Raw genomic sequence first — 72,089 nt, 5'->3', positions numbered from 1 at the left:
TATACGTGTCACAAGTGTTTATGCATGTTGTACCTTTTGAATGACATCGTAAGATGCAGGAGCATGGCAAGTTCCTTGTTGGAAAGTGCCACATGTTCCCAACGGAGTTCCAAAGCTAGCAAATTTAATAGCTGAAATGGTTAGGCCTGGACCGCAGTGTAAATGGACCTTCGGTCTATGAAGCTCTTGTGTTTTACCCTCACTTTCAATATGCCAATCCTGCATGTTTGGGTGATATTCAAACATATCAGCACATACAGTTGTTGTTGTTCGCTTCACTAGTGAAATACGGGTGGGGTCTCCCCCAAGTTCTTCAAAAAGCACCAAAGAATTATCTGTTGGTTTTAACCACGATCGCGGCACATGGTACCTGAAAGATCACAAAGTTAGCCACTTATTTCATAAATTTTTGTTTGTGTTATGTTTTTAAGTGTAAATTTGAGATTTTTATACCATCTTTGTGTTGGTTGACCACATCCGAGTTGACATTTAGGAGGGCGATAAGAACCAGCGTAGTGGCACCCTTGGCAATCACCAGTAGCATAAGCGGTCCAGTATCTTCCAATGCTTTGACCGTTGATCCACACTTGACCTTTACCCATACTGGTCATGTCTAACGCCAACGGCTCATCACCCATAGGTGCATTAAAGGAAGCCTGGAAACAATTTCAAGAGGTTAGCAAGAGCTCAGTAGATAGTCATTGCTAACATGTCGCTTGTGACAGTTTATGGTGATGCATATACCTTGTGCCATGTTAGCGGCTGTTGTTTTTGAGCGATAAGTGAACCCTGCATCCAATTGACCGAAAACATACGGTTTGAGGAGATAACATCCATGGCCTCACCCTTCAAACCAACCTGTTATAGCAAAAACAATGAAAGCAGTTTATAAAAGTTCATGCCCAAAGTATGAGACAAAAATTTTGATACTATACTATTAGTCAAGGAAAATGGAAGTGAACCAGACCTGATAGGTCCATTTAGCCCACGACAAGTCTTGTTTCCCTTGGTCAAGACCGTACAAAGCCACTGGACCTGTGACACCGGTCTCCCAGGTTTCATAATGTCCCCCAATATTCTTCATAATAGATAAAAACATCTTGTTAGAGCTAATCATAGAAAAGAATTAACAAAGGGAAGGGAAAACATACTAACCGGCAATCCCATGGCAACACTAAGTAGTGATATTTTATTGTTTCCAGAACGGAGATTGACTTTTTCTTTATAAGTAATTTTTCTATTTTCACGTGTTCCGAAAGCCGAACCTATACATATACACATTCAACTTCTTACATGATTCGAATCAAATCATCAAATAACATATTTTATCAAGAATAATAATCACTACCATACCCGACAGTTCTCCATTGATAAACACATGAAGAGCATGACCAGTTGACTGCACCAAGAGTTTGGGATGCTCCCCGCCTCTTAAGAATGATTCAGAAGAACCAACTTCAACACTACAAATTGAGAAACACGTTATTTTGAGCCATGCTCTCACTGTGACTAAAAGATTTTCAGCATATTAGGAAATCCAAATGATGGAACTTACTTGGTTGTATACCATAGATAATCGCTATTATCTCTGGTGACATTGACTTGCTCCAATAGACCCGACACAGTGAAAGTTGAGCTGTCATCAACAGTGGTCATATCCTCATTGTACGTCTCCCATGTAAACAACTCAGAATTTGTAGGCAACATTTCCATTTTTGTAGATTGAACTCCAACCTGTGTCGGTTTTACAAAGATTAACACATAAAAGCAGAAAGAGAAAAAAATCGTTCATAATGATAATATTGAGTCATTTGTGCTTAATATTTACATGTTTTTATACCTTAGCAGTGTTGAAGACAACATTAGTGCAATCGGGAAGAATACTGATTGACCATGGAGGTAAATTATAATGCATGTTGTTGAACATCACTTTTGCTGCTTTGTCGGTGTTGTAATTAGCAAGAAAAGCTGAACAGTGTCCTGACTTTGAAGAGAATACATGTGCCTGAAAAAAAATTTATTCAGTAATGCTAATTTTTGCTTTTGATTTAGAATAACTTTGATATAACGATAAGAACCTGTTGAAGGTTTCCCAGAGAAGTCACAGTAGGATCTGCAGACACTAGAGCAGGCTCACATTGCTTGATAGCTTTGTGAAGCTCCTTCAAATGCCCGTATTTAGGTTGTCTGATCAAACCTATATATAGAAATGTACATCAATATTTGAATTAGGAAACAATAGTAATGCTTAAAAGTTTATTATATCTGAAATAATGTACAAGAAAGTTGAGAACTAACAAAACATACGTCACCGTTGATTTTGAAGAATAATAAGTTTGACCTCAAAGTTATACATTAGTTCTGAACTCACCATATTCATCAAGCGGAGCATCATAGTCATAACTAGTAGTGATGAAAGGGCCACCAGCAGAGCGACCAAAATTTGTTCCTCCATGATACTGTTTATCAAAATTTAAGATATTAATTCTTAGTTCATAAGATATTATTTTTATTAGCCTTTTTGGGATAACAAAAGCCACCAACCATATAGTAGTTGAAAAATGATCCGCCCTTCTGTATAAAGCGAGCAACACCGAATGCCAAATCTTGAACGGGTCTCTCATGAACAGGACCACCAAATTCATTGAACCATCCACTCCAAGCCTCAGTCCAGATGGTTGGTTTGTAAGCCTTGTTAGGGGAGAAAGCATCACAATAGAAACCATTGCATGTGTTTATCTGCACCAATGAACGAAAGTAATTGTAAGAAAGATGGTTACAAAAATCAATTCTTTCGAATTTTCACAGCTCAGCAGGCATATATATAATGCATAAAACTATAAAAGAGTTACAAATGACAAATCTAGTAAAATAACACATTTTGGCCTAGTCAGAGACTCAGAAACAAGGTCAGTCAGCCCAGCCCAGGCCCATTACATATACCTAATCACATGGCCCAGAGCCAACCCTTGTCAAGATTCTACAAGGACAGTCATTAAAACTTAACACATAACTACTTCCATTTCAGTATCTTCCCATTAATAGCAACTGACAAACAAAAAGATTCCCATTTGACCAGTCATTATTCCTCTCTATTTTTCTGTTCTTTTTTTGAAATCATAAAATTCTACTTGACCAGTTAAACTCATGACGCCATTAGGCCAAGAGCCACATGGTATTCATTATTCCATTCTAAACTCACCATTTAACTATGACCATGACACAATATAGATCAAAATTTTAATCTTGGTTTGCGGATGAAAACCGCAACAGCTTACTCTAACCACAATGTGTGACAATTAGTTAAATATCTAAAACACCCTTACATACGGCTAAAGTCTAAACCAACCTTTAATTCTCAAACAAAGTCAATCTTGATGACACCAAGTAATGTGAAAATGGTAACTTTTTCATGTGACTTGTCAAAATGAACTAGAGAAATGCTTACAATAGGATCAGGGGCGTCATCTTGCTTGCACATGACCCATGGGACACCTGTACCTAATCCAACGGCCAGATTTGCAGCCCAAGTCATGTAATTATGTCCAGCACTTCCAAGTGTCTTTCCAATAGACCCATACTCATTCTCTATCTGCAACCACCAAAAACGTCACATTTATTTATTGGACTCAAAAATCACATTCTTACAACTCACAACATTTGTCATTAACTCAAAAATCCAAAACCAAATGTACAACTTAAGCTGCACAAGTTACAAGTTAGGTAGCATATTTTTTGTCCAAGATTTTACCTGTGACAGGATTATTGGACCTCCTTCAGATTCAAACAGTTTTTCACTCTTCATCATATTCACAATTTTCTCAGTGAACCCCTTCATTGCCCTCTGTGACGATAAAAAAAATATAACTTAAAATACTAGAAATAGGACTGTAAATAAGCCAACCTTTTTAACTAACCGGCCAAGGGGATAACCCTTTTAGGCTGCATACATCCGAGTTAAAAGACTCGCCTTCGCAGTTAACCGGAAATGAGTCTGTTATGTAAAACAAGGTAAATAATGTTGACCTTAAATGGCTCATTATCAGTCCGAAAGCTAATCCCAGGAACATACTTCAACCAAACTGGGAATCCTCTGCAAGAATTAAAACAAAATTAGCTTTATAGTAATTTTTCTTTACATTAATTGTAAAACACCAAAAAGAAACATAGATCTGAAATATTAAAATATGAAACTATATTAAAAAAAAAAAAAGTACCCAAAATTCCATTCAGCACAAACATAAGGCCCAATTCTGAGATGAGCATAAAGTCCTGCTTTTTGCACCGTCTTTAAGAATCTCACTAAATCATATCTTCCTTCAAAGTTATACTGAATTTAACAAGTATAAAAATTTCAAGAAAATTAGTTTCAAGAAAATACACAGCAAATAATTATGTTGTGTACTACAGAAATAAACTTAAAATTTTTCAACAAAAAACATTGGTTTGAATACAACATCAATTTGTACCAAAAATAAGAGAAAAACTTGCAAACTGTAAATTTGTAAAATTAACACAAAGCTTTCACATAAAAACATACTAGTACTAGTTAATTATATATTAGACTCAAAAGAAGTAGCATTTTGTAGTGTAAAATCATATAAATAATTACCAAAAGCTATAGTATATACAAATTCAGCTTAATGAGCTAAAACTAATGAAAAAAATTCAAACATTAACCAATATATAGTAATTCTCGCACTTGAAATTACCCAAAAGACCCTAAAAGTTAATGCAAGTAGTTAACCATAGCTCTAAATAAATATTTATCAACCGTCATTTATAATATTTTACCGCATGTTAAAAATGTAAATAAGTCAGGAGAAAGTAAAGTACATTGCCAGGAGAAGGCTCATGACCATTCCAAAACACATAAGTTTCAATCACATCAAGCCCTCCTTCTTTAGCTTTCATTATAAGATCTTCCCACATCTGCAAAAATTTCATAAAAATTAAAAACTAACAAATCATAAAAATTAAAACCCACATTTCATTTTTTAAAAAAGCTTCAAACTTTATATATTTAAGTACCTCAGGAGTACTTCTAGGATAATGTATAGAACCAGAAATCAAGATTCTTCTTTGACCATTGATAACAATGGCTTTACTATCATAAGTCACACTACATTCAATCTTGTGACAACCCATTTGAAGTATGACCAAGATAAGCAAAACCCATTTGGAAACCGAGTTGGTTTCCATGAATTCGGGTCGGGTCGAAACAGAACTGAAAAGAGAGAAAATGGAGGGTGGAAATGAGTTGGGAGTGTGGACAAGTGAGAAGAAGCTGAAAAAAAAAAGAGGGTAAATATGGTGTCTTTCACACCGACATATGTGTGGGTATGAATGTGTGTGTCTTTAATAGATTTGTTATTATATATATACAGACAGGTGTGTATGTATATATGTTTGTTGCTTTTTGTTTATTGTGATTGATATCTTTTTATTTAATTATTTGATTTTGTATTGCAAAGTGGCGTAAGACAATTGTCATTGTGTCACTTTGATTTACTACTCACTTTTTGGAATAACAGTTTATATTTGCAAAATGATTATTATGATTTTTTTTTCCCACATTATTGTTCCTGATTTTTTGTTTGGGAAATAGTAACTTTATAATTGTCAATGGTGAGCTCAGTCGATGACTCTATTCTGAAAGTTAGTTTTAGATAACACAGGCATGATACTCATTATAAGACATATGTATCAATGTATCATTTTTTATTATTATTTTATTATTTTTTAACAGCGAGTTAGTAGTAATTGTTAGCAATTAGCATTCGAAACACCATAGTGATATTCAATTAGGCAATATGTGAAGGTCGGATCATGCATGCCTGAGATAAAACTCATGCGTCTCGAAAACCAATAATAAACCGTTGATAGGAGGTATCTACAAAGTGACGAAGTGGTTACCTGTTATGAAAATCTTTGAAAAGACTTAAAATATAAATCCAAATCTCATACGGTGAGTATTTTAGAATTATTAGTTTATTGAAAAACCGCCACAATAATAAGGGGGTGTTTGATGTTGTGTTTTCAAAAATATATTGCATATATCAAAAATGTTTTGTGTAGCAATTATTTCTTTTTTAATATACGTCTCTAGTTTATTTGGTTTAGTAAGCGATGGTTGAAGAATTTCTTTTGCGTAAGGATTATCTCTTTTTTAATATATCTCTTTACGTTATTCGGTTTGATAATAGATGGTTGGAAAATCTATAATGTGGCCATGATGATATTAATTTTGACTCATTATTGAAGTTGTTATTTTTAGCCTAAGTTCATTTTATGGAAATTAAATATTCAACCAAATTACTTGCAACGAGTATATATTATTATAACTTAGTTGGATGGACTTAGATGACAAGCATTGATACTTGAAGGAGGCAAGTAATTAGATAGAATGAGTCATAATGTTTTCATTGTTATATTTAGTCAACTTTAATGTTTTATATAAAATTCGTCATTTAAGTATGATCAGTTTGCATTTTCAAAAAATAAAAATAAAAATTGTATGATCAGTTTGATAGACATAAATACACTTTGCGAGTTGTGAACAAAATTGTACGAAAAATAAAGACAAGATGAATTCAACCTATAATGTGTTGTAATGCATTTAAGTTTTGAATAAAATATATGTAACATCTTTCGTTTTTTTATTTTCAAAAAATAGAATATGATAAACTATATAGGTGATGGAGAATGCACTTTGTTCTTTTAAATTAGATATAGCCATCTCCTAAACCGAATTCTTTAAACACATTTGTTATAAGATATAATAAAGTGGCAATTGGGAGGCTATGAAAACAAAAGCATTGATAACTAATGCAAAATTGAGGATTACTATGACGTAGTGTTGTAGGATGGTCTTATTCGAATATTCATTGTATAAAAGTGACGTTTTTATTTAAAAAATAAGAATAACCTTAATAATGAAAAACGCTTTTTAATTTGATGTTAAACCTAATGAGTTATATTTATGATTTATTTGCAAATTTGTTCACTTTTAACACATGTTTGTTCAGCTTAGTGCCTAATTAATTTGGCAATTTAAAATTAAAAGGCTTAGGCTCTCAATCAATCAATCATTCAGATTGACGGAGTGACGAAAAGGACATAACGACATTTGCAACATGACTCCCAACTTCAACCATGTTACTTTTGCTTGATTTTTAACATATATAGTCCTTTTACATTTATTCTATATCATTTCTAGAAATGTTAGCTACAAGATACAACCAACAAAAATCCGATTAACTAAATTGACTAATATTTTCAATAAACCGCAAACAGATCGATTAGGTTTTTTTTCATTTATGTTGTCTGTCTCATGTAAGTTTTCTAAGCAAGTGTACATAACCTAACTGTGTTATTTTCATGGTTGTTTCCGAACCTCATATCTCTTAATTATGATAACTACTTGTTAAAGGTAAGTTCTTTTTTAATTACCTCACAATGTTTTATAAGTGAAACTCGAAGGAATATTATGTCTTCTTCTAACCATCACCAAGCAATCTCAATGTTCGTAATTGAAAAAATTCTTAAAATAATTAAGTTTTTCAAGTAAATCGAGTTGATGTAAATCAATAAAACAAAATTTAGAGAAACTTTTGAAAAGATGATAAGGTAATGAAATTAGAACTCATAAATCTAAACCTAACCTGTAAGTTTCGTCAAAAATATATTTACAATCAAAAATTGAAAGGTTTTTCATCAAGCGGATTCATAAATAATTAAATATTAAACCATTATGGTAATAAAAACCATAATCCAAGTTATAACATATTCGGCCAATGATTCCCAGTACAAATGGTTGCGGTGAGACACCTGATAATTTTGATAATGGGGCAATATGGGTTCAAGTCCCACAAGTTATTCAAGTTTTTCATTTTAAGCTACGAGATTCTCTAACCTATAAGGGATTTATTTGTCTCGGAATAATCTAAGTAGTTGTTTAGCGACATCAATTATGAGTTGGTATAATGGTTTGGAGTTCCTTTGCTGACCTATAGGGTCTTAAGTTCGAATATCCATTCCACTAACTTTGAGATATAGCTAGGTAGTCCGTTTTATGAGGGTTTGACCTGGGTATTCTCAGGTTCAAGTCTGAGAGGGCGGGGTTTACCCCTATTAATTGTCGTGCCTTCGGGCGGATGAGTAGGAGGTTTTCCCCCATTGGGTATTGAAATAGGCATTTCTATTTCGAGGAAGCTCTCTAGTGCAGACCCGGTTAAGACAGCGTATGCTAGACCTTTCGCTGTCGAATCGCGGCACGAAGTTTCAAGCGAAATTCACCTTTAAAAAAAAGTAGTTTAGTGACCTGCGAGTGATTTAAATACATAATGTGATATACCGTATACGGAGTGACCTGCAAGCATAGTTGTCAAACTCGTAAGAGTCACGAGTCGGCTCGTACGAGTCGAGTCAAAATAAAGTGAAAACGAGGCTACTCGGTAGATGACTCGTTTTGCTTCAGACTCGTAGCACGACTCGTGTTTTGTTTGGGAATTCGGTACGAGTCATACTCCGAGTCACGAGTCACAAAAATAATTTTTTTATTCTTATTTTATTTTTATTTTTTTAAAACATAACTCTTGTATACGCTTTTAAATTTGATTTTATTTTAATAATGTTTACTATTTTTAGCATAATATATCAATACAGTACTATAATTCTATAATAAAAACTTATATATAATTATAATATTATATATTATCAAATATCCCGACTCTTACGATTCGAGTCACGTTTTGATTCACGAGTCAAAAAATCATATTTCTAGTCGAGTTAAAAATACCGAGTCGATAACTATGCTTGCAAGTGCTTTAAATACATAATAATATACGTAGAACACCAAAAAGTGCTTTAAAATGTACAAAAAGCTTTTGAATTTCAACAACACCAAGAACTCCTTAAATCCTAACATAGAAAATTAAATTTGCAAAAAGATGTAAATGAAAGCCTAGCAACATTGTAAAGAAAAGTTGTTTATGAAATCTATTGAAAATTACCTTTTTGGGAAACCGTTAAAAGTTGTTTTTCAAGCAAGCACGCTTGTAATGCGTGCTGTAAAAGTTGTAATTTAATGTGTTGTAACATTCCCTTTGTCTCGGGTAAATATTTTGTTATGCCATGTTTGTGTTCTTTTGTTGATTATTATATAAAAAATTGTGGTTTCTTTACAAGTTTACATGTATTGTTGGAAAGCATGTGAAACCATTTGATATCCAACGCGCTTTTTGGGCATATATCAGCTGTCACACGTGATTTTTACCACACACGTGAAATCGATATACATGTTACTTTGTTAAACTTAACAAAAGAAAAGGGTTGGACGTGCACGATTCAAAGTGGACTGATGTTGGTTTAACTTGAATTAAAGGACAACTTATTTAGTTCGAAAATTTACTACTAAAGTTACTTTGGTCACTAATTCACATGCTCAAGAATTACGTGGTTACTCGATCAATACTCATTCTTTTAGTGGTTTTGTACTTTTGTTTAATGAGTTTAAGCTACGAAATACAAATTAATCAGAAACAAATTTAAAGTTATCTAATTAAAGCTTCGACTAAAATTTTTCAATTACGATGAAAGAGTTGATTCTCATTTCTGTTAATTCAACATATACAACATAAAAACACTTGCAAATTAAAAAAGGCATGTTTCGATTATTAGAAAGGATCAAGCATGTTTTTGTATATAGTTTCACACTACACATAACAATACAACATGCTCCATTTGCCTCTTAAATTTTTCTTTGCTGGTTATTACGTGTAAGTGTTTATTGGAGTTTTTCTAATAAACTACTCTTTTTTTTTTTTAAATGTAACTTTTATTCACCCATCATCAACAAATCGTGATGAGGCCCCATACAAGTGAAATTTACAGCAACTTGAATGTATACCAATCGTCCCACGTAATTGAATGGAACTTGGTTCTATTCCTATACCACAAAAGGCCTAAGATCTTGATGTCTTGAAAAATCTTATCGACATTTACCTTCCCGTTAACGAACTTCTTTTCGTTTCGAGCCAGCCATAAGCACCAACAAGTGATGAAAATAATACCTTGTACCCCCGAAGCCAATCTTTTCTCCAACCTAGCACTCGAATGAACATCAAACAAGTCCTTGACCGAAAACAAGAAAATAGGTTGAAAGTTACACCAAGAAGAAACCTTCTGTCAAATCTCCATACTAACTTCACTAATAAAAAAAATATAAATTAAAGTGGGTTAATCAGGTGAGCTGTGAGCATATCCATTGAGTGACCATAGTATATTTCTTTATTATTATTTTTTTAAAGGAATTACGCAATGATTTAAGCTTCCGGATGTGTGTATGATGCCATAATTTCGTGTTTTTTGTTTCTGAATAGTTGCTAATTAGAAATCAAGATTTCAATGCTAAAGCTTATAAATATATTTTTTTCTTTCACGTGTTAATACTATTCTGCTATTTGCATTAAATATATATTTATGTTAAAGAAAAATCATTTATTTTTTTTATAAAGTTAGTTTTGATTCAGACGTGTTGGAGACAATTTTAACCAACAAATCGTTAGACCTACAACCCCCTCCTTATGAAAAATACCTTGAGATGAGAAACTCAAGACTCGAACCCGAGACCTTGGGAAAAAGTCAGATCCGGATCCCACATAATGGATTTAGAAGATACCCCTGGCCAAGCCACCTAAGTTGACGAGATGTTGGATTTTGAGGCGACCTGACCCTTTGACTACTTGACTATTTAATAACAACAAAAATTTATTTATAATTTAAAAACATTACAAACTTATTAAAGAAAAACATACAACATGATAGTGTTCATTGCTTTAGCCCATATGATCAGATGGTCTAAAGTCATGACGGTGGAAGCAATTTCTTGCACAACAATTGTAATCTTATCGATCTTCCCCTGCAAATAAGTAAAGTATTGGCCCTCAAGATCAGTACAATACCCGTTTTGTATGTAATCGATTTCTTCTCGACACCATTGTTTCTTCTCGTTAAGTTTTCGCATAACAACAAGGAGTTCCTCTTTGACCCTTTGGTGGTCGAGGATATCAGCCATGATACTCTCATGCACTTGATCAACCGTCATTTTATTTGATGAAGAAGACATTTTCAGATGGTTAAAAGTTTGTGTTTGAGATAATGTTCCAGATGAAGGACCCACTATTTAAAGAGAACTACAAGACGTTCATCTAACGTTCAAAATTCAAAATATCTACACATTTAGTCCCTCCAACGACAGAATTTATATATTTACACTTTTAGTCCCTCAAATGGCCAAAAAATCAAATACATTTACACTTTCAGTCCCTGAACGGCTAGTTGTATTGTCACTCTATAAATACAAACACAGACCTCAATTCAGTTGCATTTTCATCATATATTTTCATCATTCTATAAACACATTCTTTCTAACCAAATGGCATCCTCATAAAAAAAGAATGTCCACCGACCTCGTCTGACCGAAGATGAATTAAGACACGAATCATGGCTGATATCAAAGAGGACACCCTTCTTCAAACTGAACTCTCTGGGTCATGGGATACCTGAGGGAGAAAAGACGACGATGCGAGCAAAAGGTAGAGGCAATACAAGCGTCAGGCCGCAACGTTTCGAAGCACGAAGAGCACTATTCTTCATTTCTACAAGGGGAGATCAACAACTTCAAGAGTGTGGTCGGCGATGTTTTTAAGGTTGGTCATACGTTGGATGACCAGTGCACTTGGGCCGAATCGTACCATGATAATTGCGGGGAAGACAAAAGCACGTGGGAAGTTAAATGCCCACAACATGACAAGTGGTAGATAGACGATTACGCTTACCGTGGCTTGGGAAGTATGTCAAGCAAAAATGATGATGATGAATAATGGTACCCAGTGTATTATGTGTTTTTTTTAGTGTAAAATTTGTTTTTTTAATATGAGTAAAATGTGTGTTAATGCATTTTAGGCACATTGGTTAAACTTAACGTCTCCGTTTGTTTTGATAATAATAACAACGTACACACTTATTTGAAAAATGTCAAAAATACGTACTTATGTATTCATACGCTATTTCCGGACCAAATATTATTCAAATGTCAATTTTGGTGTAGCACTGTGAACACGGATGTTCTGGGCTATAGCACGGACGTTCTGGGCCAAAGCGTGGAAGTTGCAGGGCACATCTTCCGCCCTCTTTCTGTCCTCGAAGCTTGTTTTATTGCTGAGGGTTCGTTAGATATTTTTGTGACCTCAAACTTGTTCCTAAACCTTATACTAACATATTATGAAGATCTAATTTGTTAAATTTCAAAAACGACAACGTCGGTTTTTCATCAAAATCTTAGGCCAAAATTCTTCTAAGTATAAAAGTCAAGATTAGTCAAGTGTATGTCAAAAGTCAAAATTGGTCAATATATTTGGGTCAATGGCTGGAAAATCTGATTTACGTTTAAAAATGAAGTCTTATCCTCTCATTTCCATATACACTCTTGTGACTTCCTTTCACCCAAAAATCTTCCAATTCAAGAAAGCATCTCCCACTCTTTATCTCCTACATATTCAAGCAAGCTGAAGAAGGTGTCATTCCCTTGCATAGTGAAGACAATCTTGGAGATATTCCTAGCTTTTTGCAAAACTCAAAGCAAGCGCGGATGATCTGAAGGTGCGCGGTCATTGCACAGTCCACGCTTCCAAACGGCCATATTTTGAGGTTTTCCTATTTAAGCAATACTTGGTTTGTCTTGCAACCTCACCTCTTGCATCACAACTACTGAATACACATACTATCATATTATTATTCATTGTTCAAATCTATTCTTAGCAAGAGAGCAAATTTGTAGTGAGGAAACTATTTGGTGAAATAGTGAGAGCCTACAATTGGACATTGTGCAATCATACTAGTGAGTGTGATTATTGGGTGTAAACAAACTCTAGTGGTTAGAGTTGGGTGATTTCTGAAGTGTCAAGAATTGGGTTCAATCCTAGTGACTAGGAGTTGTTGATATCTTGAAGTGTCAAGGTGTATAATCGGACTCTCCACCGGATTTGGAGTTCATAGTGCTACAAATCTCGATTAGTGAATCGAGGAGTGGATTAAGGCGAATTCGTTAACATTCGCCCCAACCACTATACATCGTTGTGTTCTTGTGTAGTGAAGTGTTTCTTTCCTTTTACTTTTACATTTATATGTTTGTGTATGGTACTAGTTACAAACTACTTGTCTTGCACAAATTAAGTCTCAAAACATTGTTGTTAATCTTAACATTTCAAAAAGAAGTTAAATAATTAGTATAATCTATTCATCCCCTATAGATTACACTTACAATGTGTTTTAGTGTAAAAAGTTGTATATATGTAGAAGTTGAGGGGGGAAAGTTTAAAAAAAAAAAAACAAAAGTACACGCTCCCACATGCCAAGAATGACCACGTGGCCTTGCCCAACGTTCATTTTCATCAGCCAAAACTAGTCGATTGCTCTTGCCAATGCTTGCCGATTGAACTTGCCGATACAAGCCGATTCACGTGCTATAGTGTAGCCGAATTGCCGATGCTTGCCGATGCTTCTTGCCGATAAAACAAACCGCCTACGCCCTTGCCCATCTTCAAAATTAATCATCATCTTTTTTAACAGTATTTTTTTTTGGTTGACTTTCCTCTTCTTGACATGACCTTAGCTGGTCTTTTCAATTAAAGCTCACTTTTTGTCTTTCTGATAAAGTCCATCCATTATCTACTTTTCGTTACAAGGTTTGCAAGTGCACATTTTTGCTTGTGACTCATTAACTTTCTTTTAACAGGACAATTTTTGATAAATAAAACCGTTAATAAAATTCTTGAAGTGAATCAAACAGTTCTTATATTAACTAGATATAATAATGACAGGTAAATGATGTCCATCTGGTCAGAGTCGCTCTCGGTTTTACCCAAGTTTTTGAATCCGACCATCAAGGATGACAAGTCTTTGAGGAGAATTTTTCCCCCAAATATATACTTGTACCGGCTCATGTATGGCCAACATTTCACTGTTTAAGGTTCGTGCAATAATACATCATTATATGGTAAAAGGGTTTTGATGCCATATCATGAGTTCGTGACTGAATGTTCGAAAAAAAATAACATCTATGAAAAGTACTTAATAATTTTTCTATAATGTAATTATTCATTGATACCCCATACATATTATTAATATCTTGCTGACGATTATGCTTATGAGATTATAATTATTAAATATATATAGAAAAGTATATACGTGTAATCAATTAAACAAGATTGTGACGGGCAAGGATGGTCATATGATCGAGGTTGATCGAGGAGCGGCATCTCGGTGTGAGTGGTGCGGGATCGAGTTAGAGTGCATTATATGTGTGTGCACCCTACATGACGAGCCAATGACAATAAAACAAAATGATAAACAAACAAACAAAAAAAAACTATGAATAGATCGAGGGTATCGGATTAATCCAAATAATGATAAGCCAATGACGAAATGAGATAAGATATATATAACTGTGATTTGGTGTAATTGTTACGTATTAGTTACTGATGCTTTTTGATGGTATATTAATTACTTGACGTTTTTTCCCGGCAAAAAGTGAAGGATAAACGAATAAGTTGATCGAAATGATATGATAGTCTGAAAATTTGGGTTTTAATTTAATTTAATAAAATCGAGAACAAAGGACAATAGAGTTATGGTCAAAAGCTGATACCTTTGACCGTAGAGTCTTCTCACTTTAAGTTCCGCAATTTGCGTGTTTCCCGCCTTTATTTTAACGTGGAATATGTCTTTTTCTATATGGATTTACAAAGTTTAGATTTTATTACAATAATATTAGTCGATTAAGATAAGAAGCAGCCCACACTTTTGTTGCTATTATATATTTATATACATTAAAAATTTTGGCTGGTGCATTTTACAGTATCATTTTAAATGCCGAGTACTTTTGAGTAATAGATAGTTATATACGAGTATGATATAATTACACAATAAGTACATGAAAAATACTCCGTAGAAAATGTTTAACAAATCTTTAAGCATTTCGCTTAACAAACATTTTTTAGTTGATTTGTTTATTTAATTAATTACTATAAGTTTGTCGACATATATACCTTTATTTTTTCAGAACAAAAATACTAGCTTAATGGAGATGTTTCAATAATATAATGTTAAGAAGTATACCAAAGGAGGCAAATGTGTGTCGATCGAGAGCTTAAAACAGCAATATGTCGAACTCAAACTTTTCAGGTAAGACTTGGGAAGTTGAGATTGATCAAAGCTTTACTTAATTTGAACAAGTCGATGAAACCATGTGTACTCGATGGAGTAGCTCACTGATCTTACCCTTAAATTTAAACCATCTACCACTGTTAGAGTATAATTAAGCTATAATAAAACAAAAGGGATTTTGAATAACTTTTGGTTATCTTGGAGATTGATTTAGTTGATGCATAAAAAGTCAATCAGGGATTTCTAGCTAGCATGTTGGTGATCTTTTATTATTCTTTTGAAGATTGAGATCAATATTCAGATAAAGTCATAAAACAGTCGAAAGTGCCGGCAAAGTTTTAGTAGTTAACAGAAGGAAAAGAAGATGCTAATGTGGAGTCTAGGATATCAATGTGTTTGGATTCAGGTTGACGAGTCAATTAATTTCAACCCGAATCCAATTGACCAGTTAAAAAAAAGTTGAGTTGACAAGTCTAATGAGTTGCCATTTTGATCGACGAGTTGATTTCAGGTCTAATAGGTCATATAGGTTGGATTGATATGTCGATTTAAGGTAAAACGGGTCGTGAATTGACATATCAAATGGATTAGTGGGTCAACCTGTTATCTCAAAGGGTCAATCCGAACTCAACCTGACAAAAATCAGGTTTATTAGTGGGTTGATGGATTGGCATATCGGGATCTCACAATCTTAAACTGATTTATTTTTCTGGTTGGTTTCTAGTTGGGTCGAGTTTTGACCGCCTATGTGGAAGCCACATGGATTGCGAAATCAACATTTCTCTCACGTGTCAATAACATTTTAAATATATTGATCTATCTCACTCGTCAATATAGCATGTTCATGTTATATATTAAGGTACGTTAATTGTACTTTTTATTATATTTGGTAATTTTCTTCATCTTTCAAACCAGCTTTGAATTTTTTTTCTTCTACGAGTAATAGATTGATCACATGTATACTCGACCTTTTTTCCGAAAGCAATCACAACACCATCACACTCTAAAAGTGAAATCTTGTTAGCTATTTTGCTGTTTCCTATAGAGTCATGTCATGTAGGCTTCTAATTATCTCCAAAGTCAACATCATTGTCTATCCCTTTCTATAGCTTCATGTGTAGGACATCAACCAAACGTTAGGTTTTGGGTGGGGCAGATGATTATATCTATCAACTAACCGTTTAGATTATACAGTAGTTAATGAAATAAAAGTTAAGATATACCGTGTAAAGTTAATTATCAGAATTTAAGAAACAAAAACTTACAAGCAATATTGCATTACGATTACACTTTGATGCATGTATAGTGTTGCAAAATAATTTTGATAATCTTTATATCAGTTTCATGACCAAATTATACTCTACCACAATATTATGTTGTGTACAAGCATTATATTTATGATGTATGTACATGGTTAACGGAAAAGGCATACAAATCTATGATCACGAGAAGTAAGAATAGCGATCGTTTGGTTGAGGTAATCTAGAACCAGGTTTGATCGTAAATTTGGATATTAAATCCGTTAACCAATCAAGTAGGTCCCAATCTATTAAAGATCATCAGGTTCCGAGTTTTTTTTTTTTTTTTTTTTTCAAGGGTCAAGGATTCTCACCAAAAACCAAACCAAATACTCAATCGGTCTCAATTTAAATATTTAAATTTGACTTATTGAGTTTTTTTTTTCTTTAATTTTGAACATAAATATTTTTGGTTGTATAATAAATACATAATGAAATTTATACCGATAAAAATTACATCTAAAGCACAATATTTTCATATATTTTACATCTAGTATTGTATACACAAATAAAATTATTTACGGTCAAAATTGGAAAATTAATACTTTAAAAGTCAAATTAGTAGAGAGGGTATTATTTTTGGTAATATTGAACTATTTCAATTTAGCTTTCAGATCAAAGCAAAAGCCAAACCTAAACTACTTAACCTTTTGTATAACTCTTGGCTTGTATATGGTTGTGGCGGAAGTGACGGTTTAATGGTGGCCGGCCTTATTACTCTTGGCTTGTATATGGTTATGGTAATAATGAAGCAAAAAGCCAAAAGTAAAAATTTCTTAACCTTTTGTATAACTTTTACAATCTTGTTAAAAGCTGATTGTTGAAAAAAGAAGACAAGATGATGGCATAACGGGTGATCCGAAGGGATTAGTTTTCCGTTGCAAACGAGAATGCATTAATGATGAGGATGTTGGAATGAAAATGATTAGCCATAAACAAAGCATGTTACCTTACTTATGAAAAACAAAAACGCCAAACCTTTTTATTTTTACTACGTATTACATTTCAAAACATGAAAACAAGTTAATCTATAGTACTAAATGCTAAATAAAAATTAGAGATTATGAGATTTTTTGAGATACATATAATGCCAATATATTTCTCACAAAGGTACATTTATCTTTTGACTCTTAAAACATATAATATCTTTTTTACATCAATTACATACGTTATTGTTCATGTTACCATCACTTGTCGCCGTCACCAATAACCCGTCATCACTACCACCACACAACATTTGCGGGGAAGAAAAATATGGGAACAAAAGAAGGAAAGAGGTGTCACGTGACGTAATATAACGCGATAATTGGAAGGGTGGTTGAGGTTAAATCAAAAAATGAAGTAAGGGAGAGAGGTGTGGTGGACCCATAACAGGACAGGGTTTCACATGGGTTCAATAATTGCGGCCAAGAAACTAACGACGTGCCATTCCAAAAAAAAAAAAAGAAACTAACGACGTATGTGTTAAATCGCCACCGGCAAACGTTATCCTCGTTACATTTCTGTTACTGGAATGTGCTTATCAACGTTAAAGTGCTTAATTAGTAGTGTCGGTGAGTGACAAGTGGTCAAAAGACATATTCATTATCAATCGAATCCTTACATTTAACGGGTATAGAATGTGACAAAGATAATATATAACTCGGAAGTCGGAAGCAAAAACTTTTTTATGATAAATTAAACTATTTTATTTTCTATAATTACATATAAAAAAAAAGAAAATAATAATGACAGCCCTAAGAGTTGTCATTAACAACTTATTATATGCATAAACAGTAGTATTTTATACGGAGTATATCAATAACCGTCTCCCTGAATTTTCACAAGACAAAATATAAATTTCAATGCATCAAATTAATTAATACTGATAGCCCTAAGAGCCGTCATTAACAAAACTCAAAAAATAACCTATTTTATTTATGATAATGTTGAAAGTTACTCTATGTAATATTACTAAAATACCCCTTATTCTTTCTCTAAATCATCTTTTTTTCCCCACTAATTTAACTATTTCAACTAATATATCTAAAATTCCTTAAGGAAATAAATTACACCACCAGTCCTTCAACTCTTAAAATAATTACGCTAATTATTACGAGTACATTAATTACATTTATATCAATGGTCTACACTGTTGATCGTCACCACTATCACTCGCCACCGCATTAATTATCATCACATTACCGTCACCGCCGCCGTATTTTTGCAGGTACCATGCTAGTTATTCTTAAACTAAATTCCAGATTACATTTAATATATTATTACATGCATCAAATAATTTATACATAAAAGATAACCATCAATAAAATTTATAATACAATACTTGGGGTCTGTATAAGATTTATTACTAAAAATACAAAATTATATATATTAGAGCAAATTTCTTTTGGTATATTAGAAGATATACTTAATAGTTATTGGCTAATTACAACTCTCAATTTCTTAAAATTAATTAAAGTAGCACATGTTGAAATTAACTTACACTTTTTGATTTTTCATCACCAATTTATACTTTAAACCCAATTTAAAAATATAAATATTTTGTTACATAATATATATCTAATAGTAAAATATAATTAAAAATTAAAAATGAAATAAGATTTATGTCAATCTTTTATCTTATCTACAATAATAGTTGGACAAAATATAAATATAAAGTAATGTATATAATAGTTGACCCAAGTAAGCAAAATTTATAAGTTATTCAAATTTAAAATCTATTTATAAACAAATAAACATCAAGTAGCTACCCAAACCTTCAAGATGATGTTAGCAAAATATTTTTTTAATTTTAACTCTATTTACATTCTTTATATTTAAATTTATATATTTACTTTTTCATATATCTTTTAACCTGAATTTACAAAAAGATAAAAAATTTGATTACATAAAATTATTATTTTATTTTATTTTATTTTGAATTTATTATAACTCGTGTATTTGACACGGGTCTATATCTATTCCATATTAATCTATACTATCTAATTAAACAAATCAACATTTTTTTTTCCCTTAAACTTTCTACCTTTGAAAAATCAAAAATACTCTTCTCTTTTATTCACTAATTTAAACATCTTCATCTAATATACCTATAATACCTTTAATGAAATTATTTACAGTATAGATCCCTAACATTTAAAATAACTAAATACCAACTTTAACATCAATTACTTGCATGGTCGCCCCCATCACCGTCTCCACTGCCACCCCCACCACCACCACCTCCGACATCACTATCCCCACTGTCGTCGTATTACACATGCATAAATCTAATCATCATATAAGACATACTCGATCCGTATAAAATTACAGGCAAATAAGGCAAGAGTTAATTAGCATAAGCGTGCATCAGTGCATGCCTTAATTAAGAGAAATGGGACATCCCTTCATTTTCAAGCATTATCTATCGATCCTTTTTATCCGTTATGATTCTCTTTTGCTAGCATGCAAACATACATCCGAACAATTCTTTTGCATGTTTTTTTTCTTCTTCTTCTTTTTCCATTATGGCTTTATACTTTTCTAAAATACTTATAAAATTACTCGATCCGTATGATATGTATGCTTTGCTTTCAAAGTTTCAATGATCGAATATTGCTCTAGAAAATACGTCGAAATTCTTTTATGTTGAAACGCTTGTAGTAAAATATCAAATGAACAGAATCTATCGATCGAATTACATATCTTTCTTTATTTCTATATGGTCTTAATACGTTTCTTTCTTTACATTTTTTTTTAATGCTTTTTGAAAACTTATTTGCTGTAAACGAACGGGTTAAGAACAACTCCGCAATCATAACTTCTTGACTCGTCTGTGAGTCAATTATATAATCATTTTTGTAACGGCCAACGACCAATTTCTAGCTACATGGAGGAATGGAACTATGGAAGCACTACAAAAAAAATGTCTATTAGTGACGAAAAACATTCAGTTACTAATTTACCATAGTGACCAAATTTTCGTCACTAGCTAACAATCAAAATTTGGTCACTATTGTGGTTAGTTACCATTTTGAGTGGTCACTTTTCGTTATTAAAGGTCTGTCATTAATATTGTTTATAAACTAAAAAATGTTATTTTTTGGCCACTAATTTTGTTTAGTGACCAAATTTAGTGACAACTTTTTTTAATGCTAACTATATTAGGTTATTTGTGACCAAATTTTAGTTGTAACTAAGCAAAATGGTCACTAATCGACATTTTTTATGTAGTGAAGTCCAAGGACGAAACCACCATACTCATATCCGCTTGTCCCAACTTTTTTGGGTAGTCCAAGCCCTTCATCACTCGTTTTAGGAAAAACGGGCCATCTAAAAATCCTGTTGTACTCAGACTAGACCCACTGACCATTGGTCAGTTTCTGCCTTCATTGGGCGATACCATCAAGGCCCTAACCGTTGACAAGAGTAAGGGTGAAGGGTGTCATGATACAACAAACCACACTAACACATACCATCCACCAATAGAATATAGCCAATTCATTTAAGGGTTAAGTGCGCCGAAATGCAATCAACTAATCACCAAAAGTTATTGTGTGCACGAACTCTAGGTTGGGTTTATTGTATGCAAGAAACTTGAAATTATGTTCTAAAGTATTCAAACATGACTTGCTAAAGAGGTAGTCGGTCATCTTTTATTTATATTTGTTAGAAAACTTATAAATATAAACATATATACATAAACCACACACACGTCACTCCAAATTGATCTTCTGTCGAACAAAAAAAAATATCCCTCGAATTTCACAAACAATCAAATCAAAACAATTTATTAATTTGAAATTTTATTTCGATCAAATTCCGATGGGCGGTTCACACAGCCGTGATGGCTTTGATCTTTCCGACTCCGACGACTACCAGAATTCACAGACGGAATCCGATTCCGAATCTTATGAAGACGCAAAATCTGATCATTAGAATCCGATTCCGGAAATCGATGATATCGATTCCAAACTTAAAGCATCAAAATTGAAGTATTCGTCGTCCGTACAATTGCAAAACCCAAATTCTGTCAAACTGTATCAACAAGATAAAATAGAAAGGATTAGATGTAAGAACTTGAACTGCTTCATATCGGAAAAGTGAAAGAATGGCGATTGCGATGGTGAACTCGGCCGGTGGTCTTTTGGCGATGCTAAATGAACTGCATACGTCTCTCAAACTTCACTCTCTCTAATCTTAACAATTTCGTTGATTACTTTTGGCATGAGATCTCTACCAGTGTTCCTATGATGTAATTCCCCCATTTTTTTTTAATTATTCACATATTTAATCGATTTTATTATAAAAGTTGAGATTTTGTGTTTTTGTTATATTTTTAGAGTTCAATTGTAAGAGTAATTCATGACACCCATTTCAGGTACCAACTTAATTTTGATAAAATCATTATTGAAGTATTATGTGAAGTAACCGGGACCACATAAGCATCAGCTAGTTGCATTGTCACTTTGAACTTAATTTCAAGTTTGTTGCATATAATTAAGTCGACTTAGAGTTTGTACACACAATAACTTTTAGTGATTAGTTGACTGTATTCCGGTGCACTTAACCCTTCATTTAAACCCATCACTATTAATTTTTACAAGGTGTCATGATAAAATCAGACAAACCTACCATTTAATCTTTTTATATGTATATAGATATATACATATTTATATAACTATAATAAACAATAACATAAAACATGTAAAACATAATATTAAAACAAACATATTACTTCATTAAAAATAAAAGTAGTTTATTGTAAAAAATTTTAATAAAAAAACAATCGTGATTACATGTCTAAAAACGGGTTAAGGTCGAAAGCCCCTTCCACGATCGTTTGATTGGATTGAAACTCCTTTTGCTTTCTTTGGATCCATGTATAAACTCTTGTAGAATCAAAAGGTCTATGAAATATAGTTGTATAAAATGTGAATTTTGAAAGTGAAATTGGTGGTAAAACATACGAGTATTATGATTTTATAAATAGCAATTAAAAGGATTGAATTTTTATTATTTAATGCATGCTTGCATGCATATTGTCAACATTCAGATTACCAAGAAATGCAACAGTCATCTATTGTATTTTCACATTCGGTTTCACAAACCAAAAGCTTACAAACTGATTGGAAGCCGACGAGGTAGGGTGGTGTTCTCATTCGGGTTCAAGCATGTTGGGTTATTCTCACGTTACATAAACGCATGTCCGGTATTTATTTAAGCCTACGGGGTTACACGAAAATAACACGTAAATTCTATGTAATTAATTAATGTACTAAAGTAATATATTGATTAATTTGATCATAAAATAATTAATAAACTATTAAAAGATTAATAGTGTTTATTAATTAATTAAAAGAGAAGGATTAAAGTCTAAATTAGGAAATAAGGAAATTTCTTAATTACACTAAAATAGGGGGTGGGCCGATTTTGGAGAGGGTTTCCTAATCCTCTACAAATTTAGTCACCAAGTTATAAAACCCCAACTAATTATCCCTATATATAGGGTTAAGGTTTAAGGGTTTTGTGTGACAATTAGATTTGAAAAAACCCTTAAATATCTCTTTCTCTCTCGGTCGAAATCAACTAATCAAAGACATTAGACTTTGATTTTTATTTGTCAAAGTGATGTATTATATTATCTTTAATCCACTTAGCATTTATTGTGGTATGTTTGTTCGACGGCAACAAATATGTTGGTTTTCGGTTTCGACTACATGGAAGAACACAATGGGTTTGTGAGTTCGTGATCGGATACTAGCATACATCATAAAGGTGTCAAGTGTGTGATCGTAGAGGGGTTTTAGTTTAGACCCTTTAATAATAATAATTATTATTAATAATATTATTGGAAGGTTTGCGCAAAAGTACACATATTCTATTCATTACTTTGTTAATTAATATGATTGCATAAACGTTTTTTTCCCGCTACGTACTCATGATTTGTTATGTGTTTATGTTCATATATGCTAACAAAGCAGACGGTCCTTTAACCGTATCCCACACCCACTGCCTTAAGGATCGAATCTTGATCAACTTAATAAGAAGGGAGGATCTTGTCTTGATCTTAGCACTGATGGTGGTTTAATCATGTGTCTTAAATTAATTAAAGATTTATATATGGTTTGTGGGTATTGTACATTTGTACGTACTATTGTACATTCAGTTAATGTTGTTATTGATAAGTTTATCATTAATTCATTATCGTTTTTATTTATTTAGTAGAGGGAGGGACAATCCTATACTCCTATCATAATATTCCATCAAAAGTAACTTTAACAGTCGTAATCGTTAGATTTATAGTAATAAATTAAACTCATGAATATCGAGTCAACATCTTACAACTGAATATTCTATTCAATAAAGTATTATAACGTTAGGAAAAACAATATGAGTATAGAGTCTATGATTTTGTACACCGACAATAGTAAATGAAATAATGCTCTCCAATGAATTAAATAATAGTATATGGTAGGTAAGATGTGTTTGCATATGAATTAATGTGTATGGGAACGGGACCATTGCGTTTATACCATATACCCCTCTTAATAAAGCATACAAGATGATTATATATTTATGAATGATTATAAATTTTTAATGATTTTGAAGCATATTACTTGTGTAAATTGCACGTATAAATATACATGATCATACACTGACAATGTAAACTAATATATACAGTATAGATTATTACTCGTAGCAAACTAATTTTATATGAAAAGAAACTAAATATTCACTTGCTTGAAGTTTGAACACTAGTATTCTCTCCGTCTCATATTAAATTTCGAATTTTGACTTGTCAATTTTCCGTCTCATATTAAATTTTGAATTTTGACTTGTCAATTTTCTTTTTTTAACTTATCTCAATGAAAAGTATATTAAATACTCAGTCCATCTATATATTTTATATGAAAGTGTTATATAATACAATAAAATTTATTACAGTAAAACTTGAAAGTAAAAAATTTGAAAAATCAAAATTGAACATTTTACTTACGTAGAAAAAAGAGTAAATTACACTTTTCGTCTCTGAAGTTGACGCGTTTTTCATTTTTGATCCCTAAACTTTAAAAATTATAATTTTGACCCTAAGTTGGCTAATTTTTTCAATAATCGTTCTTTGGCCTTACGGCGTTAAAAAATGACCGTTAACGTATGCACGTGCTAGACACGTGAGGGCACTAATGTTATCTCACCATACACCGAGGGACGAAAAGTGAAAAAATAGCTACTTAAGGGACGAAAAGTGAAAATCATACAAATAAATTTATTCTTCCATTATTTCTTTTCTGATCATCTTCTCCGATCATTTTTACCGATGGAAATTTTCTGACTAAACATTTATTTTCCGATGATACCTAATAAAAACTCGACTTTGAATCCAAATCTAAACCACAAACAAAATCATTTACTCGAATTCATGACATGCAAAACACAACCAATCAAACAAATTATAGTTAAAACATGCCAGTAATCTTTTTTTTTTTCTTTCTAAATTTTGATTTTAATTGAAAGGGGGACGGTGGATGGTGATGATTCTAGGTGGCGGCGGTTGGTTGGTGGTGATTCTAGTCGGCGGCAGTTGGTTGGTGGTGAATGTAGACGGCGGTGGTTGAAGGTGACTGTAAATGGCGGTGTTTGGTGGTAATTACTATAGGTAGCGATGGCTGGTGGTGATTGTAGGCGGTGGTGGCTGGTGTTGATTGTAATGGCGGTGGCTGGTGGTAATTATAGGCGGCGGTGGCCGGAGGTGGCGGTGGCTCGTGGTGATTTTAGACGGCGGTGGCTAATGGTGGTTATAGACGGCGGTGGTTGGTAGCGGCGACTGTTGTTGTTGGTTATTAGGTGGTGGTGATTGGAGAGGCTTGGGGGTAAAGGGGAAATAAATGTCTAGTCGGAAAATTCCATCGAAAAAGATGATTGGAAAAGAAAGAATGGAAGAATAAATCTATTTGTATGATTTTCATTTTTCGTTCCTCAAGTAGCTATTTCTTCACTTTTCGTCAATCAGGTAGCTATTTTTTCATTTTTCGTCCCTCGGTGTAAGGTGAAGTGACATTAGTGCCCTCACGTGTCTAGCGCGTACGTATGTTAACGATCATTTTTTAACGCCGTAAAGCCAAAGGACAATTATTGAAAAAATTGGCGAGCTTTAGGGTCAAAATTATAATTTTTAAAGTTTAAAAATCGAAAGTGAAAAACGTGTCAACTTCAAAGACGAAAAGTGTAATTTACTCTGGAAAAGAAGTAATACATCATTACCAAATTGTCATATCATCATTCCTGAGTAAAATGGCCTCAAGTGGCATAGAAAATTATTCATGGGCTTATGATCGAGAGCGTCACTTACATACATACCCATTGGGTTTGTGATGATTTCGATACCTTGGTAAGGCCCATAGTGAGATAAACATATGATGGTTTATATGGTTGTTTTTTTTTAGTAATAATCATACCATAAATTTTGATGTATAAGCATACTGTATAAATATGTAATTAAATCATTTTATCTATATATAAGTATATATAAAATCTTTAATCTTTAAAATAACTACACTATTCAATTTACATTATTTACTTTTAGATTAATAATCACACCGCCACCCATCACCTCTACCGCCGTCATGTGCCACCATCACTATCACCCCTGCTACATTTCACGGTTACCTGTTAGTAAACCCAAAAGCCAAACCACACAACCTTAGAAAGGAACTACTCCGTAAATTATTACAGTATTATTATTATTTTTTTAAAAAAAGTTTACTCCGTAATTTATTTGGTAGGAAAACGAAAAACACACGTAGATATACAACTGAAATTCAAAAACCTTCGACAATAGACAGTCCCAACTCTAACATCACACACACATTACACACACACACACACACACCAGTATGCTTCACCATGTTAAACCCTCGGTCAATCCATCACACATTCTTCGCAATCTCGCCATCCGATTTCATCAAATTCGCGCGATATCCAACCGTTCTTCGTTCAAAAACCGACACATTGAAGACAACAATGTGGACACTAATTATACTCGAAAAAGAAAGGATAACCAAGAAGAAGAAGAAGAAGAACGTTTACAGTTACACAAAAGCAAGGGACAACATCTTTTAACTAACCCAAGAATACTCGATTCCATTGTTAAAAACTCGGGTGTTGGGCCTGAAGACACGGTTCTTGAAATTGGTCCTGGCACTGGAAATCTCACCATGAAACTTCTTGAAATTGCTCGTAAGGTTGTTGCAGTGGAGCTTGATACTCGTATGGTGGATGTTCTTCATAAACGTGTTTCTGATCATCGGTTTCGCGATAATTTGACGGTAAATGCATATTAAGTGCTTGATAAAATGCCTCAAAGATTTTTTTTGTTTTTTTGACTGAATTTTCAAATTTTACATCTGGGTATGTTTATTAATATAGTCTATGCAAGAAAAGTTTCAAACTTGATGTCGGTTTTGGTGTTTATTTATTTATTTATTTTTTTGCAGATCATATGTAAGGATGCATTGAAGGTGGATTTTCCAGATTTTGATCTTGTGGTGGCTAATATTCCTTATGGGATATCGTCGCCTTTAGTGGCTAAGTTGGTGTTTGGGGGGTATAAGTTTCGTAGTGCAACTCTTCTCTTTCAAAAGGAGTTTGCTACTCGGTTGTTGGCTAATCCTGGTGACTCAGAGTATAATAGATTGGCTGTCAATGTGAAGTTGGTTGCGGATGTTGAGCATGTTATGAATGTAAGCAAAAGAGATTTTGTGCCTACACCAAAAGTTGACTCGTCTGTTGTTAATATCCGTTTGAAAAATGAAGTGCCGGATGTTGATCTTAATGAGTGGTGGGCTTTTACCAAGACGTGCTTTGGCAAGAAGAACAAAACATTGGGTGCGACTTTTAGACAGAAGAAAAAGGCTGCAGAGTTGTTAAGTTTGTCAAAAGTTACAAAAGTTGATGAAGATGTAGCGCAAGATGATGCTTGGCATATAAGTGACAATGAGGACGGGGACGGGGATGAAGATGAGGACAAGGAAGATGAAGGCAACTTACTAGGAACAGAAGCGAACTTGTTTAAGGAAAAGCTCATTGGGATTCTTAGAACTGCAGGGCTTGAGGACAAAAGACCATCAAAACTATCGAATAAGGAATTGTTACATTTGTTATCTTTGTTTAATAATGAAGGAATATGCTTCCATGATCAAGAAAAGCCTCTGGATATTAATGCCTCGTTTGCTGCCTCATAGAGGTACACTATCCTAATGTAATGTGTTTCATTGATTGTATTGTAGTAGTTAGCTTATAATTCTCAAATTACATTAGTGAATTGGTTAAATGTTTAAATTTGAAGAAAACTCAAATAGGACAAGAATCAGAATTAAGCAAACATAACAATAAACATATAACTAAAAGTAGTCAGTTTTTATATTAATAATTGCAAATTGTGTATGATAACGAACAGACTTAGACAATAGAAACAAATTCAAGATGTTGCAATTACAATGCAGAAACCAGACTAGTCTATCCAGACAATAGATATATGATATGTAATAATAGCTAGAGGGTGAATTGAATGTTTAGGGATAAAGAGACACTTTTGTGACTCATTCAATTTGGTTTGTTTATATTGTGTAAGAAAATGGTTGAAGAGACTCTCTTTGAGAGAGGTTTTAGAAGTAGGGGTATTTTCTCTGCCTTCATCTTTTCCTTAGTTATTTCCTTTTGTCAAACATAGAAATTCATGATCGAATGTGATAATGTATGAATGTGTGTATGTAGTGTGTATTTTGAGAGAGAATTGGGTGTAAGGAGTGTGTGAAATTATAGAGTGTCAAAAGGGTACAAAAGTTGTGGATGAGAGGGGTATTTATACATGCCTATCTCTATTTACATATTGCTCCCCTCATCAATCCTTTTGTGTGGCAAACTTCAACCCTTGGAAAGAGCCGCTATTAACATCTTTTAAGGCGAATGGTTCCCATCTCCCTTAGACTCGAGTAGACCATATCGTAGTTATAGCCTACCAGTGAGAGTCCAAGTTATAGCCTACAGGCAGCTAACCACAAGCCAATCATGTACATCTTATATAGCTCCCATCACTAGCCCATCACGTACATCTTTTATTGTTCCCGACCGTGTCATAAATAACCAATAGATACCAGAACCATTTGAGCAAGTGTTGTAGTCTTATAGATTAAAGTTGAACTAAAAGATTGTAATCCAAACATAAGGTTAACAAAATTAAGTCTACTTTTTCACTTGGCTATTCTAGAAAACTTCTTGCCTGTTGGATGGCTCGTTGATTGCTTGAACAATCGTTGATTATTGTTAATGTTTATATGGTGGCCTAGTGTAATGGCAAAATATGTCTACTCTGTCTTTCATACACAAATTTCTACTTATACCATTCACTATTTATGTTCATTAACAAAATTACAAAATGTTAGCTTCTTCAGTAACCACCAAGGTAAACTTGCATCTTTTGTTAAGATGGTTCATAATAGATTTAATGTGGCTTTCTTAACAAAATACAGTGGTACATAAGTTTTATTGTATCTTTTTTCAGATTCTAGAAGATATTCAGGAATACAAATCTGGCCGCAGTTCAAATGGATTGGTTTGTAAATCCCTTGAGCCTTAGAGTCCACGCCGACTCTTTCAAGTATGAGTAAAATGTATGTGTCCGTAAACTTGAAAATGTAGGGAAATGATAGATGTGTTTAATTGGGGTGGCTAAAAGTATGTCTATAAAGGTGATCAGGTAAAATGGTAAAGGTTAAATGTGAAAATTGAGAAATGGAAAAAGTAGAATCCATGTGTCGTATATTGAACTATTCATATTTCTATTATATTTTACATATCCACGATTATTCGATGTCATAAATATAAGGGTTGCTGAAAAGAAGAACAACTAGCTCTTTTAGAGCAAACTGAGTGGGAATGACTTGTCCACGCTGTGACAGGGTGATTGCACCATGAACACCACTTCAGCTCAGTGTGGTGGTGATCACTTGAAAGGTTTCAGCGTGATGGTCATCACTCTGTGTGGTGGTCATCACAGTTTTGAGATGAATTATTTTTTATTGATTTAATTTAAGCAGTAAACAAATTACTTTGCATACAGAGAAAATTGTCCGTGATTGAGGGTCTGCTGCAACTTTATTGGCCTTGTAGTAAATGGAAAGAAAGTCAACAAGTTGGTATTGATTGGTTGCATATCACGTATTAATTTAGTAGCCTATTTGCGAAGACTTTTGAACGTAATAACTACATAGGAAAAGTAAATTGTAAGCTTGTTATAGGTAATATGTGTAATAATTGCAACAGATAAAACTACCAGTCCTAGACAATCAAAATCAAGCGGTATATGTAACTTTTATCTTGTGGCAAAGAAAAAGAGAAATAAACTTGCTTGTATCAAGAAGATACGATGAGATTATAGATTTTAAGGATGGACAACTATACGTCTAAAAAGTTACATAAAATGTAAAGAGAAATGATTAATCATTTAATCCTTCTAAAAAAATAGCCTAAAAATCCTCCTAACTATTGGATTATGAAATGTGCAAAAGTCAGGAGGCAAGATTAGGAAAGAGAATTAGTGAATACCACATGTCATCTTCTTAGAGTGTTAGAAGAATTTTTATGTTATTTTGTTAGGCGGATTAGTCATTTTCTAAATGTAAAATGGCTAAACTTGATTGCATTAGGATCAGGATATTATAATCTATATTCTTTCAACCTAGAAATATAACCGAGGAAAATACATTTTCTAGTTTTAGATTATAACTCATGCATATAAGCTAGACGTTCAGAATTTTTATGTCAAAATAATCGATAGGAATACTTGACCAAACTTCTTTTGGAGTCTTGGGATCAAGAGGGGCACAAGGAGATCATTTCACAATGTAAACAAGAAGCTGCAATTGCTTTTAACCCAAAAGTTTGTTGTCAACCCGACATTGGAGATGATACATCGAGCTAAAAGCATTTAATTCATACGCCCGATTACGCCATTTTATTCAAACAATACGATGTCTTGCAATAAATTTGCAAAAGTTGTTGAGTTCACTTTCACAAAACTCCGTGCCATTAATATGTACGGAACCTTATACATGTTTTCCTGTTTGATTGTGATAAAAAACTCTTATTGTCTGAAAGTAAGAAAACATTTATGCGGTAAAAAGTATAACAAAACCTTTTTTTTTTTTTTTTTAATATATCATGCACTATCTTTAGAAGGAACAAGAAAAAACTCTCAAGAGATTAGAATGAATGTAGTGTTAATATTGCGCATTTTGTTTGTTAGTAATTAAAATTTATGTATTTTGTTTTTAAAATCGTCAATTTACAAGCCTAAAATTCCTCCTAATGATTGGATGATGACATGTGGAAAAATCAGAGAGCAAAATTAGGAAAGAGAATTAGTGGATACCAAATGCCATCTTCTTAAAATGTTAGAAGAATTTTTAAGCTATTTTGTTGGAGGATTAGTCGTTTTCCAAAATTAAAACCAATCTACTAGACTACTAGTACTAAACACATTAATATGCCAGTATTGTAGTAGTATACTTTTAGTTAGTTCTCCTAAAAAGCAAAGCGCGTCAGTTAATGAAAGAAAGAAACCCTTAAATAGGGGATGATCTTGTAAATCAACCTCAAGTACTCAACTGGTAAAATAATAATTAAATAAGAATAAAACACTACACATAAAAACAAATCTATACATACACACCACATATACTTTACATACAGAGTATACAAACACACATAGAAAGTAAAAAGTCACCGCCCCCCTCCACCACATCTCCGCCATGACCGGTTCCTCCGTTTCCTCTCGCAAGGTAATTCACTATTTCTCCGATTTCATTCTATTCTTTACATCATATTATAATAGCCATCATATATGAATATAAATCTTATACTAATAATTGGTTGGTTGGTTGGGGGTAGATATTAAGCAAAATAGCAACAAATAGACTACAAAAGGAACTGACAGAGTGGCAGATCAATCCACCTTCTGGTTTCTCCCATAAAGTCACCGACAATCTTCAACGGTTTCATTTTCCTCTTAAATTCATTTATTCAATTTTCAGGGTTTTTTTATTTTTTTATTTTCACTATGTGTATGTGTTTTGTGTGTGATAATTATGGTAAAAAAAGGTGGGTGATTGAAGTCAATGGAGCTCAAGGTACTATTTATGCTAATGAAAAATACCAACTTCAAGTCGATTTCCCCGAAAACTATCCCATGGAAGCTCCCCAGGTAGTAGATAGATAGCGGTTTTAGTTTCGTGTTCGTAAACATGGGGTTTATGCAAATTGGGTTTTTGATTTGTTTGGTGATGGGAAATGATGCAGGTTATATTTTTGCATCCTGCGCCGCTTCATCCTCATATCTATAGCAACGGCCATATTTGTTTAGGTAGTTACTTTCACAAGAATGCATTGTTTTTTAAATAATAACTTGTTTTGTTAATCGCCACCCGATTGAGATGATGTTCAAGTTTTTGGGCTGGTAAAATTTATTACTTGGCAATATGATGTTGATTTTATGATGACAATGGTTTTCTGCTTAGATTCTAACTATATTCACATTTATCTGCTTGGTTCGTCAACGTTATATAATGACCCCCTGGCCGAAACGGCGAAACCTAGGCTGTTATATAGACAGATAGCCATATGCCCATATGCTTTACATGGTTTTTTTAAGTTATATTGTGTTTGCATTTCGTTAATTTGACTTTTTAATATTTTTGTGGATGGATTTGTTTTGACATAAGAATGTTGTAATTGGTTGATTTGTTTTGTAGATATTTTATACGATTCGTGGTCACCAGCGATGACTGTTGGATCAATCTGCATTAGCATTCTGTCTATGCTGTCAAGTTCTACAGTGAAGGTTTTATTCTATCTTGGATATGAATTTCTTCTGCACTCACATTCTCATCATCACAAATCATCTTCGAGGAAAATATCTTAAAAATTAGTACGTTAGTAGTACTATTAAGGTGCAACGTGCCTATACATTTAAGAGGTTGTAAAACTCACTCCACAAGGATATAAAGTTAGGAGTTTTTGTCTTTGTGTGGTTAATAACATTAGTACATGCATCCCACCACATTGATAGAAGGTAAGAGGTTAAAAAATAGTATAAACTGTAAGGTGTAGACTGCTAATACCTTCGTCCATGGACCGTGATTTGAGTTGATTTGGGGTTTGTTGGACTAGGCTACGACGTTCTGTCCAAGATGATATAGATATAGTGTGCGAGTATTATAACAGTCTGCAATACTTGTTAATCACTACAAAATATTGGAATCCTGGGCACCCAAATAGATAAGTAAAATTAGCCTAGTCAAAAAGGGAGTCTCCATAAAACGGATTGAAAATAGGAGCTATTGCAGTTTAGTTTAGAGAGGGGAATGAGTCAATTTTTTCCCCTTTATATAGCAAGAACCCACGAACCTTTTGAATTATATGCTGAAGTCGAATGGTATCCTATGTTGTAAGGTTCCATCCTTGGTCAATAGAATTGGGTTTATGTGGCTTTCTTAACTCCATTCATATGAAAACAGGCCAACTCAGGTTGTGTATATGATCACCTGGGAACTGATAAAATTGGATACACAAGGAAATGGGGTGAATGTGACAAAAAGTGTTCTTAAATCTGTTAAAGGGCTTACAACATTCTAATAGTTTTGTTAAAAAATTTAAGTTGTTATTATACATGCAAACGATGAACACAAAGACCCATCCTATTAATACCGTTTGGTATGTATTATACTCGTATAACTGTACATGTCTGTTATTTCAGGAACGCCCAGAAGATAATGATCGCTATGTGAGAAACTGTAAAAATGGTAGATCTCCTAAGGAGACAAGATGGTGGTTCCATGACGATAAAGTTTAATTAAAATGGCACACAACATCTCAATCATTTGATGTTCAAGGGAATTTCTTATTCACATCAGGCGACTGCAAGCATGCAAAGAAAATGAATGATGTGCCACCTCCTTCTCATATCTGTAAATGAAGAGCAAATTTTCTTGTTTGTTTGCTCAAAATGTAAGGATTGACTTACTCTCTTCTATAATATCAAGGTCTTGTACCTATGAAAGTACTTCCCGTAAGTTTTATTTTTGAATCTAAGCGCTTAAATGTAATGAGATTTCAAAGGGGATTATAGATTTGTACCAACAAAATACATTTACTTGGTGTCATTCTTCAATCTGATTGTATAAATCTTTCATTGGGCCTTGTAGATAATGAATATACAAGATAACTCTTGCTAGTAATGCACATAATACACCACCCAGTATGTAAACCATGAAAAAGAAAAGAAATTTACATGCGCACAAATAAAGATTCAGTTTTTCAATTGTTGACCCTCCTGCAAATTCTTCTAATTTCTCCAAGGTTGCCAGTCAATGGAGTTACATTTCCCATCTTGATCATAGACTTCGCAAACTGCTCAAAAAAATCTTCTTGATTCTCGGCATAATGCTTCACCAGATCCATAGTCTGTTGGTTTTGTGTATAGAGGATCTCATCAGAGCTTAACAGGCCTTTTAAAGCTATCAAGTTCTTGTAGTACCCGTTATCGAACTTGGTTGGTGATCCAGGGTCCAAGAAAAACAAGTTTTGATCGCCACCTGATCTTGGGCAGTTGGCACGCAGTTTCGCTGCATATGATTGTTCTAATGCAAAGTCAGGTTGCCCGTTGCCTGTATTGTTGTATAACCTTTGCCTGAAGCTGGTGCACCTAGCATTTCCAATTGTGTGGCTTCCTGCATCACAGTTATTAATTAGCTGCAGTTTTTCTTGAAAAATGATCCAAGGTTTCTTGAGAATGTTTTTTGTGATTGTTGATTGACTAAAAATTACCTGAGAGCGCTACAAAATCGATAATGTCAAGACCCTTGAGTTTGAATTTGGTGAGGATGGTTTGGAAGGTGTTGTTTGGGGCTGGTATATTTTGGTTTGAGCCACTCAGGCTAGCACCAAATGAGTCCCTTCTTCCCAAAGGGACATCCCAACTCGGTCCACCAGTCTGCACAACCAGAACATAAATGTAAGTCAATGGATGGGTCACACAGTTAGATAACGGGTCAAAATAAGCTCACGCCAGACAGTTAGTCATGGCTTGAATTATGTATACTTGGGTTGACATCTTTTCACTAAATTTACCCATTCGACCCACATTACGAATAAAGCTAGTGTTTATGTAAATGAGTAAAAATTGATTCTCAAAGTTATGGTACCAAGACAGTTGAGTCCCTAGCTGCCAAAGCCAAGATATCAGCACAAGAGACTGTTTGTGGGCATGCTTTCTCAATTGCTGATTTAATCTCATCTATGACTTCGAATCCACGAGCAGAATCTCGGTTGGGGACCGATCTCTTTTCACTAGCTATGTTGCCACTGCTATCTAGAAGTATTGATCCATCACATCCCTGCATAATTTGCTACAAACATAAGCGGCACTTGAACACGAACATAATAATAACTTATAAGTCATTTATTCGATAGTTCTTAAAAGTATAGTGTGTAGACATATAAGAACCTTGACAAAACAATCATGGAAATGAAGGCGGAGCAAAGAAGCTGCCATGCGGGCATCTTTTGCAACTGCCTTTGACACAACGGATTTAACAATATCACTTGCTTGTGGGCATGAGAAGTCGTAGAATTGTGGGTAGAGTACACCGGCGGCCCTTGCAGGACGGAAGTAAACTAGAAGAGCCGAAGCCAAAACTACTAAAAGGATTGTATTGTTGATGGGATGAGGCATTGTGGTTTGTTGTGATTAACATAGGGACTTGATTTTGTGTCTTTATAGAGTACATTGGATTGGAATAGTGATTTGGTGAATAAGACTACAGGAGTAGAAGCACCTACTCTACTCTTCACAAGTTTGATTCTCATATCAGGCTAATTAAATGTTTTAATTATATGATCTTTTTAGGATTTATTACTTTAATTAGTCACTGTATATCCATGGCAAAAACTAAACCAGATGGGTTGTTTATTTAAGCAATCATCTAAAATTTGATTGAAAATGGAATTTGCTATTTTACCGAAGTGTTTTCTTTTTTTAAAATCTATTATGTACTTGACATTTCTTCATAAAAGTTTAAAAATATTTATTACTCGTAGTTGTTAATAGTTCTAGCAAATGTTTTTGGAGATAAAAGTATGTTCAACAGACAAATCACAGTACTTCAGGCCTTACTTCATCCAAATCTAATTTAAAACATGTTATAATTTCTTTGGGTCCTTGAAGTGTTGGTAATCATATTCTATTTATTACTTCAAAGTTAAAGTTTTTATAAGTTCCTTGGAGTTTTGGTAATTCTTCCTTGGAGTGTTGGTAATTCTTTTTGTCACTTCATACTTAGCACATATACTTGTGCAAGGCTTTGGAGTGTCGACAACAATTAATATATTCGAGGAAAAAAGACTCTAAAAACTTAATCACAATAGTTTTTAACATGAGAAGTTTTTTTTATAAAGTTGTTTCCCACATAAGATATAAAAAAAACTTTCTCCATCTATCTATATCTATACTTATATATAAGAAATAGTCCACTTTATTTATAAAAATGTTATATCTAAAATACCCCTTTCCCTTTCTTTAAATCTATCTTCTTCTTTTTCACCAATTTAATTATTTCCACTAATATACCCTTAATGAAATAAATTATACAACCGGTCCTTTGACACTTAAAGTAATTACACTAACCATTATATTATTTATATTTACATTAATAACCTACCAGCATTGTACCCGCGCGATGCGGCGACGGTTTGATGGTAACGACGATTGGTGGTGGTGACAACGGTTATTGTGGTGACGGACTGTTGTTGGTGGTCGGTGTAAGTAATTGATGTAAATGGGGTAGTTGAGATATTTTAGAATATAGGGATTGATAATGTAAATGGTATTTTAGAATACATACAACTAGTTATAGTCAAAAACCACCAGTTAGGGTTTAACAAAAATGAGCACTTCATGTCAACATCTTCCTCCCTCCCCCAAAACCCCTAAAAAATGGCGATTCACATACGAATCAAATTCACACATCCCCGTTCTCCGATTATACATTTTCAATCACACCGACAACATCAATCCATCCTCTGAATTCACCAATCTAAACGCCACTATTTTATTCGATAAATCCTTACTCCAACTAACTTGGGTCCACAATGATCAAACTACATCTATTTGGGTCCCTATTCCCCGGGTTTTGATTGACCCGGATTCCCCGATTAGTTTACGAGCTCTCGATGATCACGTTGAAGTCAAATTTGTTCTGCTTCTTCCTGTTGACCATCCACTTGTTTCCAATTTTCACTTTGAGGATACTTCAGCTGAAAATGATCAGTTTCAACCCCTTCAGCTGGATTCCGGTAATACATATATTTTTTGTATCTATTTCTGTACAATGTGAATAGAGTTGTGTAGAAATTTTAGCTTTATGGTTCGTATGGAATTGTTATGTATAACATTTATTATTTTGTGGCCCGAATATATATATATCTATCACTTATCCGTTATCTCGTTACGATTCAGATCTTAAGAGGCTGACTTGGTGCGGGGAGACGTACTTTTACTGTAGAGGTTGCTCTACCCAGTTATCGAGAGCTGTTCGGTAGGGGATTTTTTAATTTGTACTTTGACTTAAACACTTTCACACACAGAGAGTGTTATTGACCTGATAGTGAATATCACGTATGCAGAACTTTCAAGGAAATGCCGTCTGTTAATTGGCGTGAGGCAGCTGATAACTGGTTTGGGACGTGCTGCTGTTCTTTTGGTGGTGTAAGCGAGAAACTGGTAGCGAAATTTGCCGACTCGTATACATGTTCATCTGGCATGTGCCTATTAAGCGTGACTTCTGTTGTTCTCTGCAAGGATGACTTAATAGGATATAAATTTCCGGATAACGTTGAAGTTCATAAGTCTCAAGAGTTTATTGGGATTAACGGTTTAGATAAATTTGAAACCTTGACGATTAATCATGGTAGTGAAAATGAATGCTGCCATGTTAATGCAGACGAAGACCAAACACCATATTATACAAGCGAGGTATTAGCAAACAAGGCTAGTCTTCTCAATGGCCTTATTGGAAATAGCTTTATGGTCACATCCCCTTATCTTTCAAAAGACATCAAATGGAGTGAAATTTTATGTCCTAATTGTTCATGTCTTCTTGGAGCATATCCACATGATAATATTGATGAGCCTTTAAAGGGTTCCCCATTGAATGATGGTATTCACTTGTTTAAATGTTTTATATCTACTTGCTTGCCAGTTGGAGGTCCAACAGACTTGTTTAGGTAAGTGTAGAATATATCTTACATGTTATAAGCTATAAAATATCATAACATATATATATATATATATATATATATATTAGGCTTTACGGTTTCAATCTGGCAGGAATTACACTTTGGAGAGGATGTTCACTAGCCATTTGTTGGAAAGCGCAAAAGATGAACTCTCGTTCCGAACTGTAGTTAGGAATCTGCAGACCAGATCTCCAATGTTGCAAATTGTTCTTTTGAACCCAAACTCATGGTGCTCATTTGGGAATTGTATTGATGCAATGATACCAATTCCCAATATTCTTATGTATCCAATGATTAAAGTACTATTTTCAGACTGTACTGACAACACTGAGTTTCAGTCAAGGTTTGTTTCCCAAATCGTCTCTTAAATGTGTTTTTTACCTTTTCAGTTTACTAGTAAGGATACCCCTGCTAAGAGAGAATTTTGGATCTTATGCAGGAAGTTAGATGAATGGGCTTCTAAGAATCAAGTTGATGATGTTTACATGCTGACATCAAAAGCATTAGCAGAATCATTGAAGGTAGCTAACAGTATGCTTCCGTCTTCACATGCATGTCTTCAGGGTTTGTCTTTATCTTTCTTGCGGATGTAATGAACAGTAACATACAAATTTTAGGACTTAAGAGTTAGAATGGAACTATAACTTTTTTAGTAGGTAAATTTACAGTTAGAAGGTAAATTTTAGTGTTTGGTTTATTGTTGTGAAGCTACCCCATGACAGAGATTGTAGTCCTAGATGGTTGGGGATCTGACGTTAGAATTCATGAGACAAGGATTCTTGAAGAGTCATAATGTAAAAAAAAAGGGTAATGGAGGGAACCCTAGCCCCGGTACCACAATTGAAGAGGCATAATGTATTACTATGCTAACTACGTAACCTCAAAGTCACTACTATTATTGTTTTATTTAACAGATGATCTTTATAGTTTATAAGCTGTTAAGCTTGTGCCCTCTGTTATTTTAAGTAGAGTACTTGAGACTTTAAGCCATGATTTACATACTAGTAGATTGTAGCTATCCATACTTTCACAAACCACACTTATGACCTATGTGCATTTGCGTAAGAATCTGGCGTGTTTCGAAGAGTTTATGGAGCATGGCTAGCAGCCATGCGTAGGAGACGGTATATTTGCAAAATGTTGGTAACCAGAAACTCTTACTGAAACATACTAGTATATTTCTAATACACAGTTCAGCTGTTTTTTCTAACTTAAATGGCTCCATGGTTGCTTTGCTTATCTCGTAGAGATGACAAGATGGGTGGGTTGGGTAACGGGCCATTACGGGCTCAGTTTGAAAATGGTTGATGCGGGTTCCAGTTGGGTTAACGCATAAACACTTCCATGTCCAAATATAAAATGAATTATATAAAATAAATCTGTTGATTAAGGCTTACAATAATAAGTTATATATCTTTACTCCTATTATTATAGCCGATTCAGGTGGTTTTATGTATTTCACTGTTTTATATAGACATTTGGTCACTTTCAACCCGCTACCATTTTAGCTGAGCTTTTACGATTTAACCTGTCATAGGTAAAACACACCCAAAATGACCCATATATAAGTGAAAAATCGCACCTTCATTTTGAAGTTCAGCATTGTGAAGAACCAGGATGCCTTTTGGGATCATGTACCAATGACCCATTTTGTACCTCTTTAGGACTCGCAAAAAGCTATAATGTGCAAAAATTGCTTTATTTTTTGTTTCTTTCAATTTGGCTCAAAAGTTTTGTACCAGTTTTGGTCTACAACATTGTCTAAAGGAAATGCTGAAAATTTTTTGGCAGCAATTGCAAGGTGCAACCCACACTTGCTTGAATTTTATTTAGCTTGTTTGCCGTTTGGTAAAAATCTTCAAGAAAACATGGGGTGCAATTACTTTTATATATTTCAACACATGCATCTGTAATCAGTTTCAAAAAGTGTAGGTCAAAATGACACAACTGTTATTTTGACTTCTCAAATAAGCCGAGGCAATGACACGGAGGGAAGTTTTTTATCATTGTAATTTATGGTTTGATAGTAGTTTTCTTTTTGAAGCATTTATTGGATGACCATGAGGCATGGTGGCAGAAAAGGGGGTTTACTTTTTTAATTGTGAAGCTGACAGTTTGACAATATCTTATTGTTGATTTTGTGCCTTTTTAGCTTTTTGTAAAGCTTCACAAGTCAATGCCTTAACCAAAGATAAGATGGATCTATGCTCTATCTTTTGGTAATGTGGTATACTAGTAGCCACTTGGGACCGTATCTAATGTGCCAACACAACGAGTATCAATTATCTTAACCACACTTGTTCAGTGTACATCATATTAGTAAACTGATGTATGGTAATTGCATGCTTAACATAGCTGATTAGTTACAATCTGCAGCCTCACTATCTATCGAACCTTGAATGGCAAAGCCAAAGGGTTACTGACTAAGGCTGTCTACGTCAATTATTGAATAGCCAATAGTAATCCTTGCTTTCATTTGCTCTTTATAAGGTCAGTTGCAATTACTTCTTAATCTCTTCTGATCAAGAATATATTCTGTAAGTCTATCTGGGGTTTTTAATGAATGTGTTGAGACTTGACCTTTCCATGGTCCACACGCTTGTCCTTTTGACATGAGGCTTAAACGATTCCCACTTGAATAGAGATATGCTCGAATTTGTTGGATTTTGTGGTGCTATTCTGAGCAGGTGGCTATAAATAGGACCTTGACAAACCGTCAGAAATTGTCATTGTAAGCTCATAACAATAAATCGAGTGGCTCAACATATGGTAGCAGAACAAGAGAAAGTTTTGTTTGGTAGCCAAGGATGACTTGCCTGTTTCTTCTTTTCAAGGGTTTTGATGATTTGAGACCCTTGTTTGGTTGGTTATCAGGCAGTCTCCTTGGCTAACCTGACAATCTTTCTCTCCCAAGCCAACCATGTTCTTTAGTTATTTCTTTTTTGAACAGCATGTTCTTTAGTAATTTATTGCAGTACTATGGTTTATATTATCGAGTTCATTTGAGAGATTGTGTGACTGAATGTATGGTATCAGAGTAAGAGATAGGTTGTTTGGTAGCCAAGGATGACTTGCCTGTTTCTCCATTTCAAAGGGTCCAGTCTTTCAAATTGATGATATTAGACCCTTGTTTTGTTGGTTATCAGGCAGTCTCCTTGGCTAACCTGACAACTTCTCTCTCAAGCTAAACTGGTTCCTGTCTCATTATTTATCAAATGATGATTGGGAAATTTCTTCTACATTTGACTGTACATTCACAAAACATTTTCCTGAAATGCCCAGGTGAGAGTTTTTATAAAGTTTTCCCTGTCAAAATGATGGGTTTCTTTTGTCATCCATGCTAACTTCTTTGGTGTATGTCAATATGGACTATCGGACTCGTGGGGGAGGACTAAGTTATATCATCTGTCTTGTTTATGCTTAGTCTATATAGTAATACCCATTCATTAGGAATGACATCCTGGCTAAACAAGAATTGTGTCTTGTCAACCACTAGGGTGGCAGGTTCATCGGTAAGGACTTGCTCCTCTCAATGTAGAGGTCACAAATATATTTCTTCATAAACCTCCTAGAGACCATGGATGTTGACCTGCTATGACTCTGGCCTTGCAAAGTAAGTCATTTTAGGATTAGTTTGCTTGCAAAGCGAGTGTGATCACCCAAGTTTGTAAAAGGCCAAAAAAAAGATCATGTCTTGTGCATCATTGCACATGTTTGTATCATGAGTCGGTTACGATAATACCAGGCGTTGTACCAATTTTTTTTTGTCTCACTTGATGAGTTAGATGGTGAATGCGATCACTAACTGCCATGCGACAGAATTCAATGGTGGATCCTAGGTACTCTCCAAGTCTCAACCAAGTAAACAGCCAAACAGGGTTCAGTTCTCATTTACTAGGATGTAGGGCGTGTGAAGTTGCAAAAACATATCATAAAATGTGTTTGTTATATTGTATCTTCCGATTTATTCAAATATATATCGAGATTATACTTGCACCGTTAGAGTTTAATGTCATATACTAAAATACTAATATTAATGGTGGTGTGTATACTGTAAAACATGGACATGCAAGTATAGGGAAATAGCATTAAAAAGGTGGGAACTTTTGATATCTACTGATCCAAATAATTCTAAAATGATGTTTCTGCCATACCTAAATAGAGTATAAACTTTTGATCCAAGATGACCTTATTATAACATTTATGAGTAGGTTAAGACTAAATTACATGGATAATCTGTGATGGGAAATTTTGATTCTAACTTCTTCTAATCTATATTTTTCATTTTATTATTTTATTTCAAGGATAATTACAAGCAGAGATGTTTAAAAAAAAAAAAAAAAGATGCATAAATAAAACATAAAAACTTTTGTCATGTAGAGACAAAAATGAAAAGTATGTTCGTTTTTTCCTCGATAGTGATGGTGATTGGTAGTGAATGGTGGAGATGAAAAACCAGTTGTGGCAAAGTATGTGTTAGAGTAAACTCCTATATGGACTGTTAGTTATTCATAAGTGATCCCTTAATTGACTCAACACCTTGATTAGTAAGTGAATAGCAATATGAGATGTCAATCAAAAGTAGTGAAGTCATGTGATAAAACAAGCCCCATTTATATATTGTAAGCAGTACAATCTCAATTTGATCACCACTAAATCACCAAATGTCAAACTAACAGTAACTTAAAAATGATGACCAACTTAAGCTGTGTAGCAAGGACCTGTTTGAAGCTTTTAGAAGTTTCAAACCTATAAGAAAAAAATCTTATGAAGTAAAAAGTTTTCTTTTTATTACAAGAACTTGAAGATTTTAGTTCGAACAAAAACTTTTGATTTAGAAACTACATATATAAACAAGCTAACTAAATTTTAATGGAGCTTTTGGACAATTATATTATATCGATGTCCCTCTTAATTCAAATAAATATCTAACTTTTTTTTTTTGAAAAGTAAACTACCACCAATTAGGTAGAGTGGCTAACTATACAACCAAAGAATTATAATATATCGAACTTACACCAATTTTCCCACGAAATCTAGCAATTTTTGCTTCTATTCCTGTACCAATTAATTCCATTATTAATTATTGGTTTTAGACTTTTAGTAATTAAATTATGTTCTAAATTTTATATATGTTGACATCAATTATCAACTAGTTTTGCCAAACATACTCATATACGGCAAAGAAAGAAAGCATAAATAAATGGCATTATATCGTATACTTAAGTTGAAAGAAATCGATACTCCCCAAAATCATGTTTATCTGGGCCGGGCTGTTTTGGTCTGGTGTATGTATTACGCCCATATGTAAGAATGTTATTTAAAGACTGAAAGATCACTCGAATAAGGTCGTATTAGCCAAATTAGGAAAAGGCAATAATGAGGGTCTTGATTTAAAAGGTCAGTTGAAATTCTTCTTCATTGACTACCGAACAAAATCTCCACTTACAGGAATATATTCTCTAATTCTATTCTATATGCTTGATCAGGTTGTCTTCATAATATTGTGTCGAGACCCTTTCCATGGTCCACATGCACGTCCAAGATACATATATATCGCTTATACAATGCCACTTGAATAGAGAAAAATGATTGAATTCCATTAGAATCTTTTTGGTGCTATTCATTCTGATCAGTTGGCTATAAATATGACCTTGACCAACATTAGGAGTTGTCTCACCTAGAAACTCAATGTATGGTAATGGTAGCAAGACAAGATAGAGTATTGTTTGGTAGCCAAGGATGACTTGCCTGTTTCTTCTTTTCAAAGGGTTTCGATGATTTGATCGAGACCCTTGTTTTGTTGGTTATCAGGCAGTCTCCTTGGCTAACCCGACAATCACTTATCTCTTATACCAAGCCTTCATGCACCTACGTTGGCCATATATGTATTTATGTATTTGGAATTAGATAGATTAAGTATTGTTGAAAATGAACGGTATTCTTCCTCCACATGTATCGACGGTGAGAGTTTTGTCATTTTGATTACACTGTTCGTTATTTCCTTTCTCGATTCGTTTTCTGTCACAACCATTACCTCCACCTTCAAACAACTTAACAAACATATGTAGTTGTATGTTGTGACATTTGCCCAAAAAGCCTAGAGCGGAAATGGGCTTTTTACCTCTGCAGTGAAAGAGAAGAGGTAACAATTTCAACCCATGCACCTACAGATTAATCTATTCGGGTCATGTTTTTATCTACGATGGGTCAAATTGGTTAACCTAAACATTTTCACATTAAGAGGATACGGGTCAATGATTAAAAGTTATATCACTTAGCTTGTGAAATTATTATTGGTTTTCAAGATATTAGATTTGGGTTGAGAAGAGTCCATTTTGCTTTATGTAACATCACTTCCTGGTTGCAAGCATCATCAAGCGTACTGTTAGCTTGAAGATGGCTTCTTTGAAGTTTAAATCCTCGGCGGCTGATGTGCATCTGTTGGACGTATGGAACTTATCTAAATCCAACATTGTTTAGCCATTTTATTATTATTTTCTTCCTGCCTTATGTTTTGTTGAGTGTAATGTAGGATAGGTGTTGGTTATGCTATTTAGCTTGTTATTTATGCATATATAACACTTGTAAACGGGTTCAGTTCAATAAACAGTGTCCGTTGACGGAATATCTAATCTAGTAGGATATTACAGGAGATTTGCTAAAATAAAGGCGTGAGTGGGTACTGTTTCCGATGTCTTTTAGCAAAAACATAAAGAAAGAAAACACGATAGATCTATTGACCGAATGTCTAAAAGGATTATAAAATGGATTGGATGGAATGACGTTTGATTACTAACTTGAGGAAAACTAAAAAAAAAAGAAAAAGAAGCCAGATTGTTCATAAGAAGTATATATGTTATAATCAAACACAAGCTTATCGATCACATAACACATATCCATATATGGAGATTGAAGCATGTCCTCCAGATCCCAACGATTAAGACAATTTCACATAGAAAATCAACTTCCAAACAGCATTACTGCTTACCAAATGGGGTTCGGTAAGATCGAAATATATGTTGCATCATTGATCATACACTCTGATACATGTATGTGGATGAATCTTCCTGCATGCTCGTTCCTTAAGGAAACTGGCCGACTATGGGGTTACACACACGTTCCAGTTTCTTCTTCTTACCAGCTGTCACGTTAGTTTCTGCTAGCTTATTTAACTCAAGCCACTGCATTGCCTTCTCAACCACATCATCCATCTTCTTCAAATTACTCTGACTTAGCCTATTCCTGATGTCGCCGTCCTTCATTTTTGTTTTTATCACATAAATGTAATCTTCCAATGCATTATAGGCGTCCACTTTCTTTTTGTACTCTTGATCCTCGTATTTGTATCTTTCCGCTTCTTCCAACATGTCCTCAATTTCTTTCTTACCGAGTCTCATGCTATTGATCTTGATCGTGATGTTGTTATTTTGACCAGTCAAGGGTTCCTCCGCGGACACATTCAAAATACCATCAGCATCAACGACAAAACTTACTCTTGCCTGTGTAACACGCTTAGGAGCACGAGGGATGTTGGAAAGTTCAAATTCACCGAGAAACTTGTTGTCTGTCGATCTACTTCTCTCGCCTTGATAAACCTTAAACAGTATATCAGATTGGTAGTCATAAGAGGTCCCATACATCTGCTCCTTTGTAACAGGTATCGGTGTGTTTCTAGGGATCACGGTACTCATAACTTCTCCAACTGTCTCCACACCAAGTGAAAGAGGGGTGACATCCAACAATGTCAAATCTCGCACCAATTCATTTCCCTGGCCGCTCAAGTGTGCAGCCAAAACGGCGGCACCATAAGCAACAGCCTCATCCGGATTAATTGTCTTGCAGAGGTCCTTGCCATCAAAAAAGTCCTGCAGCATTCTTTGAACCTTAGGTATACGTGTTGACCCTCCAACAATAACCACCTCGTCAACCTTGTTTTTCTCCACTTTCGCATCCTCCAGGCATCTTTCCACAGTTTCCATACACTTATTAAAGAAATCCATATTTAGCTCTTCAAATTTGGCCCGGGTTATTTTGGATGAAAAATCAATACCGTCATACAAGCAGTCAATATCTATAAAAGTCTGAGTTGTGGAGGAAAGAATCCTCTTAGCTTTCTCTGAAGCAACCCTCAACCTCCCCAACGCTCTAGAATTCATGCTGATATCTTTCTTGTATTTCCTGTTGAATTCTGCAACAAAGTATTCCACCATTCGGTTATCAAAATCCTCACCACCCAGATGGGTGTCACCACCAGCAGCTTTCACCTCAAACCTGCCGTTGTCAATTGTGAGTAGAGAGACATCAAATGTACCACCTCCCAAATCAAAGATAAGCACATTTATTTCAGAAGCTATGGTAGCTTTCTTGTGTAGCCCATAAGCAATTGCAGCTGCTGTAGGTTCGTTTAGCAAACGCAGGACATCAAGGCCTGCAACAGTAGCGGCATCCTTTGTTGATTGACGTTGTGAATCGTCAAAGTAAGCTGGGACAGTTATTACTGCCACTTCCACGTTAGTGTTAAGGTATGCATTAGCTACTGCTTTCATTTTGGTAAGGACCATAGAAGAAATTTCTTCAGCGGCAAACTGCTTCTTTATACCTTTGTGTGTGACTACGATCATTGGCTTACCACATTGGCCTTCTACAACTTTGAAAGGCCAAACTTTCATGTCGTCCTGCACAGTTGCATCACCATACCTCCTTCCAATCAACCGTTTAGCGTCTGAAACGTTCAAACAACAAAAGTTGCATATGGGCCTTAGATCAGATTTAAATGTAAAAAATCAAACTCATGTCTTTCAAATTAATTCTGACTCAAGTCAAGCACATCATATAAGGAACCTAAAAATCAAGCTATACTATCTTTCATTTTCACCTAAATTAATTATGTAGGGTTAACCTTGTAAGTTGTCGAGATTGATTGTTGTCTGAATGGTGTAACCTATAAGACAACAAAGTTCCAGGATGCCTTGTCAGCCTCGATGATGATCTCTGGCTATCGGAATTTTTTATGATCCTAGAACTATAAATATATCTCATATATGTATTTCGTAAACAATGTGATCTCTAGTTAGCAGGGGTGTCTTAAGCCCTTTTGAAGGTTGAAGACAAACTGTTAAAAATGAGGCCATCTCGAATAAACGAATTACATATTGATTAATTCTTTATTGACAACTTCTAAACTTTTTGGATAAAATGTCTTGATTCCACTTGAACCATAGTAGATTTATCTAATCTTTATATTACATTGTTGATTAAAAATAGCTTCTTTTAATAATATTAGTTCTTAGACACTTAAATTTGTATACACAATATATGCATTTAGAAAAGAATTACATGTGTAGTGATGCACTGATGGTCTGATGCTTAGTCCTAAAACACCAAACTAAATTTCACAAGTATATGTATGACATACAAATCATCAATAGATAAAGTGGTATACTGGTACCCACCATTACAAATATATATAGTTTGGGCCTACATGTGATGTTGAGAGACGTGAGTTCGATCATTAAGGATACTCAAATTACGTAGATATTAAGTGAATGTATTTTACCAGCATCATAACTCTTATAAGGTGAGATGATGAAGATCCAATGTAGTTTCTAGGACAAGGTATTTCCTTTACCTATTTTTTTTTAAAATGATATATATGACATGTTCATATGACAATAAAACTATATACTTTAGAATTTAAAGACAAACATAATTGTTAATAAGACCCTAAATACATAGTTAGAAACATATATAGGTCAATACTTGAAACATATTTTGACCATGTAGTAGTACAGTACGCCGCAACTCTTACTTTTATTAGCTAAACAATTATTAACAATTTTAAGTGGAATTGACTAATCTGATATATTATCCCTGTTGATATGAGTGCATCTATGTGTTGGAAATTTTATGTAATAACATAGAATATCCAAGTTAATAGATATGTTAAAAGGAGTTGAAAGAATAATTAATTAATGTGTGTCCCACATTGGTAGAAGAATAAACATTAAGTATGTTTATAAGGAGAAGTGTTGGAGGAATTATAATTCCTTATAAGGGGCTACACCCCAAGTGAGCTAGGTGCGAAGCACCCGACGCACCCGAGCCCGAGACCGGGGGCGTGGGCGATGAGGCTTAATGTGGCGTTTTAGTGGTGCATGGCTTGATTATGGCTCAGTGGGTAGTTGTATATGGCTCAGTGGGTGGTCTTATTCTAGGCCTTGCACCTGGCAGGACACTTGACTTATCCACTAACCAGTTTATATGTATATAAACTATACTTAGTGGTGTTTTGGTAGTTCAGCAACAACAGAAACACTCTCTCAAACTGGATCATCAACCAGATTTTCTTTCATTTTCTTCATTTCGTTTTGTTCTTGAAGGTATAATTCCGGGTTGTGGTTAACTCCGGCAGTACAATCTGCTTTGGCTGTTGTACCCTGGGAAACTGTCGGGTTCACTTGGGTGGCCCGAAATCAGTTTTAAGGGACCTTGGTTTAACCATATCCTCAGCCCGTTTTTTGCCTTTCTTTCTATTTCTGTTATGTTCTTTATTTGTATTCTTGTATTGTTTAGTAGTACTTAATTGTTGTAATTTAATTATTGTAATTTGAATGTATCTTCAATAAAATTGTTGTTTTCTTGAATGGTGTCCAACAATATCTATGTTTATCCAAACAAGAAGCCGATAGAGAAATGTATGCAATATATACGTACCAAAAACGGTGTTGAGGGGGTTGACAGAGGCTTGGTTCTTGGCAGCATCACCGATCAAACGCTCGACATCATTAAAAGCAACAATGGAAGGAGTGGTCATGTTGCCCTGTTCATTTGCTATTATTTCAACCCGTTCATGTTGCCAAACGGCTACACATGAATATGTTGTTCCTAAATCTATCCCGATCGCTTGTCTTCCCGCCATTATTTTACTTTAATTTTTACTTTTAAAATTAATAATTCACCCTTGATCAACGGGCAACTTCACAATATACAGACAGGGATATGGACGGCAAAATCAACCGGAGCTAAAGAAAGATATTTTAATTACAAAAATATGATAAGTGTACCCATATATATAAAAAAGTACTAGTATTAATTTACGTACCAAATTAATAAATAGTGGTAACTTTTGAAAAGAAGACCTTTTTCTTTTGCTTTTTGAACAACTGAATTAAATCGAATCCAATCGATGCGATCATGCGAAGGATACTTTACTTCAGGATATCACCAAACAACTACTATATTTTATTTGGTGCTCAAACCACAAACCATTTCAATGTGATCATGTCCCACAGTATTCAATTATTCTCTTGCTAGTTTCAAAAACCATTCATCAGCTCAAACCAATATTTTAAATATCGGTTTTTGAGTTGAACCGGAAAACTTTCGGGGCCTTCGAATCGAACATTGGCTCATACTACTAAACTTTACCCACCTATTTTGCTCTCTATAACCAAACACTAATGAAACTTAAATATACATGTCTAAGGTGTATTCATATTTATGTTATAAAGCAAATTCCCCCTCTAAATTTTAAGTTTCAAAATTTACTTTCCCCCTATCTTTTATATATAAAATAACTATAAATATCATTTCTCCCTCCATAAATCTCAACCAATCATTTTTTTTTCTTTCCTCCATAAATCATTTATTACTCCAATTCATTCAAAATATTTTATTTCAAAAACCGTACATCGATAAATTATAAAAATTATGTGGGTGTTCTTAAAATTTCATGCTCTTTCATTTAGAGATGTCATTCGATATACTATCGACGAATTTTTATATTCGAGGGCGGAACCCGTATAGTTAAGGCATTAGGCTATCACACTCTATTACCTATCACACTTTATGACCTATCACCCCCACCATCTCACCGCCGCAACGCACGAGTACTTACTATCGTAATTAACTTAAACACGTATAATCTACTCTCCATCTTCGTTCTCTTTTCTTATATCCATCATCAATTTGACAATGTGTCTTGATCGCTTTATTAGATTTGTTGAACATCACTGAATTCAAAAATCTTTAATAAACTGAAACTTTATTTGAAGTACGAACATAATGCAAATTACTCCATATGATTATGACATAGTCAGAGCTACATTGTTCATAAGAAGTACTCGATCGTATATATGTTGATCAAACACAAGCTTATCCCATAGCACATATATAGTTGCAGATCCATATAAAAATGGAGATTAGAGTATGTATGTATTTCAGGTCCTAAAAAACAAGAGAGCTTCAATATATCACACGCAAAACAGCATAAATGCTTACTAATTAAATGACACAAACAGGGTTACACAAACAGCATCATTGATCAAGTGAAAGAGGGGTGCCATCCAACAATGTCAAACCTCGCACCATTTGACTTCCCTGGCCGCCAATATGTGCAGCCAAAACAGCGGCACCATAAGCAACAGCCTCATCCGGATTAATTGTCTGGCAGAGGTCCTTACCATCAAAAAAGTCTTGCAACATTCTTTGAACCTTAGGAATACGTGTTGACCCTCCAACAATAACCACCTCGTCAACCCTGTCTTTTTCCACTTTCGCATCCTCCAGACACCTTTCCACAGTTTCCATACACTTATCAAAGAGATCCATATTTAGGTCCTCAAATTTAGACCTGGTTATCATTGATGAAAAATCAATACCATCATACAAGCAGTCAATACTTATAAAAGTCTGAGTTGTGGAGGAAAGAATCCTTTTTGCTTTCTCTGAAGCAACACTCAACCTCCACATCGCTTTAAAATTCCTGCTAATATCTTTCTTGTATTTCCTGTTGAACTCTGCAACAAAGTATTCCACCATTCGATTATCAAAATCCTCACCACCCAGATGGGTGTCCCCACCTGCAGCTTTCACCTCAAACCTGCCGTTGTCAATGGTGAGTAGAGAGACATCAAACGTACCACCTCCCAAATCAAAGATAAGCACGTTTCTTTCAGAAGCTATGGTAGCTTTCTCGTGTAGCCCATAAGCAATTGCAGCTGCTGTAGGTTCGTTCAGCAAACGCAGAACATCAAGGCCAGCAACAGTAGCAGCATCCTTTGTTGATTGACGTTGTGAATCGTCAAAATAAGCAGGGATAGTTATCACTACCGCTTTCACGTTAGTGTTAAGGTATGCATCAGCTACTGCTTTCATTTTGGTAAGAACCATAGAAGAAATTTCTTCAGCAGCAAACTGCTTCTCAACACCCTTGTATGTGACTACGATCATAGGCTTACCACATTGGCCTTCTACAACTTTGAAAGGCCAAACTTTCATGTCGCCCTGCACAGTGGGATCACCATACCTCCTTCCAATCAACCGTTGAGCATCTGAAATATTCAAAAAAGGAGAAGGTTAATTCAGATATAAGAAAAATGTTTAGTGATGCATAGTCGTAAAACACCAACCTAAATATAAGACTAGAGAGCTGAGACAAATGACAAATACAAAAAGAAATTAAAGATAAGGGATCAAGTATTGAATGAATTAGGCCTATTTTTAATGATGTTCCTGGTGCATTGTTGTGCTAGGATAATTCTTTTATACCATTAATACTTTGAGCCATGTTTTTTTAAGTAGGAGATGATCCGTGCACCGGCCACATAAAGTCATAAACTCCTCATTACATACACCATAACTATTATGTTAATATGGCTGTACAAGATTGTATAATACAAACCACCTCCCTTCTACAAAAAAAAAAAAAAAAAAGAAAAAAAAAGAAGGAATTTCTATGTATAAATTTCTAAATTATATGTATGAGTATGACATGTTGATAGGAGTATAGGACAATAGAATCATCTACGTTAAACATAAACATATATATAATTGTTAACAGGACCCCAAAAACATGTTGAGAAACAACACAATTGTTCAATTCGAAACCGATTGTGACCAATTATAAACTCGAGTTGATCAAGTTTAGACCAAACTAACTTATGCGCCGGCCAGTAACCTGTAATCTGATTTTGCCATGCAGCGGAAAGCATAATTAATTAAGAGATGGAGAAGATCGAAAACTAAAAATAGCTTAACTAGTCAGCTAATAAAACTCCTAACCAAAAGGGCTTAATTAATTAGCTAGTTAGATTTTTCAAACTTAAAAGTGTAATATGTAAATATTCAAACAATATATAAACAGATCAAATAATGTACGTAAAATACCAAAAACAGTGTTGGCGGAGTTGACGTAGGATTGGTATATAGCAGCATCGCCGATCAGAAGCTTGGTATCGTCAAAGGCAACAACTGAAGGAGTGGTGAGGTTACCCTGTTCATTTGCTATTATTACAACCCGTTCGTGTTGCCAAACACCAACACACGAATATGTTGTCCCTAAATCTATTCCGATCGCCACTTGTCTACTTCCCGCCATTACTATCGATCAGAACGGCAAATACACAGAGGTAGGTACGTCGAAACTTTTTTAGATAGATAAAATTGATGGGGTTTTGTGCCGTTTAAATATTTGTATACTTACCATAAAATATTCCTGATATGGAAAGTACAACTTTTTTATATGCTTTGTTTAGCATTTGCCATATTTAATTATATTAATTTGATACGTATGTATAAATATATGTTTCCTATTGTAATTCAAATTACTTGAAAAATAAGCAATGTAATGGAAAAAACTTAATTCTATTATAAATAATACATAGTTTTTAGCCAAATTAGGAAAAGACCCATTTGTAAGAATGTTATTTAAAGTCTGAAAGATCATTGTCGTATTAGCCAAATTAGGAAATTAAAGACAATTAATATATAATAAGTCGTGATTTAAAGGTCAGTTTCTTCATTGACTACCCTACAAAATAGCCTTTATGTTGTGACATTTGCCCAAATAGCCTAGAGCGGAAATGGGCTTTTTACCTCGGTAGTGGAAGAGAAGAAGTAACAATTTTCAACCCATGCACCTACAAATTAATCTATTTGGGTCATGTTTTATCTACGGGTCAGATTGGTTAACCTGAACATTTTGACATCAAAAGGATATGGGTCAATGGGTCAAAAGTTATCACTTAACTTGTGAAATGATTATTGGTTTACAAGATATTAGTGTTTGGGTTGAGAAGTGGCCATTTCGCTTTATGTTACATGCATGACTTCCTGGTTTTCAGTATTTTATATGATGGATCAGCTAGTATAGCTTTACCTTTGGCAAATGGCAATGTTAAACAATACATATTCTATCTCTGCTTAGGTTGGTGTCAAGATGCCTTAACAACAGCTTGATGGAAACTATGTGATCGATTATGATAGTCAGCTGAGTTGTTCATATGAACTATATATGTTGATCATAAGCTTATCATATAGTTGCAGGTCCCAAAACATAAGAAAAATTCACACAGAAAATAAGAAAAATAAGAATCTGAAACTAAAAAAAAAAAGAAAATTTCACACAAAAAATAAGAAAAATAAGAATTTGAAACTCAAAAAATAAGAAAAATTCACCCAAAAAAGAAGAAATATTCACACAAAAAACAAACTTCCGGCCAGTTGTTTAAAAAGGATCATCTTCTTCTTAAAACACCCAACCTGCAACTTTGTAGTTGTTTAGAAAAAGAATCTGAAACTCAAATACATAACTTCGCTTCAACTATAGACGAACCTTGTAAAGAAATATATGACTGGTTGGGGGGACCAAGCACCCACCAGTCACCTCACTGGCTACGCCTCTGTTCCTATGCCATCCAGATGGCGGTTTCTACAACTCCCTCATAAAACTTCCGGTGTTTATTAGGAACAGGGGCCGGTATCGAGATATACGATTTCATGATAAGCCCTGCCATGCGGTAATAGCTTTCCAAATATCGGTGGACACCATGCATAAAAATCAATACAACCATATACTTTTATATTCTTACTATACCAGAGACCAACATATTTATGAGGTGAGCTTAACAGAAACATTATAAGAAGGAAACGGAAATGATGCAAATTTTATGATTATGATAGTTAGAGCTGGAAGTGTTCATAACTCTATATGTTGATCAAATTTCAAACACAAGCTTTTCACATCACACATATAGCTGCAAATCCATATATGGAGATTAAAGTATGTCCTTCAGGTTACTGATAACAGGAAAAATCAACTTAGAAAACCAACTTCCAGTTACCATACAAAAAAAAAAGAAAAAAAACAGCATAGATATTGCTTACCAAAATGACAGAAACAGGGTTTTTAAACATGAAAAGTTATGCTGCATCATTACACGGGTAGATGTATGTGGATGATGAATCTTCCTTGTTCCTTAAATAAACTGACCGATTATTGGGTTACACACACGTTCCAGCTCCTCCTTCTTATTCATTATTGCACTGGTTTCTGCTAACTTGTTTAACTCAAGCCACTGCATTGCCTCCTCAACCACTTCATCCATCTTCTTCAAATTACTCCAGCTTAGCCTATTCCTGATGCTGCCATCCTTCATATTTGTTTTTATGATATAAATGTAATCCTCCAATGCATTATAGGCATCTACTTTCTTTTTATACTCTTGATCCTCGTATCTGTATCGTTCTACCTCTTTCAGCATGTCTACAATTTCTTTCTTACTAAGTTTCATCCTATTGTTCTTGATCGTGATGTTGTTTTTTTGACCAGTTATCGGTTCTTCCGCAGACACATTCAAAATACCATCGGCGTCAATGTCAAAACATACCTTTGCTTTTGTTTCACCCTAAGGGGCAAGAGGAACGTCAGAAAGTACGAATTCACCTAGCCACTTGTTGTCTCTCGCTCTACTTCTCTCCCCTTGATAAACCTTAAACCGTAGAGTAGATTGGTTGTCACAAGAGGTCCAATACATCTCCTCCTTTGTAACAGGTATCGGTGTGTTTCTAGGGATCACGGTACTCATAACTTCTCCAACTGTCTCCACACCAAGTGAAAGAGGGGTGACATCCAACAATGTCAAGTCTCGCACCATTTCATTTCCCTGGCCGCTCAAGTGTGCAGCCAAAACGGCGGCACCATAAGCAACAGCCTCATCAGGATTAATTGTCTTGCAGAGTTCCTTACCATCAAAAAAGTTCTACAACATTCTTTGAACCTTAGGTATACGAGTTGACCCTCCAACAATGATTACCTCGTCAACCTTGTTTTTCTCCACTTTCGCATCCTCCAGACACCTTTCCACAGTTTCCATACACTTATCAAAGAGATCCATATTTAGGTCCTCAAATTTAGACCTGGTTATCATTGATGAAAAATCAATACCATCATACAAGCAGTCAATACTTATAAAAGTCTGAGTTGTGGAGGAAAGAATCCTTTTTGCTTTCTCTGAAGCAACACTCAACCTCCCCAACGCTTTAAAATTCTTGCTAATATCTTTCATGTATTTCCTATTGAACTTTGCAACAAAGTATTCCACCATTCGATTATCAAAATCCTCACCACCCAGATGGGTGTCCCCACCTGCAGCTTTCACCTCAAACCTGCCGTTGTCAATGGTGAGTAGAGAGACATCAAACGTACCACCTCCCAAATCAAAGATAAGCACATTTATTTCAGAAGCTATGGTATCTTTCTCATGTAGCCCATAAGCAATTGCAGCTGCTGTAGGTTCGTTCAGCAAACGCAGAACATCAAGGCCTGCAACAGTAGCGGCATCCATTGTTGATTGATGTTGTGAATCATCAAAATAGGCAGGGACAGTTATCACTGCGGCTTTCACATTAGTGTTAAGGTATGCATCAGCTACCGCTTTCATTTTGGTAAGAACCATAGAAGAAATTTCTTCAGCAGCAAACTGCTTCTCAACACCTTTGTATGTGACTATGATCATAGGCTTACCACATTGTCCTTCCACAACTTTAAAAGGCCAAACTTTCATGTCGCCCTGCACAGTGGCATCACCAAACCTCCTTCCAATCAACCGTTTAGCATCTGAAAAATTCAAACAAGAAAAAAAGCATATGGGTCTTATATCAGGTTCAAATTTCAGAAACTAATAGAACACATGTCTTTCAAAATGACTTTGATTCAAATCAAGCACATCATATTTTGAACCTAAAATCAAGCTTGACTACTGTTTTTCATTTTCAGCTAAACTGACTCTTTAGCATTAACCTTTTTAGTAGTGGAGCTTGACTACTCTCTATGAACAGTAAGGACGATCAATGTAAATTTTGAAAGTAGGGACGGCCCGTGTAAATTTTGACAGCTTCTAAAATCATTTGATAAAATTTTATAATCTCAGATGAATCCTAGTAAATTCAACTAATCTTTTCATTACATGGTTGATCTATTCTCTTTTGCTAATGTAGTTGTCAGATACTTAATTCTGTATCCACGATGTAAGCATTTAGAAAAGAAGTACGATGTGTAGTGATGCATAGTCCTAAAACACCAAACTTATATATAGGTCTTAACTGTGAGATTTGAGAGTTGAGACATGACAAATCCAAAAAAGGGGTTTAAAGATAAAAGGATTATGTTACATGTCAAACATTGATTAAATTAAACCTGTTTTAGGATGATGCTTCAAGTATACTTTTATTTTTTTTTTATTCTAATGCATGTATACCAACTGGATTCTCATAGCAAGAGTCTTAATTTAAAAGAATAGACCATTAAGATGTAAAACATTGTTGTGTTGGAAGAACTTTTATAGGTCATGAGTCATGACACTATCTTTTTACACTTATATAAATAAATACTAAGATTCAGCTTTTCTAAAACAGGAGAAGGTCTGTAACATAAGTTACTAAAAGAAAAAAAGTTATTCATATACCATAGCTATATATTGCTTTCATATGGTTATACAAGTAGCTATAAAGGTTGTGCCATAACATAATAGTAACTTAGTAAGTATCCCGTTTCAAATCCAAGATGAGTGTAGAGAGGAAAACAGTAATGGTTGCAAAACTAGCAAGGATGTACGCAAGCCATCGGCTACTTGTAATGAATAATCTGTCTAGTCGTAGAGTACTCGAATTAGAACTTCTAGTATACATAATTCAAAATTATAATTATGACATGTTCATAGTTCAAACATAATTATTCATGTGATATTAGAAATAGGTTAGAAACATTGACAGAATTAAGCAAATATTTTAACCCTATGTATGTGACCGGTTAACCGGGTTTTAACTTATTAGATTGAATTTTACCAAACCAGTTCTTTTTTTCCAATTTGTCTCAACTAATGTTATAAAACTAAGCAGACTCAGGTGAAAACTCGGATTTGAATCATGGGTTCGCCTTCAAACAGGTCAAATCAAGCAGACGCGGAATAAAAACCGGTCAACAGATCAGGTCAACACAGGTCAAACTACGGTCAAACTTGGATAACCCAGGTGAAAATTTGGGTAAAAAATGGTCAAATTTTTTTTTTAATAAAACCCTAAGTATAATTTCTACACAATTGAGGAGTATAATTTTAAAAAATATATCTTTACCATATAAAATCCCAATCAGGCCGGGTTTTCGCCAAGTCGAGTCTAAGTTAAACAAGCAACATTATAATGTATGTAAAGTACTCTAGATCATTGTGTAATAATTAATATATACCAAAAACGGTGTTGACGGGGTTTACGGAGAATTGATATTTAGCAGCATCTCCGATCATGCGCTCTACATCATTAAAGGCAACAACTGAAGGAGTGGTGCGGTTTGTTAAGTTTACAATCTTAAATACTTACACACTTTCAAGTTAATGCAGGTTTGGAGTAATTTCAGCATGTTAGTAAAAGTTCAAGAACGATTCTGTAACATTGGCAGCTTTGGATCTATTATGTCAAATAAAGAAGTTGAGGGACTCAAAGAAAAGACGGTGAAAACTATGCTGCTATAAAAACCCAACTAGGGTTCCAATCTTTAGGATCGATCATAATTTTCACACACACTTATTCTGTTTTCTCTCTATATTTTCGATATATTTTTCTTCATAATAATTTGATCATCTAGATCAATTTTAATTCATTTGTAATTCGTTTATTAAATCTTAATCTCTTTGATTAAGGTCATCTTCTCTGTCTGTAATCAACTTTTGAATAATAATAATAATCGGTCTAAATCGGGCCGACTGATTAACTATAATTGTTGTTCATATTTCGTTCATGGTATCAAAGCCAAGTTACTCTGATCGGTGTTGATTATTTCCGGTTTGTTTTTTTGATTCAAGGCGTATTTCGATCTCGAAACCTTGAATCATAGAAACCCTAATTTTTGGGGGTTTTTTTCTGGTATTCGATCTTGTTGATTCCGCTGCTGATAAGATCTAAGTTCTTCTATTTCAGATCCTGGATTTTTCACTTGACTAAGCGAATCAAGTTGAAAATCTAGGGTTCTTCTACCATCTGCAATTAAAGCACTGTATTGTTATCTTCTTCTTTTCCTTCATTATTTGTGTTTAAATCTGATTATTTTTTTATTTTTTATTTTTTTTCTTTCTCAAAACAGATTTTTATATAAATATATATTAAATTTTTCTTATCTTTTTCTCATAAAAACACCAAGGTTAATACTTGACCTACCTTCATTTGAGAGGCCAGGAATCCTGTCACTGATTCTGGTGTGGGATTAAGATATATTTTTAATCAATTTTTATTTATTTTGAGAAGAAATTATTGGTTGATTGATTTATTTTTTCATTGTCTAATTGATCTGTTTAATATTTCTTGAAATGGTACTTGTCTTAGGCCTGTTAATAATGACATTTTGGCCCAGCAATGGGATAGGTGTAATGCTGTTGTCTTATCTTGGATTCTTAATTGTGTCACTGAAGAATTATATCTTGGACAAATTTTCTCAAAAAATGCTTCTGTTGTTTGGAGTGAACTTAAAGAAACTTATGATAAAGTTGATGGTGTTGTTACCTTTAATTTGCATAATAAGATAAATTCTCTATGTCAGAATGGTACTGCATTATCAGAATATTATCATAAACTTAATTCTTTGTGGAAACAGTTTGATGCTTTAATTAAACTTCCTGCTTGTGTTTGTCATGCTGCTAAGGATTTTTAAGAACATAATCAATTGATAAAACTAATGCAGTTATTAATGGGTCTAGATGAGTCATATAATTCTGTCAGAAGTCAAATTCTTACTCATGATCCATTGCCATATGTGAAATCTGCTTATGCTTTGCTGTCTAGAGAAGAATCTCATAAGCTTGCTTCTGTGCATTCTGTTAATAATAAATCAACTACAAGTGTTTTTGCTTCTAAATTTGTGGATAATAAAAGAAGATTTAATAGTAACAATAATTTTAATAGAGGACCTAATACCAGTCTTAATTGTACACACTGCAAAGGTGTAGGGCATACTGTTGATAGATGTTTTGAGTTAGTTGGTTATCCACCTAGTTGTAAAAAGAAATCCACTTATCAAAACCTCAACATTCACAAAAGAATATCTATAATAATAATGCCTTTTCTGAAAAATCTGTGCATACTTCTGATAAGTCTGGTGCTAGTTCTTCTACTTCTCTATCTCTTTCTAATGAACAGATGATCAAGCTTATGAACCTTTTGAGTGACAAAAATGAAGTTACTGTAAATCATGCCAATATGGCAGGTATTTTTTACAATGCAAATACTTTTTTCAATCAAAATTTTGATAAATTCTTTTGTGCTAATAATGATAATTCTAAAATAAAACATAAAGGTTGGATTAATGATTCTGGTGCAAATCAACACATGACATATTGTATTGATAAAATTGAAAATGGAATAGATGTGTCTAATCTTAACCTTAATGTTGGCCATCCTAATGGAACTATTGCTAAAATTGTTATGATTGGAGATCTTAAATTAAATAAGATGGTAACATTGTTTGATGTTCTTGTTATACCTGAATATTGTGTAAACCTTTTGAGTATACATAAACTTGCTAAAGATAGTAAAAGGTTTATAGGTTTTGATGAAAATAAATGTTATATTCAGGATTTGAAAACAAGAACCACTCTTTGGACTGGTAGTCAGAGAGATGGTCTATATGTGCTTGATGATCATGCTACTTGTCAAGGTGTGTCTAATAATTGTGTATATACTTGTTATGTGTCTCAAACTTTGTGGCATAGCAGATTGGGTAATCCTACACATCAAGTTTTAACTGTTCTTAAAGATAAAATTAATATTGATGATAATCCTGATACTATGCCTTGTGATATTTGTCATAAGGCAAAACAGACAAGGGAACCTTTCCCTCTTAATGATCATATTTCTAAACAAGTTGGTGATCTTATTCACATGGACTTGTGGGGGCCTTATAAAATTGTAAGCAAGGAAGGGTAGGGTATAGATTTTTCTTAACAATTATGGATGATTTTTCAAGAGTTGTTTGGACTTATCTTATAAAAACTAAAGATGAAGTGTTTTGTAATTTCAAAGAGTTTTGTTCACTTTTGGAAAATCAGTTTGAAACAAGGATAAAAGTTATAAGAACAGACAATGGTTCTGAGTTTGTAAATTCAAATATGAAACAGTTTTGCAGTGACAAAGGAATTTTACATCAAACCACTATTGCTTACACTCCTCAACAAAATGGGATTGTTGAAAGGAAACATAGGCACCTTCTTAATGTAGCAAGGTCCCTTATGTTTCAGGGGGATTACCTCTTAATATGTGAACTTAGTGTATTTTAACTGCAACTTATTTGATTAACAGGCTTCCTTCTCCTGTGCTAAATGGTGTGTCTCCTTATTATGTGATATATAATGAAGATCCTTCTCTGTCCCATTTAAGGTCTTTTGGTTGTCTTTGTTATGCCACTATTTTAAATAACTTTGATAAATTTAGTAATAGAGCTGAAAAATGTGTTTTCATTGGTTATGGTAATGGAAAAAAGGGTTATAGACTTTATAGTTTGGACTCAAAAATAAGATGTTAAATTTTATGAAACTATTTATCCTTTTAAAATGAAAAACAATGAAAATTCTTTTCAAAATTCTGAAGATAATTCCATAAATCATTTAAATTTTTTCAATACTTGGTTTTCTGAAAATGACAACTACAATGACCATATTCCCTATGATGAAGAGAAGGACAAAAACATAAGTGATGACAAAGATTCTAATCTATCTGGTGATCTAAGAACTCATCCTAATTCTACCACAGTTCATGAATTTTCTAATTCAGAATAGTCTGGCAGTAACAGGAATGATAATTCTAAGACTACTACAGAGCATGAATCAACTGCAACACTTGATGATAACAATAATTCTGAGGGAATTGATGCTGATATCTTTAATGAAATTATTGATCAAGATAATGTGTTTCAAACTGCTAACATTAGAAAATCTGAAAGAACTCACAAAGTTCCAAATCATTTTAAAGATTTTGTTGTAGGAAATGTCAAATATAGTATTGACAAAGTTGTCTGTTATTCAAATTTAAGTACTGAAAATTTCTATTTTGTTTCTAATCTTAATAAAAGTATGGAACCTAAGAATTTTTTTGAAGCATCTAAAGATTTAAATTGGGTTTAAGCTATGAATAATGAAATGGAAGCATTACATAGAAATAATACTTGGGAAATTGTGGATCTTCCTAAAGGGAGAGAACCTATAGGATGCAAGTGGATTTATAAAATCAAATATAAAGCTAGTGGTGAAATAGAGAGGTATAAAGCAAGACTTGTTGCTAAAGGATATAGTCAAAGGGCAGGAATAGATTATGATGAAACATTATCTCCAGTGGTAAAAATGGTTACTATTAGATGTTTACTTTTTATAGCAGTACATAATAATTGGCCTTTATATCAATTAGACATTAATAATGCTTTTCTTTATGGTGATCTTCATGAAGATGTTTATATGTGTCTACCTGAAGGGTATTATGATTCTAGTAGTAACAAAGTGTGTAAATTGATTAAGTCATTGTATGGCTTAAAACAAGCACCTAGGCAATGGAATGAAAAACTTAATCATGCTCTATGTGAATATGGATTTGAACAAAGTAAAAGTGATTGCTCTTTACATGTGTACAATGCAAATTCTGTGTTTCTTGCTTTATTAGTGTATGTTGATGATATTGTTCTAACTGGTAACAATGTGAATGAAATAGAAAAGGTTAAAAGTTTTTTACAAACTAAATTTTTGATCAAAGATTTGGGAAAACTCAAATACTTTCTTGGTATTGAAGTTTTGTATAATTCCAAAGGAATTTGTCTCTTTCAAAGGAAATATTGCATGGAATTATTGCATAAGTTTGGTTTACTTGGATGTAAGCCCATGAGAACTCCTATGGAGGTTAATTATACTATCTCTAGAACTGGTGAAAAGAAAAAATTGTTGTCTAATATTTCTGTTTATCAGAAACTTATTGGAAAATTGATATATCTTACTTTAACAAGACCTGATATCAGTTATTCAGTTCATGCTTTAAGCCAGTTTATGCATGCTCCTACTGAGGAACATTTAAAACTTGCATTCAGGGTTTTAAGGTATTTAAAGCTCTCCCCAGGTAAAGGTATTGAATTTATTAGTAATGATAAGTTAGATTTATGTGCATTTGTTGATTCTGATTAGGGAAGGTGTTTGAATACAAGAAGATCTGTTACTGGTTTTGGAATATATTTGGGAGGATCTCTTATATCCTGGAAAAGTAAAAAGCAACATACTGTTGCCAGGTCTTTTGCAGAAGCAGAATATAGGGCCTTGGCATCAGTTACTTGTGAAGTCCTTTGGATCATACATCTCTTACATGACTTAACAATTGATAATGTCCTTCCTATAAGTATTTTTTGTGATAATAAATCTGCAATTCAAATTGCTGGTAATCCAGTTTTTCATGAAAGAACAAAGCATTTGGAAATTGATCTTCATTTTGTAAGGGAAAAGCTTAATGCAGGTTTAATCAAAGTCATAAAACTTGATTCAAAAGATAACATTGCTGACATTTTCACTAAAAGTTTGAGTTATGGTCAACATAGTGTTTTAAGTTCTAGGTTAGGACTTAAAGATTTATTCAGTATTAAGATTGAGGGGGGATGTTAAGTTTACAATCTTAAATACTTACACACTTTCAAGTTAATGCAGGTTTGGAGTAATTTCAGCATGTTAGTAAAAGTTCAAGAACGATTCTGTAACATTGGCAGCTTTGGATCTATTATGTCAAATAAAGAAGTTGAGGGACTCAAAGAAAAGACGGTGAAAACTATGCTGCTATAAAAACCCAACTAGGGTTCCAGTCTTTAGGATCGATCATAATTTTCACACACACTTATTCTGTTTTCTCTCTATATTTTCGATATATTTTTCTTCATAATAATTTGATCATCTAGATCAATTTTAATTCATTTGTAATTCGTTTATTAAATCTTAATCTCTTTGATTAAGGTCATCTTCTCTGTCTGTAATCAACTTTTGAATAATAATAATAATAATCGGTCTAAATCGGGCCGACTGATTAACTATAATTGTTGTTCATATTTCGTTCACGGTTACCCTGTTCATTTGCAATTATTTGTACTCGTTCATGTTGCCAAACACCTACACACGAATATGTTGTTCCTAAATCTATTCCGATCGCCGCTTGTCCATTTCCCGCCATTACTATTATTATAGACTATATATATATTTCACTTTCTAAACCGAAACATGACACACATACACAATGAGGGGAAAGTATGGACAGCGGGATTAACCTACCAGTAGTAGTAGGCTCTGTATCCTTATAGGAAGCAGAGTTACCCTAACACACTTCTTAAAAATCTATCGGACAAGATTAAAAAATGTGTTTTAATGTTGTCCTTTGATTTTCAATTAAAAATCAAGATGGAGAAATCTCCCGGAAAAAATGTTAAATCCTCCTAACCAATTCTCCTAAAAATCCTCCTAACATATTCACTTGTCAACACATAGAATTCACTAATTCTCTTTCCTAATCTCACCCCCTGATTTTTCACATGTTACAATCCTATTAATTTAGTAGGATTGATTATTACCCAAATCTCCTACATGCTTATATTATTAGATTAAACTTATACGTTAAACGGTAATATTATAATAAATAAATAATATATCATTTTTAAAAGTTGTTGACACTATAATGTAATAAATTTAGTAGAAAATATTATAATATATCTTTAAAAAAAAAATTAACAACAAACTGACATATAATAAAAAAAATTACTTGCCAAAAGAAAAGACATACCGCGTTAGTCTAAAATTGTTCTTTTTTAATTATATATACAGAAATAGTAAGTAATTTTTAATTTATCAATTTATTGTTTTAAAAACAAATAAAAAAATAAATTTAATAAAATTCTTAGAATAATCAGATAGATTACAAATATATTAATATTTATAAAAGAAAAAATAAATTTAGTTGTATATTAATAATATTATCATTTTTAACTAAATCTTTCAAATATTTCTTATTCTCAACTATCGCAAAAAATACGTTTAATTGAGTGTGAGTCCATAAATAGAACAAAAATTCTAAAAAATAATATTTTATTTTTTAAAAGAGTTGCATAATTAACTGAATATTATATATAATGTAAGATGTATCATTGATTAAAAAATATTAAATAAATGTGTTAAATAATATTGATAAAAAAAATCTATAATTTAGAAGAGTTTAAAGTTAACGATTACAAAATTTTTGCTAATACTTATACTTAAAATATAATATTGCATCCGTCCAAATAAAAACATTTAATATTAAATTTGAAATATGTAGTATTTTATCTCATTTAATATATTAAAATTAATCTTATTTTATTTCCGAAATAATAGTAAGATGTATGAAATAATTAGACCTAAGCAAAAAACTTGGTTGACAAATAATAAAAACAGACACATAAGCATTTTTATATCATCTCTTAGTTATATAGAAATATATTGCACACTAGAGTAACCTGGTTATTCAACCTTAAAACTTTTGAAATTCTTTATCTAGAAAAGAGTTTTAATTTTAGAAAGCCTTTTGGAATTCTTCAATAAAACTTATAATAATGTGTATAATATTCCTTTCTTCCTATTTATTTTTTTTTAAAAAATACTTTGACTATGATTATGTTTTGTTGTGTTATATAATACTCGATATAAAATATATGAATAAATTAAGTTTTTAATGTATTTTTTATAAGTAGATTAAATTTATTCTTAATTGATTATTTTTTATAGCATTATGAAGAGACGTTAATCTCTAACGATCGATCTTTACTAGGACGGATGTCACTGCAGAGCTTAGAGACAACCTTGATAGCCCGTTAAATACACAACAACTAATTATGGTGAAACTTTTATGAAGAAACGTTTATCAACTTTTTATAATTTGATTCTAGGTTTTCCCCGAATAATTGGAAGAAAGTTGTTTTTTATTTTCTGCAGTTATCCCTTATCTAAAATACCATTAATGATTAAATTACAATATTAGTCATTTATCCAAATAATCTCCATTAACTTTTTACATCAATTACGTTTACATCAATTATTAACACCACTTGACGCCGCCTTTACCACCAACAGTCGTCCCCACCACCACATTGTTGTCGCCACATTGCGCAGGTACCGTGCTAGTTAACTTAGACACGTATAATCTACTTTCCATCTTCGTTCTCTTTTCTTATATCCATCGAGAATGTGTCTTGATCGCTTTATTAGAAACGTTTATAAACATATGCAGTAAATTTTAGAGATTTGTATCATTAAAAAAAAATCTATATCTATTATATACTCTAATATTGTAATACAATGTGAATAGTGTCAAATCTATTAGAATTTTGACACTTCGCATTTAATAATTAATTTTTTTTTATTTTGGTTTCTTACTTTTTGATTTTTTAAAACGACATTTTGTCATGCTCATATTCTTAAGTTACACCTATGCTTTGGATCACCTATGCTTTGGATGAAAATCAAAACTTTCGGAAAAACCTTATATTAATGCACCCCACAAATGTGTGAAATGAGACTCGAACGTAGGTGGATCCTCCCACACTCAAAAACCTTACCAATTGGCCACCAACTTGATTGTTTTCTTTTTTGAATTTTTTTATATTAATTTTACTTGTTGTATTTTCCTTGCATAAATATTTAGGTTGACAAAAGTTTAAGCAAACATATACGTGATGAAGTAGTTTTCAATCAAGAGTTGTGAATTCAACCTAAATAAACTAACATATCGTGGTTTCCTTGCACAAAAGTATATATATATATATATATATATATGAATTTGATATTTCAAACTTTTTAGCATAGTCGCGGTAATGTCCCTTAGATAAATGTATGACTGGTATGATAAACTTTTGAGAAAACATTTGTATGATAATTTATATTTCAATTTAGCGATTAAGGATTCTACCCAGGCAAACTAACATTCTATAACCGTATCAATGATAGATGTGATCGTAATAAATGTATTCTACCCAGTTGGCTATAGATACGACCTTGACCAACATTAGGAGTTATCTCACCTAGAAACTGATTGTATGGTAATGGTAGCAAGACATGATAGAGCCGAGGATGACTTGCATGTTTCTTCTTTTCAAAGGGTTTTGATGATTTGATTGAGACCCTTGTTTTGTTGGTTATCAGGCAGTCTCCTTGGCTAACCCGACAATCACTTATCTCTCATACCATGCCTTGACCTACATTGGCCATATATGTATTTACGTATTTGGAATTAGATAGATTAAGTATTGTTGAAAATGAACGGTATTCTCCCTCCACATGTATCGCAGGTGAAAATCCTGTTATTTTGAATTATACTGTTTGTTATTTCCTTTCTGGTTTCGCTTTCTGTCACAACCATTACGTCAAACAACAAACATATGCAGTTGTATGTTGTGACATTTGCCCAAATAGCCTAGAGCGGAAATGGGGTTTTTACCTCTGTAGTGGAAAAGAAGAGGTAACAATTTTCAACCCATGCACCTACAAATTAATCTATTTGGGTCATGTTTTATCTACAACAGGTGAAATTGGTTAACCTAAACATTTTCACATAAATGATACGTGTCAATTGATCAAAACTTACATCACTTAAATGTGAATTGACTATTGACTTATTGGTTTTCATCAAGATATTAGGTTTTGGGTTGAGCAAAGGCCATTTTGCTTTATGTTAACATGCATGACTTCCTGGTTTTCAGTATATTATATGATGGATCAGCTAGCTTTACCTTCGGCAATATATGTTAACTATACATATTATATGTTGATCAAACATAAGCTTATCACATAGCACATATATAGTTGCAGATCCATCCATATATATATATATATATGAAGATTAAAGTATGTCCTTATACCGGTTCCCAAAACAAAGAAAAATTTACACAAAAAACTAACTTCCAGTTGTTTAAAAAGGATCATCTTCTTCTTCTTAAAACACCCAACCTGCAACCTTGTAGTTGTTTAAAAAAAGAATCTGAAACTCAAATACATAGCTTCCCTTCAACTATAGACAAACCATGTAAAGAAATATATGACTGGTTGGGGGGGACCAAGCACCCGCTAGTCACCCCACTGGCTACGCCTCTGTTCCTATGCCATCCAAATGGCGGTTTCTACAACTCCCTCAAAAAACTTCCGGTGATCGATTATTAGGAACAGGGGCCGGTATCGAGATATACGACTTCATGATAAGCCCCACCATGCGGTAATAGCTTTCCATAAAATCGGTAGACACCATGCATTTAGTGAACAAATAATGGAGTCCGGCTTCGATATTACTATCACAAAACGAACATCTTAGGGAGTGAACACGCATCCAAGTTCGTCTAGTGGGGAGACTTTCAAAGGTAAGTCTACAAAAATGATGTTCGACTTATTCGCTTTCATATATTAGCTTTAGGTTGAGCAAACACGTACACCTTCACTGCTCCCTAGCTAATACGATACAACCAGTTACATATAACTTGTAACACGATATATACATGACTTAATACAAAATATATAATGCAACATACTCAGCTAGCTAGCCTTGGCAGGGTGTTAACAGCACCTATTTTATCTCTGATCTCCTCAACTCCTAATTATAAATTTACCACTACCTTTGAGGAGTGCGCATAAAAATCAATACAACCATATACTTTTTATATTCTTAAGTACTATACCAGAGACCAATTAACATATTTATGAGGTGAGCTTAACAGCAACATTATAAGAAGTAAACGGAAATGATGCAAATTTTATGAGTATGACAGTTAAAGCTGGAAGTGTTTCATAACTATATATGTTGATCAAATTTCAAACACAAGGTTTTCACATCACACATATAGCTGCAAATCCATATATGGAGATTAAAGTATGTCCTTCAGGTTCCCGATAACAAGAAAAATCAACTTAGAAAACCAACTTCCAGTTACCATACCCAAAAAAAAAACCAGCATAAATATTGCTTACCAAAATGACAGAAACAGGTTTTTGGAACACGAAAAGTTATGCTGCATCATTACACGGGTAGATGTATGTGGATGATGAATCTTGTTCCTTAAATAAACTGACCGATTATTGGGTTACACACACGTTCCAGCTCCTTCTTCTTATTCGTTATTGCACTGGTTTCTGCTAACTTGTTCAACGCAAGCCACTGCATTGCCTCCTCAACCACTTCATCCATCTTCTTCAAATTACTCAAACTTAGCCTATTCCTGATGCTGCCATCCTTCATATTTGTTTTTGTGATATAAATGTAATCCTCCAATGCATTATAGGCATCTACTTTCTTTTTATACTCTTGATCCTCGTATCTGTACCGTTCTGCCTCATTCAACATGTCATCAATTTCTTTCTTACTAAGTTTCATGCTATTGTTATTGATCGTGATGTTGTTATTGTGACCAGTTATCGGTTCCACCGCAGACACATTCAAAATACCATCAGCATCAATGTCAAAACATATTTTTGCTTCTGTAACACCCTTGGGGGCACGAGGGATGTTGGAAATGCAGAATTCACCCAGAAACTTGTTGTCTGTCGATCTACTTCTCTCGCCCTAATAAACCTTAAACCGCATACTAGATTGGTAATCATGAACAGTACAACGCATCTGCTCCTTTGTAACAGGAATGGGTGTGTTTCTAGGGATCACAGTATCCATGACTTCTCCAACTGACTCCACACCAAGAGAAAGAGGGGTGACATCCAACAATGTCAAACTTCGCACCGTTTGGTTTCCCTGGTCACTCATGTGTGCAGCCAAAACAGCGGCACCATAAGCAACAGCCTCATCTGGATTAATTGTCTTGCAGAGGTCCTTACCATCAAAGAAATCCTGCAACATTCTTTGAACCTTTGGAATACGTGTTGACCCACCAACAATAACCACTTCATCAACCCTGTTTTTTTCCACTTTCGTATCCTCCAGACAACTTTGCACAGTTTCCATACACTTATTAAAGAAATCCATATTAAGCTCCTCAAATTTAGCCCTAGTTATTTTTGATGAAAAATCAATACCATCATACAAGCAGTCAATTTCTACAAAAGTCTGAGTTGTGGAAGAAAGAATCCTCTTTGCTTTCTCTGAAGCAACCCTCAACCTCCCCAGCGCTCTAAAACTCCTGCTAATATCTTTCTTGTATTTCCTATTGAATTCTGCAACAAAGTATTCGACTATCCGATTATCAAAATCCTCACCACCCAAATGAGTGTCGCCTCCAGCAGCTTTCACCTCAAACCTGCCGCTGTCAATGGTCAGAAGAGAGACATCAAATGTACCACCTCCCAAATCAAAGATAAGCACGTTTATTTCAGAAACTATGGTAGCTTTGTTGTGTAGCCCATAGGCAATTGCAGCTGCTGTAGGTTCGTTCAGCAAACGCAGAACATCAAGGCCAGCAACAGTAGCGGCATCCTTTGTTGATTGACGTTGTGAATCGTCAAAATAAGCAGGGACAGTTATCACTGCAGCTTTTACGTTAGCGTTAAGGTATGCATCAGCCACCGCTTTCATTTTGGTAAGAACCATAGAAGAAATTTCTTCAGCAGCAAACTGTTTCTCGACACCCTTGTATGTGACTACGATCATAGGCTTACCACATTGTCCATCCACAACTTTAAAAGGCCAAACTTTCATGTCTCCCTGCACAGTGGCATCATCAAACCTCCTTCCAATCAACCGTTTAGCATCTGAAAATTTTCAAACAAGAAACGTAGCATATGTGGCTTAGATCAGATTCAAATATCAGAAACTAATATAACCCATGTCTCTCAAAAATGACTGTAATTCAAGTCAAGCACATCTAATTTTGAACCAAAATGGCTAAAATCAAGCTTAACTACTGTTTTTCAATTTCAGCTAAATTGACTTTATAGCGTTAACCTGTTGGCTTGTGGGAAATGATTGTTGTCTGAATGGTGTAACATTTAACACAACAAAGTTTGAGGATGCTGCGCTGAAGATCTCTCAATGAAGAGTAGGGACGATCAATGTAAATTTTGGAAGTAGGGACGACCTGTGTAATTTTTGACAGCTTCTAAAATCATTTGATAAAATTTTATAACCTCAATTGAATCCCACTAATCTTTTCATGACATTGTTGATCTTATATATTGTCATTTGCTAATGTAGTTCTCAGATACTTAAATTTGTATAAACAATGTAAGCATTTAAAAAAGAATTACGATGTGTAGTGATGCATAGTCCTAAAACACCAAACCTAAATATAGGTCTTAACCGTGAAATTTGAGAGTCGAGACATATGACAAATCCGAAAAAGAGGTTTGAAGATAAAAAATATATATATATGTTACATGTACGTCATTAAACCTGTTTTAGGATGATGGACCAAGTAGACTTTTACGTTTTTTTATTCTAATGCATGTATACCAACTGGATTCTCATAACTCTATCTTTTTACACAATCAATATCTACTAAGAGTCAGATTTTCTAAAACAGGGGAAGGTTGGTAACATAAGTTACTAAATTCATACACCATATACACCATAACTATATATTGCTTTCATATGGTTATACAAGTTGCTATAAAGGTTGTGCCATAACATAAGTCGCATGAAATTCTATTGTGATGTATAGTAACTTAGTAAGTATCCCTTTCCAAATGCAAGATGTATAGGAAGTAATGGTTGCAAAACTAGCTAGGATGTACGCAAGCCATCGGCTACCATGTAATGAACAATCTGTCTAGTCGTAGAGTACTCGAATTAGAACTTCTAATTCAAAATTATAATTATGACATGTTCAGAGTTCAAACATAATTATTCATGGTATATTAGAAATAGGTTAAAAACATTGACAGAATTAAGCAAGTAAGTCAACCCTATAAATGTGACCTGTTAACCGAGTTTTAACTTATTAGATAGAGTTTTACCAAAAAATCACCACACCAGTTCTTTTTTTAACAAGTTGGCTCAACTAATGTTATAAAACTAGGCAGACTCAGGTGAAAACTCGGAGTTGAATCGTTAGTTCGCCGTCAAACAGGTCAAATCAAGCTGATGCGGAATAAAAACCGCTCAACAGATCAGGTCAAACTTGGCTAACCCAGGTGAAAATTTGGGTAAAATACTAAAATATGGTCAATTTTTTCGTATAAATAAAACAAAAATGGTCAACTTTTTATTATAAATAAAACAAAAATGGTTTAAGTTTATATTTCTAAAATCTACACAATTAGGTAAATATAGAATGATATACAGACATTTTAAGAAAGTGAATGTTGAAACTTAAAATGTAGACAGGGAGGAGATCTGCTTTATAATATAGTATAGATATATATTTACCACACAAAATCCCAATCAGGGTTTTGGCAAGTCGAATCCGAGTCCCCAACACACCCACCCACCCGGTCGAGTCTGATTAAAGTTAAACAAGCAACATTATAATGTATGAAATGTAAAGTACACTAGATGATTGTGTAATATATGTACCAAAAACGGTGTTGACGGGGTTGACGGAGGCTTGGTTTTTAGCAGCATCGCCGATCAGACGCTCAGCATCATTAAAGGCAACAATGGAAGGAGTGGTCATGTTGCCCTGTTCATTTGCTATTATTACAACCCGTTCGTGTTGCCAAACACCTACACACGAATACGTTGTTCCTAAATCTATTCCGATCGCCGCTTCTCCATTTCCCGCCATTACTATTATTATAGATAGATAGATACTATTTCACCTTCTAAACTACTGAAAAACACACACACACAAAGGGAAATGTATGGACGGCGGGATTCTCCTACCGACTATGCTTATATATATTGTGTACAGTAGAGTAACCGGTTATCCAAGTTCAAAACTTATGATATTCTTTGTCTAGAGAAGCGTTTCAATCTCAAAAAAGCCTTTTGAACTTCTTAATT

The 72,089-nt window shown here is 33.9% G+C and overlaps 6 protein-coding genes and 2 pseudogenes across 7 annotated transcripts in view; 3 read left to right on the top strand and 5 right to left on the bottom strand.

Annotated features, from left to right (window-relative positions):
- The window catches only part of LOC122587210 (beta-galactosidase 3-like), a 5,918-nt gene extending 573 nt beyond the window's left edge, over window positions 1-5,345 (bottom strand). The window contains exons 1-17 of the mRNA XM_043759314.1: window positions 5,032-5,345; window positions 4,837-4,932; window positions 4,218-4,330; window positions 4,027-4,093; window positions 3,752-3,844; window positions 3,449-3,592; window positions 2,545-2,739; window positions 2,372-2,459; window positions 2,079-2,197; window positions 1,841-2,005; window positions 1,556-1,734; window positions 1,354-1,463; window positions 1,156-1,265; window positions 968-1,078; window positions 745-858; window positions 454-656; window positions 34-370 (exon numbers count right to left, since the gene is read on the bottom strand). Of these exons, the coding sequence (XP_043615249.1) occupies window positions 34-370; window positions 454-656; window positions 745-858; window positions 968-1,078; window positions 1,156-1,265; window positions 1,354-1,463; window positions 1,556-1,734; window positions 1,841-2,005; window positions 2,079-2,197; window positions 2,372-2,459; window positions 2,545-2,739; window positions 3,449-3,592; window positions 3,752-3,844; window positions 4,027-4,093; window positions 4,218-4,330; window positions 4,837-4,932; window positions 5,032-5,202 (2,415 nt within the window). The 5' untranslated portion in view covers window positions 5,203-5,345. The remainder of the gene's footprint in view (window positions 1-33; window positions 371-453; window positions 657-744; window positions 859-967; window positions 1,079-1,155; window positions 1,266-1,353; window positions 1,464-1,555; window positions 1,735-1,840; window positions 2,006-2,078; window positions 2,198-2,371; window positions 2,460-2,544; window positions 2,740-3,448; window positions 3,593-3,751; window positions 3,845-4,026; window positions 4,094-4,217; window positions 4,331-4,836; window positions 4,933-5,031) is intronic.
- Window positions 5,346-26,357: 21,012 nt separating this feature from the next.
- LOC122589637 (ribosomal RNA small subunit methyltransferase, mitochondrial) lies at window positions 26,358-29,314 on the top strand. 2 transcript variants are annotated; one of them, XM_043761951.1, is made up of 3 exons: window positions 26,358-26,833; window positions 27,002-27,750; window positions 29,068-29,314. In XM_043761951.1, exons 1-2 carry the CDS (start codon window positions 26,402-26,404, stop codon window positions 27,746-27,748), a joined length of 1,179 nt encoding a protein of 392 aa, XP_043617886.1. In that variant the 5' UTR covers window positions 26,358-26,401; the 3' UTR covers window positions 27,749-27,750; window positions 29,068-29,314. The 2 variants fall into 2 exon arrangements, with proteins under 2 accessions (XP_043617886.1, XP_043617887.1); XM_043761952.1 differs by lacking the exon at window positions 29,068-29,314 and having other exon boundaries at window positions 27,002-27,815.
- A 1,905-nt stretch (window positions 29,315-31,219) lies between these two features.
- LOC122587287 (probable ubiquitin-conjugating enzyme E2 16) lies at window positions 31,220-33,732 on the top strand. The gene is made up of 6 exons (XM_043759410.1): window positions 31,220-31,345; window positions 31,455-31,558; window positions 31,665-31,767; window positions 31,863-31,926; window positions 32,315-32,403; window positions 33,319-33,732. The coding sequence occupies exons 1-6, from the start codon at window positions 31,316-31,318 to the stop codon at window positions 33,412-33,414; spliced, it is 486 nt and encodes a 161-aa protein (XP_043615345.1). The 5' UTR covers window positions 31,220-31,315; the 3' UTR covers window positions 33,415-33,732.
- Window positions 33,733-33,770: 38 nt separating this feature from the next.
- Window positions 33,771-35,295, bottom strand: LOC122587286 (peroxidase 72-like). Its single transcript, XM_043759409.1, has 4 exons — window positions 35,068-35,295; window positions 34,766-34,957; window positions 34,389-34,554; window positions 33,771-34,291 (listed from the first exon to the last, which is right to left on the bottom strand). Exons 1-4 carry the CDS (start codon window positions 35,293-35,295, stop codon window positions 33,879-33,881), a joined length of 999 nt encoding a protein of 332 aa, XP_043615344.1. The 3' UTR covers window positions 33,771-33,878.
- Window positions 35,296-36,500: 1,205 nt separating this feature from the next.
- On the top strand, window positions 36,501-38,767 carry LOC122589498. Its single transcript, XM_043761793.1, has 5 exons — window positions 36,501-36,914; window positions 37,078-37,156; window positions 37,245-37,844; window positions 37,948-38,199; window positions 38,296-38,767. Exons 1-5 carry the CDS (start codon window positions 36,506-36,508, stop codon window positions 38,447-38,449), a joined length of 1,494 nt encoding a protein of 497 aa, XP_043617728.1. The 5' UTR covers window positions 36,501-36,505; the 3' UTR covers window positions 38,450-38,767.
- Window positions 38,768-44,624: 5,857 nt separating this feature from the next.
- LOC122587147 (heat shock 70 kDa protein 18-like) lies at window positions 44,625-52,236 on the bottom strand. Its single transcript, XM_043759236.1, has 4 exons — window positions 52,026-52,236; window positions 50,183-51,190; window positions 48,573-48,764; window positions 44,625-46,581 (listed from the first exon to the last, which is right to left on the bottom strand). Exons 1-4 carry the CDS (start codon window positions 52,234-52,236, stop codon window positions 44,942-44,944), a joined length of 3,051 nt encoding a protein of 1,016 aa, XP_043615171.1. The 3' UTR covers window positions 44,625-44,941.
- Window positions 52,237-54,069: 1,833 nt separating this feature from the next.
- LOC122586646 lies at window positions 54,070-63,365 on the bottom strand (annotated as a pseudogene).
- Window positions 63,366-68,223: 4,858 nt separating this feature from the next.
- LOC122586647 lies at window positions 68,224-71,871 on the bottom strand (annotated as a pseudogene).
- Window positions 71,872-72,089: the final 218 nt, after the last annotated feature.

This window comes from Erigeron canadensis, chromosome 2 (genome assembly GCF_010389155.1).
Source record: "Erigeron canadensis isolate Cc75 chromosome 2, C_canadensis_v1, whole genome shotgun sequence".
Classification (NCBI taxonomy): Eukaryota; Viridiplantae; Streptophyta; class Magnoliopsida; order Asterales; family Asteraceae; genus Erigeron; species Erigeron canadensis.
The sequence above is the reverse complement of the archived record's forward strand: the minus strand, read 5'-3'. Positions and strand labels throughout refer to the sequence as shown.

Bases quoted from the DNA above. Each gene is read 5' to 3' on its own strand.
- LOC122589637 (XM_043761951.1), top strand. From the start codon at position 26,402: ATGCTTCACCATGTTAAACCCTCGGTCAATCCATCACACATTCTTCGC. The intron at 26,834-27,001 runs GTAAATGCATAT...ATTTTTTTGCAG, and splicing joins GGTTTCGCGATAATTTGACG to ATCATATGTAAGGATGCATT.
- LOC122587287 (XM_043759410.1), top strand. From the start codon at position 31,316: ATGACCGGTTCCTCCGTTTCCTCTCGCAAG. The intron at 31,559-31,664 runs GTTTCATTTTCC...TGGTAAAAAAAG, and splicing joins GTCACCGACAATCTTCAACG to GTGGGTGATTGAAGTCAATG. The intron at 31,927-32,314 runs GTAGTTACTTTC...TTTGTTTTGTAG, and splicing joins CAACGGCCATATTTGTTTAG to ATATTTTATACGATTCGTGG.
- LOC122587286 (XM_043759409.1), bottom strand. From the start codon at position 35,295: ATGCCTCATCCCATCAACAATACAATCCTTTTAGTAGTTTTGGCTTCG. The intron at 34,555-34,765 runs GTACCATAACTT...CTGGTTGTGCAG, and splicing joins CTAGGGACTCAACTGTCTTG to ACTGGTGGACCGAGTTGGGA. The intron at 34,292-34,388 runs GTAATTTTTAGT...ACTGTGATGCAG, and splicing joins CGATTTTGTAGCGCTCTCAG to GAAGCCACACAATTGGAAAT.
- LOC122589498 (XM_043761793.1), top strand. From the start codon at position 36,506: ATGAGCACTTCATGTCAACATCTTCCTCCCTCCCCCAAAACCCCTAAA. The intron at 36,915-37,077 runs GTAATACATATA...GTTACGATTCAG, and splicing joins ACCCCTTCAGCTGGATTCCG to ATCTTAAGAGGCTGACTTGG. The intron at 37,157-37,244 runs GTAGGGGATTTT...TCACGTATGCAG, and splicing joins CAGTTATCGAGAGCTGTTCG to AACTTTCAAGGAAATGCCGT.
- LOC122587147 (XM_043759236.1), bottom strand. From the start codon at position 52,236: ATGGCGGGAAGTAGACAAGTGGCGATCGGAATAGATTTAGGGACAACA. The intron at 51,191-52,025 runs GTATTTTACGTA...TGAATATTTCAG, and splicing joins CTCCGCCAACACTGTTTTTG to ATGCTCAACGGTTGATTGGA. The intron at 48,765-50,182 runs ATCAATGATGCT...TGGCGGGAAGAC, and splicing joins TGGCACCCCTCTTTCACTTG to AAGCGATCGGGATAGATTTA.